Source organism: Nothobranchius furzeri, chromosome 19, assembly GCF_043380555.1.
Source record: "Nothobranchius furzeri strain GRZ-AD chromosome 19, NfurGRZ-RIMD1, whole genome shotgun sequence".
Lineage (NCBI taxonomy): Eukaryota > Metazoa > Chordata > Actinopteri > Cyprinodontiformes > Nothobranchiidae > Nothobranchius > Nothobranchius furzeri.
The window spans coordinates 11,168,319-11,229,266 of record NC_091759.1 but is presented as its reverse complement, the minus strand read 5'-3'; the positions used below and the strand labels follow the sequence as shown (position 1 = coordinate 11,229,266).

The 60,948-nt window shown below is 40.5% G+C and overlaps 4 protein-coding genes across 6 annotated transcripts; 2 read left to right on the top strand and 2 right to left on the bottom strand.

Moving 5' to 3' along the window:
- Window positions 1-6,169: 6,169 nt before the first annotated feature.
- Window positions 6,170-20,668, top strand: igldcp (Ig-like domain-containing protein). 2 transcript variants are annotated; one of them, XM_070547635.1, is made up of 8 exons: window positions 6,179-6,298; window positions 6,848-6,891; window positions 7,145-7,510; window positions 7,700-7,790; window positions 9,444-9,622; window positions 9,842-9,892; window positions 10,118-10,223; window positions 20,427-20,668. In XM_070547635.1, the coding sequence occupies exons 1-7, from the start codon at window positions 6,282-6,284 to the stop codon at window positions 10,198-10,200; spliced, it is 831 nt and encodes a 276-aa protein (XP_070403736.1). In that variant the 5' UTR covers window positions 6,179-6,281; the 3' UTR covers window positions 10,201-10,223; window positions 20,427-20,668. The 2 variants fall into 2 exon arrangements, with proteins under 2 accessions (XP_015828855.3, XP_070403736.1); XM_015973369.3 differs by lacking the exon at window positions 20,427-20,668 and having other exon boundaries at window positions 6,170-6,298; window positions 10,118-10,354.
- Window positions 14,496-25,607, bottom strand: vps52 (VPS52 subunit of GARP complex). Its single transcript, XM_070547634.1, has 20 exons — window positions 25,435-25,607; window positions 24,880-24,961; window positions 24,687-24,739; window positions 24,500-24,575; window positions 24,140-24,207; window positions 23,863-24,038; window positions 23,620-23,770; window positions 23,400-23,500; window positions 23,061-23,193; window positions 22,921-22,976; window positions 22,606-22,741; window positions 21,635-21,790; window positions 21,420-21,538; window positions 20,423-20,546; window positions 20,166-20,261; window positions 19,955-20,062; window positions 18,154-18,219; window positions 17,810-17,921; window positions 16,373-16,491; window positions 14,496-14,871 (listed from the first exon to the last, which is right to left on the bottom strand). The coding sequence occupies exons 1-20, from the start codon at window positions 25,528-25,530 to the stop codon at window positions 14,725-14,727; spliced, it is 2,175 nt and encodes a 724-aa protein (XP_070403735.1). The 5' UTR covers window positions 25,531-25,607; the 3' UTR covers window positions 14,496-14,724.
- Window positions 25,608-25,758: 151 nt separating this feature from the next.
- Window positions 25,759-29,387, top strand: rps18 (ribosomal protein S18). The gene is made up of 6 exons (XM_015973373.3): window positions 25,759-25,839; window positions 26,412-26,510; window positions 26,612-26,698; window positions 27,860-27,961; window positions 28,086-28,177; window positions 29,265-29,387. Exons 1-6 carry the CDS (start codon window positions 25,837-25,839, stop codon window positions 29,338-29,340), a joined length of 459 nt encoding a protein of 152 aa, XP_015828859.2. The 5' UTR covers window positions 25,759-25,836; the 3' UTR covers window positions 29,341-29,387.
- An 897-nt stretch (window positions 29,388-30,284) lies between these two features.
- LOC107394441 (E3 ubiquitin-protein ligase RING2-A) lies at window positions 30,285-34,860 on the bottom strand. 2 transcript variants are annotated; one of them, XM_015973372.3, is made up of 7 exons: window positions 34,721-34,860; window positions 33,898-33,996; window positions 33,174-33,334; window positions 32,850-33,065; window positions 31,424-31,744; window positions 31,104-31,347; window positions 30,285-30,619 (listed from the first exon to the last, which is right to left on the bottom strand). In XM_015973372.3, exons 2-7 carry the CDS (start codon window positions 33,973-33,975, stop codon window positions 30,467-30,469), a joined length of 1,173 nt encoding a protein of 390 aa, XP_015828858.3. In that variant the 5' UTR covers window positions 33,976-33,996; window positions 34,721-34,860; the 3' UTR covers window positions 30,285-30,466. The 2 variants fall into 2 exon arrangements, with proteins under 2 accessions (XP_015828858.3, XP_054600988.2); XM_054745013.2 differs by having other exon boundaries at window positions 33,174-33,331.
- Between the last annotated feature and the right edge of the window lie 26,088 nt (window positions 34,861-60,948).

Genomic DNA, 60,948 nt, shown 5'->3' with positions numbered 1-60,948 from the left:
GAAATAATTTATGAACTGTCAGAATTTTCATTTTCATTTAGAGATGCACCGATATGAAATTTTTGGGCCGATACCGACATTAAGATTGCCAATATACTGACGTTAATGCTTCTAAAATCAGCAGATTTTGTATAGAGTAAAAAATAATTAAAGCTGAATTTACGTTATTATGCACAAACACCACACACATTTACACCTCTGAGATGATTACAATCACTGTCACATGACTAAACAAATACCGGTACACATCACCCCCTCACCCTATGAAACAGGCAAACACATGGTGACAAGACGGAAAAAGTACTGGTTGTTACTAGGGAGCCTAAGCCACGCCCATCTACTTCCGGACCATGCCATGGTCCCCAGAAGAATGAAAAAATTAATGCAAGTCAATTGGGCTAAAAACGCTATTTTCTAATTCCGCTTGTTTTGTGCCAGGGATTTCACATATGATGTCCGTGAGTTTTAAAGACACACTTTGATACCAAGAACGCGCTTATTTTTGAACAGGAGGAAACATTATTTTAGGTTTTGTGTGAAAATAAGTAGGGATGCACCGATCAGGTTTTTTGCTGCCGATCACCGATACCGATATCAAAGAATGCTGATCACTGATCACCGATACCGATCACGTGGATTGGCCAGAAATTTTCTACAACATTATAATGAGTGCTACAAACTACATAATCTGGGAATAAAGGAAATGTAACTTAATCTAAAATGGTCTGTATTAGGGTTGTCACGGCGTGAAAATTTAACCTCACGGTTATTGTGACCAAAATTACCACGGTTTTCGGAATTATCGCGGTATTTTTTTTAAACGTGCTACATTTTCACACGAATAAACCCTGTATGTCAGGAAATATTGTCCTCAGTTTGTGTCTAAATTTTGCCTAAAATGTGTTATTTAGTAATTATGTTGTTTATTTGTTTACATTTTTTCCCTTTAGTCTTTAAAATACAATATTTGCCCATAACTTCTTATTTATTGTCTGTTTGATGTCATCTTTTTAAAAATATTAGATCAGATGATACTCAGTACTCAAGTAGCCTTCTAATCAGATACTTTTTTACCCTTACTTGAGTAATAAACCCTATATCATGAAAATATTGTCCTCGGTTTGTGTCCTTCCAGTGAGCTTTGCAGATGTGGGAAAACGTCATCAGGCAGTAATCATTGTTAAATTCATAATTATTCTCGGAGAGAGACCAACTCTTATCTGCCCCTGGGAGCCCCGTAATGCATAGCGTCATTTCAACATGGCGGTGTCCGCAACACGGTTTATATGCAGGTAGCGGCGCTGCGGCTGCTTCATATAGCGACTCGTTGCATTCTCCCTCAACCCAAATCCTCGGATCACGCATTTTAGCTAAAATGCTAACGTTAGCTTGCCTTGCGTTGACTGTAGAGTTGTGGGTGATGGTCACGCAGATGTGTCATGAGATTTGAAGCGTTGCTGCCTTTCACAGACACTTTTTCTGCACGTGCTGCAAACAGGATAGCCGTCTTCTATCAACTGTCCCTCGGCATTCTTCAAATAATCTCCAAAAGATGCCCGTACTTCCCACTTTGTCTTCTTTGAGGGATAAAAAATGTCCTCCTGAGCGCTGCCGTCTCCTCCTTTGGCCATTATTTCAGCTTTAGCTTCAAGAAAGTTTTGGTTGTAAACAACAAAGTGAGCATGTGCCGCCGGCAACTTCAGCAGATGATACGGTGGCTGGTAAGGGTCACCGCGCCTACACCGCAGCCACGGTAAACCCACCGAGATAATATTTTTTTTTAAACAAGACGGTTATTATTATTGTCAACTTTTTTTTTTTACCGGGGTTTACCGCTACACCGTTACCGTGACAACCCTACCTGATCGGTCTGCTTTGATCTATTTTGAAAACTCCGATCAAAGCCGATAGGGGCGCTATCGGCCGATTGGGATCAAATGCCGATCCATCGGTGCATCCCTAAAAATAAGTCCAGGACTACAAATGTGCTTCAAGAAAGTGACGTCATCGAACCAGACAAGGAGAAGACTGAGGGAAAAGGGCTGTAAGTTCAGCAAACTTCCCACAGGAGGAAAGAACCACCATAAATCTGGTCATGTGGTAAGTAGCAGCTACGTTAGGGGACGTCACATATGCGTCATGCTAATTACAAACTTTTACAAGCTGATAAATCTCAAAGTACGTCACTGGCGTGGTCGAAACACCCATCATTAATTTTCATTTAAATTGCAGTATAACTTATGTGTGGTCCAGGGTCTATGGCAAAGCGAGTTAGAAAATTGTGTTTTTAGCCTTGCATTAATTTTTCGTTCTTCTGGGGACCCATGAGCCGACCAGAAAGGGAGGAGACTTAGGCTCCCTATATCGGCCCGGTTTTATTTATCGGACCAACGCGTAAAAAAATTATACCGATATTGATGCCAATATATTGTCCATTTCTATTTTCATTTTCCACAAAGAGAAATTCCTCTGAGACATTTTGCATGAAACTATGAGGTGTTGTCATGTCATGGCCTTGCAATGTTTGACAAACAGGAATAGCATGCAGCTCACATAACAGTTGATCCAAAAGATTAACTACATTGTGTCCAGTAAGCTGGAAAAGATGAATATTAAACATAATAAAAACAGTTTTGCTACTTTAATTGGATCATTTTGAATCCAAACCACAATCCAGAAGAAATTTTCATATCTTTGCCATTGTGCTGACTGTAGCTTGAACACTGTAGTTTCTCAAAGTTTGTTTTAACGATGTTCTTGGTATTAACCTTCCTAATTATTAATAAATAACAACAAATTACCATTCTGAGGCTAAGTTGGTGGAGCTGCATGTGTCAAAACTTAAAACAGCTTCAAGCTAAAGCAGACATAGAATAATGAGTTCTTACCGATTACTTTCAGGTGAATTCCTCTGTTAACTCAAACGTCAGCTTCACACACCCCAGTGCAGAAATACCAGCCGGCATCCTCCTCCTCCTCCACTGAGAGGATCTCCAGTGAGACCAGGCTGCTGTTCTGGTCTCTTGCCCAGTTAAATCGACTGGTGTTAACATTGTAAAAGTTGCCTGTTACTTTATCGTTGAGTTTGAGTTTTGAAAGTCTAAGAAGAGGCAGCAGCTGCTCTGAACGCAGCAGGTACCAGATAATCTCTGGGTTGGATGTGATGTTACAATTCAGAGAGATGTTCTGCCCAACGTGCACCAAGAGGGGGGAGACAGGTGACGGGGATGACAGGTGACATCCTGCAGCATCTAAGGAGAAAGGAGAGGTAGTTATGCAGGATATTCTGGTGGCACTGTTTATTGGCACTATTGATGTGCCCATATCCCATACTAGTCTGCCACGCCACCTTAGTCAGGGTGCGGTGGCGCGGTTACAGTTAGTCCAAAACTCTGCCGCTAGGCTCCTGTCTGGCACGTCGTGCAGGGAGCACATTACTCCGGTACTGATATGCTGCACTGGCTCCCTGTGCGCTTCAGAGTGAAATTCAAAGCGTTACTTTTGGTGTTTAAAAGCTATTCAGGGGACTGCTCCTCTGTACCTGGAGAAGCTTTTGAACAGAAATGCTCCGTTTAGCTGATAGGGAATTGTTGGTGGTTCCACGTTCCCGGTGTAGGTCACGGGGGGATCGTGCATTCTCTGTGTTGGCTCCGAGGCTGTGGAATGATTTGCCTTTAACCGTGTGGCAGTCACTCTCTTTGCTGATTTTTAAGTCCCGTTTAAAGACGCATTTTTATGTTATGGCCTTCCAACAACAGATTTCGTAGCGTGGCTTCATTATCCAGCATGTAATGTGGTCTTTTTATTGTGTTTAATGCTTTTTATGGTTGTGTTTATACTGTATTTACATGTGTTTCTTATTGCTTCTTGTGTTGTTGTACACACCTGCTTCGACTCTATCAAAACCTGGATGGCTGGGAGCTTTCTTCAGTTGAATGAAGATAAGACTGAGATCCTCATCTGTGCCCCAGACAAGCTGGTTCCCAAAGTCAGAGACTCTCTTGGTCAGCTTGCTTCTCACACCAAACCTTCTGTCAGGAATCTTGGCATGACCTTTGACCCAGCTCTCACCCTGGATTCTCATGTCAGTTTTCTTGTTCGCTCTTCCTTCTTCCATCTCAGGAACGTTGCTAAGCTGAGTCCCATTCTGTCCCGCTCTGAACTTGAGACAGTTGTCCACACCTTCATCTCCTCACGCTTAGACTACTGTAACTCTCTTTTCACGTGTCTGAGCAGAACCTCCCTGAACCGTCTACAGGTGGTTCAGAATGCCTGTGCTCGGCCTCTGACCAAGTCCTCCAAACACACCCACATCACCCCGCTTCTCCTCCAGCTTCACTGGCTGCCAGTCAACTTCAGGGTTCATTTCAAGATCCTGGTTCTGGTCTATAGGGCCTTACATGGACAAGCACCATCTTACATTGGTGATCTTCTTAGTCCCTACACCCCCAGCAGGTCCCTGAGGTCCAGTGATCAAAGCCTACTGGTTGTGCAGCGCCAGGCTAAAGACCAAAGATGACAGATCATTTGCTGCTGTGGCCCCCAGATTCTGGACCTCTCTCCCCCTGAGCCTGAGATCAGTGGACTCAGTGGTCTCCAAAAAGCAGCTGAAGACTCACTTGTTCAAGCTGGCTTTTGTATGACCTTCTTCACCACTCTCTCTTTATTCTGCTCTCCCCACCTATTCCACCTTCCTCAGGATCCACTGATTTCCCTTTTTCCTGTTCACTCTCCTTAACATTTTTTCTTTTAAATCCCAATTGCTTATTCTTGCTCATTTTAAATATATTTTAAAACATTTTCGAAATGCTTTTTTATATTTTTACAATTTTTATTTTTGTGAAGTGCCTCGTGATTTTTATCTTGAGAGGCGCTATAGAAATGATATTTTCTTCTTCTTCTTCTTCTTGTTCAGCACCTTGGGCATGTGATAAGGTTGCGGAAGGGGCTTTATAAATAAAGTGAAATGAAATGAAAATACTAAAACCTGTCTGTGTGGAGTTTGCATGCATGCATCTACCACAGACTGAAAACTATAAATCTACTCTTCTACTATTTGAATATGTGGTTTGAACCTAAAATCTAAATTTGGAAGAGGTGATATCAGATCTAGTCCAGATAGTTGCTTACACCTGCCATTATGCTTTTTCAGTGTGTTTTCACAAAAGCAGCACATATCAAAAAGGCATACAGCCTTTTTAAAGCCACAACTGAAAATAAAAAATTAAAAAAAAAAAAACAATGAAGACGCTGCTGTGACCTTTCATATTAGAAATATAACTTGCAGCCAACATATCAGCATTTAAATCTACTGAAACTGAATAGTAAAAAATAATAACTTACAAATGAAAGTAATAATCCAAAAGGGACCTGTCATAATGGCAAAGGACAGCAGATGTTTCTCAGGTTTGTGCAGGCTGATGTCTGGCTGTTTGCGTGAATGTAAACGTCATTTCAGTGGGAGGAAAACAGCGAGAACATTTTTTACTAGAAATGGAGAGACCACCATCACGTCTGAAACGGAAAAGGGAAATTTTCATCAATGACTGATTCGCGCACCACTCATCTCCGCAACATGGCCCAGCTGGTGGACTTAGGTTAGGTTTCGATTCTGCCCAGAAGGAGTGAAGCGCGTTTAATACCGGAAGTACCGTCAACATAAGAGTATGTTTTTATTTGTGACTTTCTTAAATCTCAATTAATACTTACATATTATATTATATTATATTTTAGCTATGAACCTAAATATGAAAGCTCAATTTTAATAATTGCAAAATATTCCTGCATTTTTTATTTAATCACATTTTTAACCCATATGCCTCCTTCAAAGTCAAATTAAGTTTTGTTTGAAATAAATGAGCAAATGTATAAGTGATCCATCAAATATACGCTTTAAGAATTAAGTAACGTTATTATTATTATTATTATTATTATTATTATTACTATTATTATCAAAATGTGTTTCTCGTCTAATTTTGAAACAATGAAGCTTGAGATGTACAATTTAGCATTTTCATTGTAATCTAGTTCATAAACACTAAACTTGAAATGTTTGTTTAACAAAAACGGCCCACACACGTTGTTTTAAAAGTAGGATAAACTTGGGTAACAAAATAAAATAATTAAAAAAATATGCGTGCTTTTATTTTGAAGTTTGGGGAAACTGAAACTTAGAGCGAGGAGATTTAAAAGGTAAAGCAGTGGACGTAAACACACTCAGAGCAGCAACGGTCAGGAGGACAGAGAAACGAGACTTGACTGAGTTTCCAGTAACCGACACAATGACAACGCGACTATGGTGAGATTTAACTTTATTTTTCATCTACTAACAGCTTTTTTTATATTCTTTTAAATGTTTTTGATTATTTTAAACTTCTTTAATATATCAATTTGTAATAAACAAATATGTTTTTTCATGCAATTTGCGTGCATTTGCGTCCAAGCTGCAGAAAATAGACATATCCCGATAGAAAAAGCTGTTAAACGTTGTGTCCATGTTGTAATTGCAATTATAAACCAGCGGGCTGTGGTTCTTACAGTTTCGTTTTCCAGTAAGCATGAAGCCTACTGAACCACAGAGTTAACTGCTCTTTGTTTCACTTCTCCAAAAACGCTTTACTAGCTCTAAGAATGGACTCAAAAGGATAAACGTTTCAATACAAAATAACACCATTTATGTGGTTTATACAGAACCTGCAATAACATCATGAAAATAAAACACATTTAAAAGCAAATAAATAAATACAATTCATTAGAGAATAAATTATGCAACATATTTATGTATTTAAACAAGACAGATTGGCTGTTTTATGAAACAAGCATAACATAACTTCTCTTTTTTTTAAAGGTTTTTCATTTATCTACAGTGTTTCCTTACTGGCAGTTTAGTTGGTGAGTATCTATTTGAAATTATTTATTCTTGTTTACTGTCCTTCAACACTATCATTAATCTGAAGTTAATCATTGTTAAGGTTCATCTGTCCTCCAGATTGCCTGGAACATCCACCCACACTAAGATAATAGCTGGGATGTATCCTCTATAGCTGACTAACTTTTTGACATGATTTGACAATCCCTGATGGAGGATGCTGTAATATTGCACAAGATTGATGTAGAAATGATTCCAATCCATTTTCTTTTGCAGACTCTTCTACTCTGCCTGCTGGTGCTCGTCCTCAATACATCTTTGCGATGGTGGGTAATGAGGCAAAGCTTCCCTGCAGCTGGAAGTCACATCAGGATGCAGCAACTCCTTCCCCCTGCCACATCCAGTGGGTGTCACCACCGCACACCGTGTTTGAACAGGATGGTGAAGACAAGTGGCAGGCAGAGGAGTTCGAAGGCCGACTGGAGGTGCCTCAGGAGAAGCTCGGGTTGGGGGATTGTTCTCTGATCATTAAAGACGTTCAGATTGTGGACACTGGAAAATACGAGAGCTTCATGATCGTAGAGGGAGCAAGGTCCAAAATGACTCGGGTCTTCATCCAGAGCGTTAAGCTCCGTGTGAATGGTGAGGATGGTGTATTTGATCAAATCTCTGTTTGAATTTTCTTTTCAAAATTGGTGAATCCAACCTTTTAGACATCCTAACCTCTTTTTATGTTTTCCCCATCTTTTGTGGTTATTTTATTTTTTATCTACTTTGGTTAAAACAATTTCCAACTCTTTACCTCTTTTCTTGATCTTTTGACTTTTTCAGATCACAAAACTGAACATTCCCATCGTCCTGGAGAAGACTTTGTTCTGACGCTCTACACCCCCCGCTCATCAACAGTGGTCTTCCAGGGCAGGTGATCAATTTATATACAATTACTTAGTTTTAATAGAATATTTTAAAAAATTGTATAACTTACAAACTCCTATATGATATATTTAACTGATTTTGTTTTTCATAACAATCATAAAGATTAGCAAGGCTGCCCAAACCTTCACATCCCACTGTATGTGATACTTGAGTTATATGATGTCAGGCCTGCCAGTTATTTGTTGTTATAATAAAACACAAGTTGCTCCTTCTCAGATTTATTGTGAATCAAATGTTTTTTCCCAGGATGAGTGGAAAAATGTAACCTTTTGTTTTTGTGGGAGGTCCCAGGAACAAATGCCGGACGAGCCCCCAATTCATCTTATGACCAAACACAGGCGGGCACCTGCAAACTAAAATTCACGGCCTCCTATGACTGTGGTCATAAAACATGTTGGAGGTTGTGCTTTTTTAGGTGTTGCTGGTTTTATTTATAAAAGAATGTTACTGAGCTCAGAGGATTTCTGCTGTAACTGGGAAAGGGGTGTTTGGTTATTTTCATGTCGGAGAAGTTAAAGGTGCAACAAGTGGGAAAGTTTACAGAGAAATGATCACAAAACAGTCCATAGTTTCAATCATGTTGGAAGAAGGCTTAAGCTTGGTTTATGCTTGACGCATTTACTTTCCGCGCGGTGATGCGGCTCGCGGATGGAACGCGCTTCACAACTCGCAGCGTTTATGGTTCGTGCGGCTCGTCTCTGCGGTGAGCCAATATTCTCCCAAACTGAACGGGGCAGCATGGAGCTCTACGGCATGCATCCAACACTACACCATAGTAGAAGTAGAAATGACTGTTTACAACATGGCATTTCAGCATTTTTAACAGCGTCCTCGTCTTTTCCGACAGTGCGAGCTATTTCTCTCCAAGAATTATTAACAACATGTTGATCACGGTGATCTCTGAGAGCCGAATCATAAAAATGTCTGTATTTACGAACCTCTGCCATACTAGTTCTTGCCGGTCCGCCATGTTTTTCCGCGTCCGTCCGTCCGCGTGGTTAGAAATTTTCCGAGGTGCGCGTTGCAGAAATTCTGGGCCGTGCGGAGGCGCGGTGGAGGGGCGTGGTTGTTAAAATGACGCAACTTTTCCGCGCGGAGCCGTGCGGACCTCGTGGACGCGTCAAGCATAAACCAACCTTAACATTGAAGCAGGTTTGCTTCTCAGTCAGCTGGGGGAGTTTTTCTTGATTTAAAAAGGGCCAAAGAGAGACAAAGTCTTTGTTTACAATCTGTCCTGCCTCCTCACTTCCGGGTTTCAGAGCCAATCACATGTGAGCCTGTAAGGTTGCCAAGTCTGCATTGCCAAATGCAGCTGTGCCGGCATTTGTAATTCAATACCGGATGGAAAAGAAGTCTTGTAGAAAAAGTGTTAGCCAGTAAAAAGAGTGGCCCAGAGACAAGAGAAAGAAAGAAAAAGTTAAGCAAACATAAGTAATTTTGTTTTACTCTAATATCGGGTAAAGAAGGCTAGAAGCCAACGTTGAGTTAACAATGCTAGTAGTGAATTAGAAACGAATAGTTGGCTCTAAAAATATTTCAAGCTGCCTTTTCCAATTTCCAACGACTCCAGGCACATTTAAAGAAAAAAGTCTGAAAATTATTGTCTTGTTTAGACTTTTTCAACATTTCTTCTCCATAGGAACAGCTCTGAGTGGTTGGACCTGTGGACGAGGGGTGGGAAAAGCATTGAGCGTATGGAGAAAGATCCACACCACGAGCAGTTAACGTTAAAAAACGTGAAAATCTCAGATGAAGGAACGTACAAAGTTCTGGATGACAACGGCCTCTCTGTCAGCACCATGCAGCTCTCAATAGAAGGTATGAACTTAGATTAAAACTGCATTAAAGGCAGGGTCAGATGTGGCAAATGGGGTCATAATATGGTACTAATAATGTAAAAATTTATATTACTAATCTAGTAATACTTTGTAATGGTAATTTTGTTTTATTTTTTACATGCAATGCGTATTTTGCACCTAATCAGTCTGAAAGATGTCTACTATGTGTGATTTGCTTGGTCTTCCATTTGTTCCGCAGAAAACCCCCCGATGTTCAGAGCTCGTCTAAACCTGCAAAATGCACCATCAGGTAAGAAGATGATTACAGAACACTTATTTTCAAAATAAAGTGGACCATTGTACCTTAAAACCTCTATTTTTATGTAAACATATAAAATAATATGTGGATAACAGTGAATAATAATCATTTTGTTTGTATGGATTATGTTTGTCTTTGAAGCTGAGCTAAAAGTGAAGCAACTTGGAGATTTTGACCTGAAATAACTGTCTTTTCCACATTCTGGTGTCTTTTCAGATGCTGCAGATAGAAGCAGCTGCTCAGCTCTGCTCATCTTTTCTATTCTTGCAACAAGTTTCCAAATATTTCATCATCACTGAGGCTGCTCTACAGCGTAACAGTGGTACACTCACTTTATCAATGCATGCATTTAGGAGAGTTTGTGTGTGGTTCTAGTAAGTGTGCATGTAGAAGCAGAGACATTTGTGAATTTGTTCTGTTGTCATAAAAAATATTTTACTATTACATCTACAATTCACAGTTCAACAGCTATGTTCCATTCTGATTTGGAGTCAGGAGACTTTTAAGTTGCCGCTGAAGCAGCAGCAGAAATCTCATATGAAAATTTGTTGTGATTAAGGCCTAGTCCACACGTAGCCGGGGTTTTTTGAAAACGAATATCCGCCCCTCCAAAAACTTGCATCCACACCACCGCGTTTTAAAAACAAACTCTGTCCACACGTACCCGGATAAATACGTTGTTAAGGACATGCCAGACCTGTAGGCGGCAGTACTTCCCCCGTTCTTAACCTCGTCCTTCGTCTGTGGTCTTCCACAAGGAGCAGTAATTCCGCTTGCAAAAACAAACAAGCAAAAAGCGCTTGGACAATTGATGGATCGGGTAGTGACAGAGCGCAGCTCTGAAGGCTTCCGTGATGCTGGCTAGTGTAAACACAGGTCGGACACGTGATGTCGGCATTTTTTTGTCGTGGAAAGTGACGTTGCGGACCTTAAAACTCCGGTTTTGTCTGTCCACACGCAGACACCCAAAACGGAGAAAACGCAGATCTTCACTTTGGCCGGAGTTTTTAAAAAGATCCGTTTTTGTGTGAAAAAACTCCGTTTTCGTGTGGATGACAGGCCAAAACGTAGAAAAATATCTACGTTTTGGCAGATCCCCGGCTACGTGTGGACAGGGCCTCAATGGCTCCTGAGCGCGGCCGCGTCTGCTCACCGCTCCCCCAGGGGATGGGTCAAATGCGGAGAACAAATGTTGCACACACGTCCGTGTTAATCAGAAAATGATGAAAACTTTTTTCTTCAGGACAAACTTATCAAAGTCTTAATTATTTTACTCATTTCATTTTCTCCTTAAAATTTCCAGATTTATTTTTAAGCACCGTACTACAGAAGAGGATTAGGGCCACTGAAGAAAAAAAAATAGAAAGAGAATTCTGACATTAATGTCAGAATTCTGACTTTTTCATCAGAATTCTCACTTTTTTTAAGAATTCTGACTTTAATAATCCTGAGCAAAAAAGTCAGAATTCTAAGATTAAAGTAAGAATTCTAAGAAAAGTGTCAAAATTCTGAGATTACAGTCAGAATTTGATTACATGACGAGACAGACAAGTGACATAAGGTGCACACTACCGCGCTGCAGAACTAATCAAAGGCAAAGAGCAGTTTATTACAGAGCCATGGTTGCATGGAATGCCATACATAGATTTTTGTTATTAGAGAATAACAGACATGGGCGGCACCAGGCGGTAGCTAGGGGTTGCTAAACAACCCCAAGATTGGGCTAAGCAACTGCTCAGCAACCCCAAATCTTGAACGCACCCCCACCACCACCACCCCACACCTCGCGTGCGCACCGTGCCAACATGCGCTGGCCTGGAGAGTAGCATGACCAAGCTCTGTCTCGCATTTAAGACAGTCTCCCGTTTCGTGTTGAAATCTTCCATAAACTGCGAGGAGAAAGCCGGAGCTGGCATCAAACCAGGAGGCCGTACACGTCAACTTTTCACTCTGTCAGGAGGGGTGGGGTGAGGGGGTTGGTTCTTGTATTCATGATAATGTCCGGTTTTTCATCCAGAAGCAGGGATCAAATTCTGATAGAACACCGGGAAAAATGGGTCCCAATGTGGTTTGTGTGCATTGTCATGTAACAGTGATAATGAAAGGCAGGATAAAAATGTTCACCTTTTTCTGTACTTCATTTTGTTGCCCTGGAATTTCATGTTGTAGCATTCCATGTTGAATGAATACGTATATAAGTCTCTAGAAACCCATTTTTCTCAACAACAAAAAACAGCTAAAATATATTCAGCCTTGATTGTACACAGCAAGATTTATTATTTACAGTGATATAATTAATAATGCTCGATAACGATCAATATTGGATTTCATATTTTGTTGTGTTCAATGTTATATTAAGTTTATTTATTAAAATTATTAATAGCTTTTGTTTCAGTTTTGCTCTCTGATGAATTATTTGGAAATTGCTGATTTTTGGTTTGTGTTCTAAAAGCTACATAAACAAATTACATCTTGTAAAACCTCCCATAATTCAGTCAGATTCGAAACATTTCATTTCAAGGTGTTTAGTAGATGAAGAGGGTTTTTTTCTTGTATGGTGCCTTCAAAAAGGTGCTTCACAGTAATAATCTCACAGTAATTTATGTTACATTAACAGACTAAATAACAGTGCTTCAACCTGCCCAGCATCGAAAACAATCTATACATTTTTACTGATTGATATATATAATTATCATTATGTGAAAAAACAATGTGTTTATCACCAAAAATAGCCTTTTTATATTCCTTTGTAATAGTACTGATAGAGAAGAGAGCCTTAAGTGATTCCCACAGACCCCCTTAAATGAGTCTGCTAGCTAACATGCTACATTGCTCACCTTCTTGAGGTTCATTGGGTTGTGAGGGGGCACCTGCTGACATATCATCAGAGAATGATGATATGTCAGCTGGACATTTGGGGTGCAATGACTAATCCAGGGGTAGCTATAGCGTTCCCTAGCGCCGCCACTGCAGCCAGGGGCGCCGTAAAGCGGTGAAAGATTAGGAAGATTCTAAGGGCCCACAGCTGTCAGGGGCCCAAAAAAGTTTCAAAGTTGAATAAAAAAAATTAAATTTAAAAATCACAAGTACTTTACTTTGCAGTATTTTTCTCATTTCAGACATTAAACAAACGAGTCTTTTAGTATTTATTCAGAGGTCTCTACTTTATTTTGACCAATTAATTTGAACCCGCCCCCCCCATATACATTTCATAAATACTAAAAGACTTGTTTGTTTAATGTCTTAAATGAGAAAAAAATACTGCAAAGTACTTGTGATTTTTAAATTAAATTTTTTTAAATTCAACTTTGAAACTTTTTTGGGCCCCTGACAGCTGTGGGCCCTTAGAATCTTCCTAATCTTTCACCGATTTACGGCGCCCCTGGCTGCAGTGGCGGCGCTAGGGAACGCTATAGCTACCCCTGGATTAGTCATTGCACCCCCAAGTAAATATTATTATTTTTTTACAATTTAATTTTAATTTAACGTGTGGATGTGATAATATTTAACATACAAAACAAAAATAATCAGTAAATTATCATACAGATAGTAAAAACTTAAACCAAAACAGGAAATTGATGTTAACCTTTGACCTCATTTTCCACCTGTGAACGAGTGAAAGGTGGAGCTAGTGGTAAAATGGATCGGTTTTTGTTGCCCACAATTCCACGGGTTCAGTCCGAAACAAATGAATATTTGGACGTGATCACAGACCCACAAAAACCTACGGATCTGGATGAAGAGAGTCAACCCTCAACCGCCGCAGCAGTCGAGGGTTTTGCCGCTGGAAATGCTAACACTAACGTTAGCTAACCTTGCAACACCATAGATAGTTTTCTGTGTGGCTGTATGTGTTTATGATTTCATGGACAAGTCAGCGATTGTTCATATGTTTATGATGTATATTAATGATTGTTTCGGGTGTTGTTGAGGTGTTGTGCACGCATGTGTATCTGCTAGTGTTGAAGGTGTTTTAGAGAACAATAGGTACGCATGACCACTTCCTTCATAGCACCCTCAATAAAAAGACTAGCTCCTTCATAGCACCAGCAGAAAAACATTTCTGGAGCCGCCGCTGGTGTGCTGTATTTTTATTTATTCATTTGGTCATTTTTACTCAGCATAGTTTAAATGGGAATGACTTCATTTATAGATTCACACAAACAAAAGCAACACGACTTTTTACAGACGGACAAAAGAACAACAGCTCCTGGTAAAGGAGGCTTTTCCTTTCTGTCAGCAGATCCAGTTCTTCTGATTTATAAATGATGTTTCTACAGGAAACGAGCTCAGAGGTGACACCTACAAATAACAAAGATTATAAATAACAGAATCTACTGAGAAGAATAAAAGCACCTTTAAAGGTCAGAGTTACGTGTTTCAAGTCTTCTTCAGGAGCTTCTGTCTCACTAGTGCAGCTTTAGAAATCAGAAAAACACAATCACACACTTCCTTCAACTTAAAAAAAGACTTTTTGAATGAAACCATTACACACACATCAACATATCTGAATTTCTGACAAAAACATCTTATTACAGTAAGACGTTTGCATCGTTTCCTCTGGAACATTAATTGTTGCAATCAGACTCATTTTGTTCCAATAATTTACATTTTCAGATTAAACAGGTTGAATTATTAATTTTACCGCCATTCTAGAAGCTCAAACTCAATCAGTAGCATTTTCTTCATTTAAACGTAAACATAAAGTGATGAAAAGATCTTAAAAAAAACACCTCCTCAGTGATCTGTTGTCATTTGTTCCACAGCAGAACAAATAAAGTTGTTGCACATGTTTTGAATACATCTGGTTAGCATGTCCCAGGTTAGAAGTTGGGTTTGTGCTTCTTGACCTCAACCATGAGGTGGTGCAGGTTGATGAGCTCGGAGCGGACGGCCAGGCTGCGGAACGTCGGCTGGTTCAGGATCTTGTGAAAGCCGTGATAGTACTGAATCAGCTGGGTCAGGGCGCCCTGCAGGACGGGAAGACGAAACAAAAAGTTTCAAAATGACTTTTTACACCATTTTCCCATCCAAACCACATCTTGTTTGGGTTGAATCACCATTTGTTTTGTTATGCCAGCAACACGGCCTCGATGGCAAGAACAAAAACAGGATGTTCTGTTCCGAGAAGTGTTACTGGGTTTTAAAGTTGTTAGCTTACGCATTCGCGTGTTACAAAACTTACCCATAAAACCAGCGATTTTACATTAGATCAACCATTAAAAGGTTTATTATTGGTAGATTTTCCAACCTAAGAAAATCCAGAAAAGTATCAAGTTTTTTTTAACGTTCTAGATTTTGCAACTCTTTGCATTTAACTTCCTTTCTGTAAAATAGTTTTAAAAACACTGAAAATGATCACATGATCTGGAAGCTTTTTATGCTACTTTCATTTAAAAAAAGACATGACTTTTTCTTTTAAGTAATAAATCTCTGTGGTCGATAAAAAACATATTTATGAAGTTTTTTGCACAAAGTTCCTCGATTTCAGCAGTTTTAATCTTTGACAGTTTCAGCACCTTCCAGAATGAGCCGTTTCAGGGCTCTGTCAATTCAAGAAAATAGGCTGGAGCTGGCCAAGCCCAGCCATCACCCCCTTTAGGCTACTATAAGCTGAGAAGCTCAGATTTCCAGCAGAGACTTGGAGTAAAGCTGCTGCTGCTCCAGCAGCAGCTCTCTCTTATGGAACTCAAAAGTATTCAAAATTCAATAAAAACACTGAGACACTCTGCTGTAAAGTCTCATTATGAAATAAATCAGCCATGGGAAAAAACACTACTGTGAAATAAAAGCTGTTTTTGTTAAAAAGACGTTATGTAATAAAAACTGAATGAATTAAATAAAAATGGCTCAATATTAATTTGGATTATTATGAAAAAATGACTTGAAAAAAACTTTATATTAATAAAGACATTTTAAAAGAAGAATGAAAAATATTTCAGAATATTGAGCTTAGATTTTACATAACATTCTGTTATTTCATCATTTCATTGTCAGATTACATGATTGTCTAGTATTTCTTCACGTGGATATTTATTTCATAATGTCTTATTTATTTATTGAATTTTGAATACTTTTGAGTTCCACAGGTGAGAGGGGTTTCTATTCTAATTTTCCTTTAGTGATGTCACAAACCGGGACTTTTGGAAACAACTCATTTTAAGCATTTAATTCCCTTTCCTTTTGCATTTTTCATGTGGTAGTGTTTACAGAGGCAGTAGGGATCTACAAGGCAGCACAAAGGAATGAAAATGTGTTTCTAGTTTTTCTTTACATCCTCTGCTCAAAGTGATTTTGGTAACATTAAAGTTTATTTGTAGGAAATGTTTCAGGTTTTCAGGATATGATTCATTCTCTGAGATGATTTACACCGACGCTCCCGTTGTCATTATTCTGGGCTGGGCTTAGTTGCGCCAAAGAAAGCGCACGTGTGTGTGTGTGTGTGTGTAACACACCTGCTGACTAACTCACCTGTATGATGCTGGTTCCATTTTTGAAGTTGGTGAAAGATCTCATGACCTCTTGGCTCATCGACTCCACTGATTGTTTCCAAGTGCTTGAAAAGCCCCGGATGAGCTGGGTGATGCGAGCTGCACACACACACACGCACGCACGCACGCACGCACACGCACGCACACACACACACACACACACACACACACACACACACACACACACACACACACACACACACACACACACACACACACACACACACACACACACACACACACACACAGCATGGTTAACATCATGGCTGTGTTTTTCTGTTTCCTGTATAGTTTCACTCATTTCCTTAGACAGAATGTAGGATGTGGTCATATGAAGTGATTGTTTTGTGGCTTCGGACGTTCGAAAGAGAAACGATCAGGAACAATAAAACGCTTAGACAGGAAGTAGCTTTTTCTCTGTAAATCTGAGGCCTAGTCCACACGTAGCCGGGTTTTTAAAAAAACGAATATCCGCCCCTCCAAAAACTTGCATCCACACCACCTTGTTTAAAAAAACTCTGTCCACACGTACCCGGATAAATACGTTGTTAAGGACATGCCAGACCTGTAGGCGGCAGTACTTCCCCCGTTCTTAACCTCGTCCTTCGTCTGTGGTCTTCCACAAGGAGCAGTAATTCCGCTTGCAAAAACAAACAAGCAAAAAGCGCTTGGACAATTGATAAAGCGAGCGCAGCTCTGAGGGCATCCATGATGTCGGCTAGTGTAAACACAGGTCGCACACGTGATGTCAGCATTGTTTTGTCGTGGAAAGTGACGTTGCGGACCTTAAAACTCCGGTTTTGTCTGTCCACACGCAGACACCCAAAACGGAGAAAACGCAGATCTTCACTTTGGAGTTTTTAAAAAGATCCGTTTTCGAGTGAAAAAACTCAGTTTTCGTGTGGATGACAGGCCAAAACGTAGAAACATATCTACGTTTTGGCAGCTCCCCGGCTACGTGTGGACAGGGCCTAAACTGAACGGTAAAAAGAAAGCAGCCTGTATAGACGTTCATGTGATGCTTCCTGGTGTTTCTGGATAAACTAAAACTCAAGGAGGCTCTTTGTACCTTCATTAAAAGCATTTCTGAGATTTTTACCCAGAAAATAAAGTCATTTACAGAATCAAATCAAAGATACTTTATTAATCCCAGAGGGAAATTAGAGTTTCAGTACACACAGTTCAGAAGAATTGGTGACTGTTGTCATTCAGAAGAAGAAAAACTCTGACCAGGACAGTTTGTTGACTTTAACCGTTTCCTTCTGACAGTTTCAGAGCTTTTATCAGTTAAACAAACCAAAAAACCCAACATGACATTGTGTGCTTCTACGTTGGTCACCTTTCACCAGAACCAGAGAACAGACGATACTGAAAACACCGAAGCCCTCTAGGCATTATCTGTTAGTTTCTCTCTCACCTTCCTCGTTCTTCAGCCGGTCCAGCTGTCCTTTCTCCATCAGCGCCTCGGCTTCCTTCACAAAGGCAATCATCCCCCCAAAGGGAGGAGACAAAATCTCCTCAATAAACTCCTGAAGGGACAAAATTCAGGAAAAACAGAGAAAAATGCTTTAGATGTCAGGTTTTTGTTTTGTTTCACATTATACGTCAAAATGTTAGAATGGCATCATTTTAGTATTTGGATTTAAAAGAGAAATGGGGAAAAAAGGAAAGAATGAAAATGAAACCATCTAATTCTTAATAAAAATACAGAATAAATGACATGAAAACGTTTTGAAATAAGGGAGGTTACGTGTTAGCTACCTGAGTTCTGGCCAGGAGCAGCTGCTGGAAGCTTTCCACTTCTTTACTGTCATCTGCTGCCCTCTCCTGGACAAAAAAGAAAAAGCATCTGCAGCAGTCAAAACTTGTGCAGAATTTACAGGTGCTGGCCAGTAAATTAGAATATCATCAAAAGGTTGAAAATATTTCAGTAATTCCATTCAAAACGTGAAACTTGTACATTATATTCATGCAATGCACACAGACCAATGTATTTCCGATGTTTATTACGTTTAATTTTGATATTTATAGGTGACAACCAATGAAAACATCAAATCTGGTATCTCAGAAAATTAGAATATTCTAAAGGCCAATGAAAAAATGTTTGTTTCTCTAATGTTGGCCAACTGAAAAGAATGAACATGAAAAGAATGTGCATGTATAGCACTCAATACTTAGTCGGGGCTCCTTTTGCCTCAATAACTGCAGTAATGCGGCGTGGCATGGACTCGATCAGTCTGTGGCACTGCTCAGGTGTTATGAGAGCCCAGGTTGCTCTGATAGTCGTCTTCAGCTCCTCTGCATTGTTGGGTCTAGCGTATTGCATCCTCCGCTTCACAATACCCCATAGATTTTCTATGGGGTTAAGGTCAGGCGAGTTTGCTGGCCAATCAAGGACAGGGATACCATGGTCCTTGAACCAGGTGCTGGTGGTTTTGGCACTGTGTGCAGGTGCCAAGTCCTGTTGAAAGGTGAAGTCTGCATCCCCATAAAGTTGGTCAGCAGCAGGAAGCATGAAGTGCTCTAAAACTTCCTGGTAGACGGCTGCATTGACCCTGGACCTCAGGAAACAGAGTGGGCCAACACCGGCAGATGACATGGCACCCCACACCATCACTGACGGTGGAAACTTTACACTGGACCTCATGCAACGTGGATTCTGTGCTTCTCCGCTCTTCCTCCAGACTCTGGGTCCTTGATTTCCAAAGGAAATGCAGAACTTGCTTTCATCAGAAAACATAACTTTGGACCACTCAGCATCAGTCCAGTCCTTTTTGTCCTTGGCCCAGGCGAGACGCTTCTTGCGCTGTTTCTTGTTCAAGAGTGGCTTGACACACGGAATGCGACACCTGAATCCCATGTCTTTCATGAGTCTCCTCGTGGTGGTTCTTGCAGCGCTGACTCCAGCTGCAGTCCACTCTTTGTGGATCTCCCCCACATTTTTGAATGGGTTTGTCGTCACAATTCTCTGCAGGGTGCGGTTATCCCTAGAGCTTGTACACTTTTTTCTACCACATTTTTTCCGTCCCTTCGCCTGTCTGTTAATGTGCTTGGACACAGAGCTCTGCGAACAGCCAGCTTCTTTAGCAATCACCTTTTGTGTCTTGCCCTCCTTGTGCAAGGTGTCAATGATTGTCTTTTGGACAGCCGTTAAGTCAGAAGTCTTCCCCATGATTGTGGTGCCTTCGAAACAAGACTGAGGGACCTTTTAAAGGCCTTTGCAGGTGTTTTGAGTAAATCAGCTGATTAGAGTGGCAGCAGGTGTCTTCTATATTCAGCCTTTTCAGAATATTCTAATTTTTTGAGATACCAAATTTGGAGTTTTCATTAGTTGTCACTTATGAATATCAAATTTAAATGTAATGAACATTGGAAATACATTGGTCTGTGTGCATTGCATGAATATAATGTACAAGTTTCACGTTTTGAATGGAATTACTGAAATATTTTCAACCTTTTGATGATATTCTAATTTACTGGCCAGCACCTGTATGGTAGAAAAACAAAAAGTTTTTGTCATAGAAGTGAAACGTAGACCATGAATAATCAATAAGTGAAGCACCATGAGAACGCTGAGCATCATGTCGTAATTATTGATGAGGAAGATCAGCTGGTCTCTTCTGGATGGAAACTCTGCCGCCATTTTTAGCACAAAGTTTTCCACCTCCACCTAGAATCAACAGAACACGGTGCAAGAGAGAGAAAAAAATCACAGAATTTTACTAATGTAGTTAAAACCTAAGACAATTATGGTGTGTGGATGTGTGTGTTACCTGCAGCTGTCCCAGCAGCGTGTTGGTCCTCTCATTAGGAAACGTTTGGTTAATGCTGACGATGGCTGAAGAGAACTCTGCATAGCGCCGAGTGATCTGAAACCAAGATGCACACGATTCTGTTATTTAACGACCAAACTGTTCACGAACACAGAAATATTAATTATATTTGTCAGATTTATAAAGGTGTGTGTAAATTATCATTTTTAATCTAACTGAGATGTAGAATAAAGTATTTTTGTCTTTATTCTGCGTACATAGTGAGGCCTGGTGTCCAGAACTCCCAGCTTCTGAGGATCGGTGTTTCTGATGCTCTGGATGTTCATCTCCAGAATGAGTTCAAACCTCGGCCACAGCAGCTCCAGTACAGCATCCCAGTATCTGACACACACACACACACACACACACACACACACACACACACACACACACACACACACACACACACACACACACACACACACACACACACACACACACACACACACACACACACACACACACACAGATAACCAATCAGGAGGCTCCTGCTACAGAAGCAATGATCTACAGCTATGAATGAGTCTTTTTTACAATATGTACTCAATTTAGCAGTTTTTCCGTCACTGGAGCTCAGCTGATGAGTCTGGATTCCTCTTTCTTTATCAGTCCTGTTGCTGAAGGTTCAAATACTTTCAATTTAAAATCGTTTGTGATCAAGTTGGAAATTAAAATCACAAAAACAGCTGTAAGAGGTGGATTTCAGTGAACTAGACCAAATTCTTGCTTTGCAAAGTTTGGTCTAGGCATGCTCCATTGGAACCTCCGCAGCTCCTACCAGGACTCTGGCTGGCCAATCACAGCTCTCCAGAGGGGTTTCAAACACACAAAGAGCTGTGATTGGTCCATAATGGTGGGCCAATCATAGTGCTCTATTTGCTTAGTGAACAAATCACAGAGCTTTATCTGCTTTGTGGGCCAATCAGGGCACTCTCTGTGCCTGGTGGGTGGGATGATGCAACAGAGTGAAACGAGTATGTCACATTCATTGTCCAGTGGAATGTGGAGATCATTTGAAAGACAACGGTAGAACCCGCCCCACAACCGAGAGCCGTCAATGGAGCATGGCCAGACTAAATAATACATTTATTTAGTCTGGCTTGCCAGGCTAGTAAATGTTGTCATTCCAACACTTATGTGAAGAAAAACAAAGTTCCTGTCTATCTGTGCTCGTCTAATAATGTCTTGGTTTGTCGTCTTTCATGAGACACTGACTTGTCCAGAGCAGGTATGGTCCTCTTCGTGGTGATGGCTCTGAAGCGGAGGATGATGTGGATGCAGAGGAAGATGGCGATGCTGTCGTAGCAGTCGGACACGTAGGTGGACATGCTTTTCTGTAGAGACGGAGACACGTGGACGGGATGGGACAGAGGTTATGTTTGAGGTCACTCGCGTGCTTAAAAATGATGCTCAAAGGGAAGCGTTCCCACCAGGAACATTCCGAGCGTTTTTCCCATGATGCTGTTGAAGAGATCGAAGGCGGAGTTTCCGATCACCATGAAGAAGTCGGACAGGAAGAGGAATTCTCTGCAGCCGTTGTCCAGCAAAGCGTAATGCTGGCTACGAAACAGTGTCTCGTAGGGATACTGGAACACACACGATTACACAACTAATGATTACAATCCAGTTAGAGTTACAGATATTTAGATCAGGGAAGGAAATTTAATGTGTTAATTACGATTATTTCATTTGGAAAAAATAAATAAATAAATAAATAAAGCGTTTAAATTTTACCCTTTGAGCCCGAGCGTCCCCCAATTGGGGACCAGAAAGTATTCAAAAAAATTACTTGGGCGCAAACTGTCTTGAATGATTAAAATGTGATTAATCAAGATTAATTAGATAAAAAAAATTAATCGAGTCCCATCACTAATTTATATTTCTTTCTTCTTACTCTTTAACTCATTCGCTGCCAGCGTTTCTCACCGTTTTTACAGTTTTTTTTAAGAGTCACAAAACGTTGCGTGCTAGGATGATGTCGACGCCAAAACAACCAAAACAAAGCGGAGACTCACCTCTTACATCAGAAAGAATCCGCGTGTTTCGAGCGTTATCCATTCTTTCATAATCCGTTGTCGAATTGTGATCGGCAGAAGCTTTTATGGTTCGCGCCTCACTTTTTGTTACAGCAGCGACCCAAAACGATCTCCTAACACATGGACTTTCTGCTTCCTGATCATGTGACGTGTGACGCATGCGGACGAAGATCGGCTTTAGAGCCGAGATGTTTGTTCTCACGGTGCGGGGGCTCGATCCGATGCCCGCACAGTAAAAAAATGCAAATGACGACTTCAGTCGTCATTGGCAGTGAATGAGTTAATCACACCAGACCATCAAATCGATCTCTAACCGAGACTCTGGGCATTTTATTTAAACTTTTTTAAACGTGTGCACGTCTTACTCTGCTGTCTCCCCTCTGAGCCGTGTGCGGAACCAGGATGGGCCCCTCCAGCTCTGCAGGACTCAGTATGGCCCCCCTCTGGCCCAACGTGAAGATGGTATTCCTGCTCTTCAAAGACGGTTTGGAGAAGAAACCTGGAGCTGAGAGTCAAGGAGCCTCAAACTCTCAGATGTCGGTAGGTCACATGACCTGACTGCTCTCCTGTCTCGCTGGATGCTGTTTTTTATTCATTTACATTTTTGTTTTGTTTAACATAAACAAGTGACATCATCAGGTCATGGATGAAGAGGCAAACAGGAGCTTTAAAGGATATCTTTCTTGGCGGTGTCCTCCACCCCCATCAGGTCATCTTTATCGGCTACCTCCTCATACTGCAGCAGGACAAAGAACATCGGGTCACATAAAACACAAAATACTTTCAACTAAACGGAAAATGTGAATACTAAACCACCGACCTGAACTTTGAGAAGTCTGCTGCTGTAGGACTTAAAGTAACTGTAGTAAATCTTGCTCATGGTGTCTACATACTCATCTCTGATCTCCTTAGCAACGGTTCTCTCATTGGCCAAAAGGAACTGATAAAAAAATCTACAACAGAACAAAAACAGGCAATAATGTAATTCTGGTTGAATCTTTTTTTAATTTCACAAATTAGAAATATAAAAACGTGTTCACAGTTCCTTCCAAATTCCAAAGGTTAGGCTGGAATTAGAAACTTTTAATGGATTTAATCCACGTCAAACTGCGTCAGGAACTAAACGGTCCACAAAACGTTCCATTTACCGAAGGCTCACCTGTATTTTAGCAAAGTGTTTTGTGGGATCTGATAGTTGGTCATCGGTTTTCTAAAGGAGTAGATCTTCTGTAGAATAAACTCTCTGATCTTTGACACTGCCTAAGGAAGGAAAAGTGATTCTAGTGTCATTTAAACTCAGAACATGAACTTCTGTGACCCTTCAGTGATTATTATTATTATTATTATTGTTAATTCCAACAGCGGTTTCTGTGATTCACCTTGACTTTGAGGCGATCAACGATGTCCTGGATGTCGGAGCAGGCCAGCGTCTCCCTGAAGCTCAGCTCTTTTGCAAAGTTGATTTTGGAGTTAAGCTCGTGAAGCTGCTCAAGGAACTCCTGCTCCGTCACCGGGCTTTCCAGGATGGTGCTGGAACGATCCAAAAAGCTTCAGCAACAAGACATCAACACGTGACATTTCCTACAGCATTGTTACAAATAATCAGAAGCTGTTAAACGTACGAGATCATGGCTCCAGGCACCACCAGTTCATCCACCAGCTGGCTCAGGTGGCTGCGAACGGCCTGCCTGTTCTTCAGACGGACATTCATGCTGACAGACTGCTGCTGCAGGGTCTGGATCTCGCTGCTGATGGAGGACAGGTCGCTCTGGAAGCCGCTCAGCATCCCCTCCATACGCTGAAAGGGGGGAAAAAAACATTACTTACCCCGATTTAGGTTTTTCTGGACAGTGGAGCCAAACGTTTCTGAGGGTAAAGTATGAAGAAATCCTGCCTCACCTCTAAAATAGAGTCACAGGCTGTAATCTGGTTGTGCAGAGAAGCAATGTTCTGACTCTCCTTAATGTCTACGAGGCGAAGGTTCAGGGAAACCACATAGAATGAGTTCATTTAGGTTTCTGGCTGCAGAAAATAGCATGCAAGTATGACTGACTTCCATCAAATTATTTCTTTAAAACAACTTTTTAACCTCAGAATGTAAACAAACATTTGAGTATGACTTTGAATATGTTGGATAAAATAAAAACTGCATGTGAAGAGGGACCCTGCCACTCAGACACATACATAAAGAAAAAGCAGGAAGCTCTGTGAGGACAGATAAAATATCAAGACATGTAAATTATGAGCTGTGAAGGATACAGTCTTTGATTGATGCCTGTTCAATCTTCCGCAGCTCCACCTCCACTTGCTTGGAATACTGACGGAGGTCAACACCCTAGAAATGAACAGAAGAGGACGCATATTAGTAGTATATCATAGGAAATGTGACAGCAAATCGTTCATGGATTGGTAGTGAAGTACAATTAACTGACATGACAGGACTTACCGTTTTGAGTGCCTCCTTCACAAGATCATCTTCCAGGTTGGCCTGAATATGAACTATAAAAGAATAAAAATGAAAAAATAAAATAAAATAAAAAAGAATATTGCAGAAACCCAAGGCTAGATGGGAAGTAGCAGACATGAAAGTTCTAAAACAGATGTGTATGAGTAAAGCTTGAGTGCAACTGCGCCCTTACTGTCCACTTCATCTAAGATGAACTCATCGGTGGTGATGTCCAGCTCTCCCAGGCTCAGGTTGGTGATGTCTCCATCGGTCTTCTGCAAAAAGAAACAAACAGAATCACACATATAATAAAAATAAATTCAAATACTTGAGAGGGGACTCCAACTTCTATTTATTTTATTACATAAGATTTTTTGTTTTGCACAACAATCTGATTGAAAAAAACTGGAAACGAGAAAATATACAAGATATTCATGAACATAGCTCATAATAAAGTTGCTTTTCCTGTTTCTTATAAATATAACTTTAATTTTTATCAAAATGCGACAGTTTCATACAATTAATGGGTACTGTATTTCCTGGTTAAGACCTTACACATACAAACTTGACAAACTTTAGATTTATAGCAAATTACAGGTGAAGATTGATAAAGAAATTAATAACATTTGAGATAAGGGACATGGTTCATGACGATTCATCAAATGATTAGTTGTCAACAGACTTTAACGAGCTGAATACGTTGTTTCTTCAAATCAGACCCGCACTACTAATAATAATGAAATGTCACCTCGTCTTGTAGGTACGCCATGACATTTTGTGTTGAGTTTCCTCCTGTATTTACATCAGAACCAGCTCCAACAAAACCCAAAACAGCATCCGCCATGGCTGCGAAATTTATGCTAACGTAAGCACAACAAACGAAAGTTCCGCTTACTGAAGCTCGAAATGTTTATTCTGTTTTGAAATAAAAAAACGTGATCTCAAATTTCAGGTCGCTTGATATAAATACGTACAATAACGATATCAAACATTTTTTTAGCATCACGTATTTTAGCAATTTATGTACTTGTTTAGCAAACCCAGTTGCTTATCGGACATTTTTAAATGAAGGATCATTTTCCGGCAAAAACTGATCCAAAATCTCGCGAGAAACAAGCGCCTTCCTCTTTGCACGGAACCTACTTCCAAGATGGTCAGTATGGTATATCTTAAACCAGAGTAGATTTGAAATCCACGTTCATCCTTCGTTGTGCTTGTTTGTTCATTGTTTATAAACACGGTATAATTTATATGCAGCTTGTATGGGTTGGTTCTAGTGATATGGCTGATGTTATGTCTGTTGATTTTGACTTATTTCAACGTAACTTGCCATCAATGCTAGCAGACAGTGGGGACCGGTAGAAGCGGAGTAGCGCAAGTTGATTTTTGTTTAACATAATTATACGTATAATGGAGCAGTTAAAGCTCAAATAAGCTATGTTATTTTCCCCTATGTTCTGTAATCCTTATACGTTTTAGGGATTTTTCAAAGCTACTAGCGCTTAGCTAGCCATACTAATGAGCCTCAAAGGAGCCAAAAGCATGACAGTTGCAGTAGACTAGTTATTTTCCTTGAGCAGCTTTGTTAAACATACTGAGTTCGTTGCCTGTTTGTAAAGATGAGTGTATTAATGGTTTATTTTAGTTATTTTAGTGGAGTACTGGGTCTGTACAGAATGTTAAAACTGTTTTTGATCGTTGTTGTTTTACTTGTGCTGTTTTCAGTCTCTGGTCATCCCTGAGAAGTTCCAGCACATTCTTCGTGTTCTCAACACGAACATTGATGGTAGGAGGAAGATTGCCTTCGCCATCACTGCCATCAAGGTATGTTATGTCTCGTAATACCACTTAAATTTCTTGTTAATAGACTCAATGTTTGTGTTGCCTGATTTTTACCATTGAGACTGGATTCTGTCTGGTTTAAGGGTGTTGGCAGACGTTATGCCCATGTAGTCCTGAGGAAGGCCGACATTGACCTCAACAAAAGGGCTGGAGAGCTGACTGAGGAGGAGGTGAGAACAGAAAACCTGCACCGTTTCTGCAATTCTAAAACCGTGGTGCATTTAAAAAATTGCTTCCAGGAGAGCAAGTTTTTAGATGGTGGAGGGGAAATCGGCTGTGGTGGTGCTGTGAAGGTTTGAGAGATCAGAAGTAGTTTTCGTCACAAACAGCTGGGTAGTTTGCAGTCGTTTAAAGTAAAAGTTGTTACTGCTGCTGTTGTCGGTGCCGTTTAGGTGTCTTGACTAGAGGAGAGTTTGTGTACAACCATGTTTGTGTTCCAGCATGAAGATTGGATGTTCACAGGAAACCTCTGCTAAAGCATTGAGATAAACTGATTTCTGAAAAAAAAAATGGTCTAAATATGTACACCTTTTTGTGTATTTTATTTATTTTTTTGTTTTACTTGTGAAATCGGCTCTGAACTTGCTCAAAACCGAACCAGTGGGTTCCTGGTAGTTTAAAAAGGAGAGGGATGACTACATTGTTAATTTCAATGTTTGATTGTTAGTAAGTGAACTTTGCAGTGATTTTATCAACCAACAAATCCAAATATGCAGGATTTCTAACAACTTTTAACTTGGTATCTTTCTCTTTAAAATGTTGTTGGCTTCAGAACAAAAACTGCATGATTTTGTAACTACCTAACTAACTTAACTCATTCACTGCCAGCCGCCAGCCGTTTCCAGATCAGTAAAGCCTTTCGCTGCCAGTGTTATTCAGCGTTTTATACTGTATTTTAAGATTCGCTGAACGTTGCGCTCCATGATGTCAACTCCAAAACTGATAAAACAAAGAGAAGACTCACCTCTTGCATCGGGAAGAATCCGTGCGTTTTGAGCATAATCCGTTGTCAAATTGTGATCGGCAGAAGCTTTTCTGGTTCGCGCCTCACTTCTTTTTTTCCAGCAGCGGCCCAAAACGATCTCCTAACACACGGGTTTTCTGCTTCCTGATTACATATGACGTACGCAGATGATCGGCTTTAGAGCTGGGGTGTTTGTTCTCACGGTGTGGGGGCTCGTTCAGACGCAAAAACAAGTAAACATGCAAGTGACGACATTAGTTGTCATTGGCAGTGAATGAGTTAATTGGAAAGATAATTGTGTTGGTTAGTAGCTGAACCTGATGTTTTACCAGACAAAATAACTAAACTGACTGGTTTTAATTCCCAGGTGGAGCGGGTGGTGACCATCATGCAGAACCCTCGCCAGTACAAAATCCCAGACTGGTTCCTGAACAGGCAGAAGGACGTCAAGGATGGCAAATACAGCCAGGCAAGTGACAGCAGTCTGAGTCAGTTTGGCTCTAAATCGTTAAACCATTATTTTAAACTGTGTTAACTGTTCTTAAAAATTTTTTTCACATAAACTAACAGCAAATGTTGGATTTGTCATTCAGGTCCTTGCCAACGGTCTAGACAACAAACTGAGAGAAGACCTGGAGAGGCTGAAGAAGATCAGGGCTCACCGTGGTCTCAGACACTTCTGGGGGTAAGATCTGATGGAGTCTTTACTTTAATTTGTCCAGTGAAGAGGAGAAACGTCATCGATGCTTCCTCAGCTTTACCCGTCAGTTATCTGACTGGTGCATTTTTAGTCTGTACTTAAGCTACAGTTAAGAATGCTGAGTCAGCCAAAAGGTGTTCAACTCTTTAACTTATTCACTGCCAGCCGTTTCCTGATCAGTAAAGCCCTTCGCTGCTGGCGTTTCTCACCGTTTTTACTGTTTTTTTTAAGAGTCACAGAACGTTGCACACTAGGATGATGTCGACTCCAAAACAACCAAAACAAAGCGGAGTCTCACCTCTTACATCAGGAAGACTCCGCGTGTTTCGAGCGTTATCCGTTCTTTCATAATCCGTTGTTGAATTGTGGACAGCAGTGGCCCAAAACGATCTCCTAACACTCCTGCTTCCTGATCACGTAACGTGTGACTTACGCAGATGTAGATCAGCTTTAGAGATGAGATGTTTGTTCTCACGGTGCGGGGGCTCGTCCGACGCCCACACAGTAAAAACATGCATTGGCAGTGAATGGTTGGATTTAAAATGACGACTTTAGTCGTCAATGGCAGTGAATGAGTTAAGGAACAGCTGCTCTGAGACATGAGGGTAAACATAGGAAGCCTGTCCTGGAAGAGCTTGAACTGCTGCTGAGAAACTCTTCATTTAAGAAGCTTAAACACGTCGTTACTGGGGTAGAAACTTTTCTCTGCGTAAAACTGTAACTTTGCAGGATTTTGTGGGAAAAGTTTAACTTTGTTACAGTAATTTTGACCCAAACAAACATAATTACCAGTTTTAGAGAAAAAAAGTTTCAAATTTTTAGGCAGAAATCCTGACTTTGATGGCTGCAGCTTCCTGATCTAATTTAACCTTAGATTGAACAGAATGCCTGTTATTTCTGTCATGCTGTGAATAGTTTAGTTATGAATGTAGCTTGGTGTAACTGATTTAACCAAAAACAGTTGCATTACTTTGAAGGAAAACCTGTAAATTGGCCCAACAGGAGCAAATTTAGAGTTTGAAACTGTACTAAATCGTCTGTTCTGACTTTTGTTACACTTCCTGTCCTACAGGCTGCGTGTGCGCGGTCAGCACACCAAGACCACCGGCCGTCGCGGTCGCACCGTCGGCGTGTCCAAGAAGAAGTAAACTCCCCCCAGGCCTTGTTTTGTTTCAATAAAACACAATTAAAAACCCTTCTGTGCTGATTTTATCCTGATGATTTAAAATGATGCTGACACATTTATAGTAAGACTGAAGTCGGTTTGAAAATATGGTTTATTCTGGATTCTTATTGCATTCTGTTACACATCCCCACGCTAGGAGTAGAAAAAGTCCAGCCGCAGGGTTAGAAAGTGCAAAAGAACAGGATCAACCCAGATCAGACCTCTGGGGCCTATGGCTTATTTAGAGGAAAGGAAAATGACTCCAACTGAACCGCGTCGTCGGGAGAAGCTGGAAACATGAAGCTGTTTTGTGTCCAACTGCAGAGAAAACTGAAGGAATGTTTCTGAGAAGTAAACCTTAATGCAAGCTGTGAATTACCTTATTTGCAGAAAAACGTGAATCCAGCTACCTGGATAAATGGGTCTGCTGTAGAACATTTAACATTAAAAACGTGATTCAATCACATTTCCTGTAAACGTAACAAAAACTGCTTCATTTAGATGAAAATAGTCTTGACAACTAGACAAGTTCACCTGCTGTTAGCTGCAGAGGTTGGGTGGGTGGTGCCTTGTGTCTTCAGGAAAGACTCCGCCCACTTTACCAGTGAGTGTTAGTGGTCAGAGTGGTATTCACGCTATGATGTAGCCTACCTCCATCGGTAAATCATGGAACCTCTTAAGTACTTTGGGTGCCTCAAAGCTCCATATAATGTAATATTACTTGAGTTTAGGAAATTATACACAAATTTGTGTGTGTATGCACAAAGTCAAATACCTGGCATCAGAAATGGGTCTTGATAAATAAGCAAAGCTTCCTAAAACCAAACCAAGTCACCTGGGATTGTAACAAACTAAAGAAATCGTATCAAAACAAAATAATTCTTAAAAAAAAAAAAAATTACATCTCCGGAAAGAAATATCCAAACGTTACAATTTCTAATCAGGAGGAATCCCAGCTTTTATTTTTGTCTCCGCTGCTGAACCCTTTTCCTTTACTAACTGGTCAGAAGTCACTTTTTCAAAATAAAAGTATAAAAATGTGATCAGATACTTTAATGCTAGAGTTAACGAGCATAAGCTGAGGGAGAATGAAGCAGCTCTGCTCTCATTCACCCGTCCTGTTGAGGAGACTTCTGCCGCGGTGGGGGCGGGGCTTGTGGTTGCTGCTGTTCTTTGGTGGGAGCGTAGTACAGCTCCAAAGGCTTCCTGACCTTCCAGTACTTCTCGTTGACCAACTCCAGAGTCAGAGAACCGTTGAGAGTCTGGGAGCAAAGATGGAGGTGAAGAATGTAAACAAAGAGGCAAAAAACTGCAGAAAGTTACATGATTTGTGTTTTAAAACAATAATAATAACCCAAAAAGCCAACGCTGGGCTTCAACATTAAGCAAATTAGATTTTGACATCAAATTTCGTTTGATAATGGAGCCGTTTTAGGACTGCAGCACTAACCATTAGCTTATCAGTCCTGCCTGGTGTAGAAGCTATTTCTCCAAACTGAGGCCAATCAGGACGTTGTGTGTGAGGTATGATAGCAGGTAACAGAAAACACATTAAAAAGGAGTAGGCAGTGTTTTTATATATCGCCTTTCCAGAAATAAATCACAAGGTGCTTAAGACTAAAAAGTTAAAATAGGAAAAAGGAAAACGACTGCAGTTTTAAAGCAGCTCCATCATCTTCAGACTTCATCACAGCTGCTGACAGTTTTTGTTTCCGCACTGAAGCTGAGAAACGAGACGCGACTCACAGAGAACTGTCCTCCTCTCGTCGTGATGTAGATGGTGTACTGTTTCTCACTGATGTTACTCAGAGTCGAGCCTTCTCCACCCCTCGATGTTCCTCCACTCTCGCTTCCTCCCTGTGCCCCTCCTTCCTCCTCTCTTCCTCTGTCCTCCACCTCTCCGTCGGTTCTTCTGTCCTCAAGAGCGATGCGCAGCGCGAGGTATTTGGACAGATGGTCCACGGTGGCATTAGCTGTTGTCTTCACATACCTGGGAAGCATCAGAACACGCAAATGTTAGGATCACCTCGTCACGAGTGAGCAGACGAGTCGTAACACTCGGACACCTGGTCTGGTTGTAGTCCTGAGGGTGGACCAGCTGGGGGTGGGGTCTGAACACCAGCTCGATCTCGGAGGCCGGCCTCTCTTTCGTCCGTCTCAGAGGAGGAGTCGGGCTCCCGCTGTCCGCCTCGGGGCCCGAGCCGTAGTCAGACGCCCGCTGCCGCTTCCGGCTCGGCCCGGCCTCAGGGGGGGTCTGACCGCTGGGGTGGGGGGTGTTCGAAGGGGCGGAGTCATGGGACAGGTGTGAACGGGAGTCGCCGTTATCCTCACCGCCGCTGAAGGTGGTGTTGTCACTCTCTTGAGTTGGCTTCTTCACCCGGTGGTTTCTGCAGGAGGAAAGCACGATCAGCTTCAGAGGATAATAGATTTATGTTTTGCTGAAGCTTCTTGGTTTCTAATATTGCTTTCAAAAGGAATTTAGGTGAATCAGAGAAATTAAGAAAGAAGAAGAGAAAACACACACAAGATGGCGCCAGAGAGCTGTTGATGGGGGGCAGGAAACTCCTTTATCTGTTTTAAAATAGTTTAAATCATTCATTTAAAAACAAATTTCTATTTATATAAAAGTAAACAAAACATGTTATTTGGTGATCGTTGGAGCATTTAAACGTAAATAAATTATTTTAACAAAACTAAAACCAGTTTATGTAAGTTTAGCCTTTTATCTAAATTATGACCCAGGAGAACCAGGGGATAGGTGTAAGAGCCCCGTCTTAAGCTAGTTGGCAGGTTATCTGCAGGTTTAAGGGAGTCAAATTTAAGACTTTTTAAGACCTTTTTAAGGCCACTTTGACCAAATTTAAGCTATTTTAAAAATTAAATTTAAGCTATAATTTCCAGCTATTGCCTGGAACCGGCGCTAACCACGTCGCGAACGTGGGATTAGCCATCCAGTTACCATTAAACTTGCCCTTTCCCATGGCGCATGCTCCCACTAGCGTAACCAGCTAATGTGCTCATCTAAAAAAAATAGCCCCCTTTCACAATCAACTGACTGCGTACGGTTCCGCTTACGTCATCATCATACACAAAAAATGCTGAACGCTAACTAGAAATTCACAGAATTTTTATAGAAATAAAAGAATCTTGTTTATTGGGTCTTTGGTAATTTAAGACCTTTGGAAACTGGATTTAAGGATTATTTGTCATTTTTAAGGACTTTTAAGGCCTTAAATTAGGAAAAGCTAATTTAAGACTTTTTAAGGACCCGCGGATACCCTGAGTTGGGAGAACTAGCAACCCAAAACATCAAAAACGCAACATTTTTAACGTCAACTGCTAGTTAGCGTTACTATAAATCTGCTCCCGTTTGCTCACTAAGCTACTTTTCTGCTCAAGTAAAAACAGTCCAACTAGATTAAAGAAAACCGCTTTCTCATCAGCTTGGGGACACTTGTAGCTATCTGCCCTTTCCTCCCCCACCCCTCGGACCTGTAGCGGGCCTGCTGGCGGAGCCCCTCCTCGATGCTGGAGCTCAGCGCTTCCTTGTTGTGCAGCCTGTTGAGTCGCTCGAGGACGCTGCGCTGATGGGCTTCGTACTCCTCACGATTGGGGTAAATCTTGGAGATTAAAGCGTCAAAGTTTGAATCCCGGCGCAGCGAACGTCTGGAGACCAGCTTCTTCCTGCAGGTCGGACACTCCTTGTTCCTTAGGTATCAGAGTGAAGATCGGGCGTTACTTGTGTTATCCAATGATTTTTATTCTTGTGTGTTAAAAATGTAAACGATCTGATGTTTCTGCTGCTTGGGAGTTTACCCAGATCGCAGCGCTGTGACGATACATTCGGAGCAAAAGCGATGCAGACACTCTTTGGTGGTCATCGTGTTCTTCAGCATCTCCAAACAGATGGGGCACATCAGCTCGCTGTGCAGCGAACGAGGAGACACCGCCACCTCTGTCCCATCCACGATGGCCTCCTTGACACAAAAGTTCAAATTACTCTTTTATTCTAGAAAAGACTAAATCACGTTACAGAAATGTTTTCCTCTTGTGCCAAGGTCACGGGTTTTTCTAACGGCCTTCGCAGTTCTGAAGCTTTTCTTTTAGACTAGAGCTAGAACACAAAGTCAACAAACACATAAAATGATGGAAAATCCTAGTGATAAAACTTAAACTATCAGACTTCAACGGTCTGATGTAAGTTTAACGTTTGTGCATTATTGAATTTTTACCTAAACTTTAACTCTTTTTCACAGTTTGGCACAAACCGATCCCAGCCGAGATCATGTTGGGTTTAACGGCTAAAACTAAGCTCTCACCGTAAGACATTCTTTTACATGATGCAAAACCCTTTAACATGTCCCTAATTCTGACCTGAAGCCTTGAACCCAGCAGGACCAGAACCCAGGTGCAAGAGTTCCACTCCAGACCTGCAGCAACACCTGTAAGCCTTTACCTGTCAGACCTGATGCAATGCTCTAATCGCTTCAGGCTATGGTTAGGGTCAACAACATTCTCCAGATACTTTACTGAGATTCACCTGTGGGCTTCTGTGCAGCTCGTACAAACTCAGCTCCCAGGTCTTACTGGGAGTCTGGACGTTCACAGGAGCTGCCATGGCTGCACGTTCCCACGGACCCTGGAACAAGGAGGAAAAGCAACACCAGCCATTGGCTTCATTAAAATATACATCAAATATAATGTATTACTTGATCAGAATTCTTGTTTAAATAGAAACATTTAGCTAATGCACTGATATTTATTGATATTTAACAACGCTATTATAAAATATTAATAAGAAATCAATTGCACCAGTTTGTAAAAGTGTATCAGAAATTCAAGCTTCCAGACACTCAGTCTATAGATCCTTCTGATCCCAGAACCTAAATTAAGTTTGGAATATAATAAAAAGTCTTAAAGCCTCCAATCCCTGATGTCTAAGACTTTTAAACTGTCTCTAGTCCTGCCTGGGTTGTCAATTAAGTTTTATTCTACGAAAACAATTGTCTGAATTGATTAAAAGGCATCGGAACAACAACAGTTTAGCAGCAATTTATCAGTCTAACAGAAAAAGGGGAGAATGTCAATAATCGGGTTAACTTCAGCAATGACGAAGGCTGATAGTTCTCTGCGAGTTATATCAATAAATACCTTTTTAGACTTTATTTGTTCTTAGCTTGCGCCAATAAAATGACAACACATCAGTTTATGTTGATTAAAAACTGGGAACATGGCAGAACCGTGGATCAGAGCAGAGGCTCCCCTAACTGACTGACAGCTGACTGTCGGAGACGAAACACAACAAATCTTCTTGGAAAAACACTAAACTAACCTCTTTAAAAACAAAAACTAATATTTTTTACCTTCCTCTGCCTTTAGAGAACCAGGGGGTAGGTGTAAGAGCCCCGTCTTAAGCAAGTTGGGAGAATACGCAACCCAAAACATCAAAAACGCAACATTTTAACGTCAACTGCTAGTTAGCGTTAGCAATAGCCATCTTGCTTATCTTCTTCTCGGTCCCACTAGGACCTAATCACCCCGTTAGAGACATCTAGCGGCCATCTAATGTATTGCAGTCACAAATTACCCCACTGCTGCAGAAATTGACCTGAATAATCAAAACAGGACATGGTTTTAGATTAATCACCTTATATTTAGTTTCAAATATTATATTGCAGATTGAAGTGGGATATAAATTAATAGATTTATTTAAAAAATAATATAAATTTAATGTTTATTCTATATTTAAGATCTAAATATGATTGAGTGTCTTTAACGCTGAGACTAGGTAATTAAAAAAAATCTAATGGATTGAAATGCAATCCCATTTGTTAAAAACTTTGTGGAATCTTTGATTATTATTGAATTGAAAATGATTAGTCTGAAAAATACATTTAAATTAAAAAAGGGCAATTTTAGGGGCTTAAATAAAAATGTAACTAGTTAACTCTAACGCTTCAATTAGTCATAATTTTCATCAAACTGAAAAAAAATAGATATCAAATAGTGACTCAGTTGCTCGTCCAAAGTTCTAAGAAGTTCTTACCTAAAGTAAATTGATTTATTGATGCAAATACAAACAAAACTACTGAATTGTTTGATGAATTTGACAAATTTCTGAACCAGACTGGAACCATTCTTTTACAAAAACAGATCTGCATAGTACAATTTCTTTCAAAATAGATATTTTGCATTTCATTTTTATCAACAAGGTAACACAAACAACTGAGCTTAGGGCATGACATTTTTGTAGATTTCATTCAAAAGTATCAAAATGACGTGCAATAGTTCATAATTAAACAACGTTTTTTAAAGAAGTTTATTGCACAAAGCAGTGGAATGTGCTGAAGAAATTAAAGACAAAAAAGTGTTGCTGTAAGAACAACAAGAAGAGACATAAGAGGAAAAAATATCCTAACTAGTGAAAATATGCCGTGCACGAGAAAGTGGGAGTGGCTAGTGAAAGGCTGAAAGAAGAAAATGTGCAAACATCAAAGATGTTGTTGGTCAAATTAAGCATGAAATTATAATCCCCTCCAAAAACCACCTGAAATAACCTGCAGATGTCTACAGCTGCAACTTTCTGCAAGCCCGACCTAGAAAGAATGCAGACAGTCCGGTTCAACCACAAAGACAGCACTATTGTATTTTGTTTGTTGAAGTCAAAGGCAGGGATTGTCAATGTCTCTGTCAATACCGCCTGCAGGGTAAAGTGTTATTGAGTTGAAATTTAACAGTCGACCTGTTTCTTGTAGAGAAAAAATACTGAAAAAGTACGAAAATGCATCTCCCAACAGACATTTGTAAATTACTTGTCTTGTGGGATTTTATCAACATCTATGAAGATATTGAGATCAGTGATCTTGTTCAGATTTGTGTAATATTTTTACTTGTTTACTTTTAAATTCTGTGTATCTGTTCACAAACTTTTTTCCTTTTATTATTTCTCACCAGCATCTAGTCTAAGTATTCTTATAAGCTTGTAATTTCATATGTTACATACACATGGTCAGCGCTCCATAGCCATGCAGCATCCTGAAATCCCGTAGCTGTTTAGGGACAAGTCAGATATAATGTGCCACGATTTGCTTTTGCGCTTTGACATGAATGTCCTCATCCTCCCTCTAAACATTGGGTGGCGCCAGTTCTTTCCATGGCAGCCTTGCTGGATTGGGGTAATTCTCCTCCTTCCCCTCGGGTTGCTTGCCCTGCTCTAACTGCATGTGATCGCTGGATTGAAAGCTGGAAGTCATTTATAACTGTGGTGATGCATGCACGGCTGCGGGGGAGAGGGAGACGATTGACTTGGCAGACACTGTAGATGCGGCACCACTGGAGCTGTTGCAAAGGCCTTATCAGGCTCGTTCTTCATACATTCACAGGACGGACAGAGGGCTCTCGGCTCCGTGAGAAAGACGCTGAATGTAGCAAAGTAGCTGTCAGTGCTACAGTGTCACCCTCTCCTCCGCAGCCGCCATCATGACACATTGGCTTTTTGCTGCATGTGGGCTACTGTAGCTGCAATACCTTCTGTGAACTGCGTGGCGCTAAAGAGTCAAATGTTTTTACACACCACACCTTTAAATGCCACCAAATCATTTAAAATGTTTTTTCAGCTTGTTTAACGTTTAAAGTCAAAATTACAACATTTTATATGATGTTGGGGGCTTTATAAAATCACACAGAGGGCTGAAAATGCCCCTGGGCCACACTTTGGTTATTTTGTCTCTTGGGGCTTCTATCTTCAGCAGCAGCTAAAAAAAGCACAGAAGTTAGCCCTCACCACAACCGACCGGTAATAAAAAAAAAAAAATAAATAAATAAATGTAAATAAACATGCAAGACAGAATGTGCAGAATTTTCCCAAAAATGGTAAAACAAATGTTTCATACAAACCTAAATGTTTATTTTTCACAACATTTTTGGAGACAAATGTGTCACTTTTTCTATCTGCAGTGATACACAATTTGGGTAAAAGCAGGAAACTTTGTCTGCAGCAGTTTGTCTCTCCTTAACTTATTTTCATAAACGAAGGTGCAACACAAACACAGCACCTGGTCAGGTTTCATTCCTGAAAAATGTTGCCATATTTCTGAATGCTTGGCTGCAGAATAATCAGCTCAAAGGCAAACAGCCACTACTGCTTGAATCAACAGTCCAGACAATGATGAAGTACTGCAGTATACAGATTTTATACTTATTTAATCTTTATTGCAGTTGTGTGTGTGTAGGGAGTGTGTAGGAACACACCCTCAACATTTAACTGTGAAATGGATAATTAATCACTGAGGTTTCTGCTTTAGTGAAAGATGCAGCTGAGTCATGCTAGCAACAGATATTTATTACTCCTTTATGTAAACTTGTGCATTATCATCATCATCCATCATACGCTGTTGGTTGCTCTGACTGTTTCTAGTGTGTCCAAAAGCATGCAGAGACCGTTTGACTCCACCCCACGACCATGTTTGTCATGGCCAGACTTTATACTTCCACAGATTGCACAGTCAAAAATTTTCACCATTAATAAAAAAGCTCACACACTCTAATGTTGTGTTGGGTTGCCTTTAGCTTTGACTACAGCACACATTTGCTGCAGCGTTGTTTCAATAAGCTTCTTCAACGTCACCAGATTTATTTCCAACCAGTGTTGCATTCATGTTTCACCAAGATCTTGCTTTGATGATGGCGGAGTCTGACCGCTGCACAAAGCCTTCTCCAGCACATCCCAAAAATGAATCTCTAACTCGTGCAATTTTTTTCCCCACTAACCACAAAAACAGCTCTCAACTAGAGCAGACAGGTGCAGAGTTTGTGGGTAAAATCAGGCAAAAACGTAGTAATATCTCTGCTTTAAACATTAGGCAGCAACATTCCATCTTTTTCTTGTTGGGAACCTGCTCAACTTTGCAACTTCATGATTACTGATAACATGCATGACCTAGACCTTTTTCACACTTCTGCAGGTGAAGTGCAGAAATGTTCACGCATATAAATATGTCTCATGATGTTGTTTCATTTATTATTTTTGTCTTATTTTCTTTTTCTGTTTGATTTCTTAGAAAATAATTCATTTCTTTAAATTCAACTACTGTGCAAAGAAAAGGTTCAACACAAAGATTAGTAAGTTATTGTAAAATAGAAAAAAAATACAAAGAACATAAAACTATAGTTTTTTTGCACACATAAATCAGGCAACACTTTGTATCAGGAGGAGGTAAAACCAAGCACACAAAGATTATTTTTTAAAATAAACTTGATCATTCAGTAGGTGCAAAAATGGGATTTAAAAACAAACAAAAGATGTAAATCTGAAAAGGTCACACAATGTAAAAAAGAAAATTGTAACATGCTGAGAAAATAAATCAGTGCCCCATTGAACTTCAAATACCTCTGCAGGCAGTAAAAATAAAAATCTGGTAGACCCGGCTCAAAAGAACATAAACATTGCTGTGGAATCCATTGTTTGCCATGAGAAACATCTCCACTTTTTACAAAACTGCTAGTTGTCAGTGTTGTCAAGCTTTTTGTTTGGTCTAATAAATGGTCGGATTACTAAAACATGTTACTTCAAAGAGGAAACCTGCATTTTTGAGGTGTTGAACTCCTCAAAGTGTTGTTTCCACACACAGCATGTTAAACAGACCTGGTCTCGTCTGGTTTCTGTTGCTATGAACAAAGATTTACACTTTCTCTAGTGAGATTTTGTTTTGTAAAAACCGAGTTTGTTTTTTCAACACATTTGTGGTCTCTAGTATAAATTAATGCTTCATGAGTGTTTCTGTGGAAAACAAGCTCTGGCGCCCTCAGGGAGTCGAATTTAGCTGAAGAGGTGGTGATCGGAAAAAGTCAGGATTTTAGTCCTGATGGTCAGACATCTTGCCCCTGATTGGTTAACAGCAATACTACTGTTTTCTTTGCAATGTTGAGGTTTTATATCCACAAATAACACTAGCCCGAAAACGTTCTGGCATGTTTTGCGATTGCTAATGCTAATTGTTAGCTTCTACTGGCTGAGACATGCTCTGCTTTAGTCGGTTGGTCCAAGATCAATTTTAGAAATCGTCAGGATGTGTAAAGTAGATCTGCAACGTGGACCTCTAACTATGACCCCACTTAGACGTCAGTATGATGCTAAACATTTTTTGGGTAACTTTTTGGGCGTCACCGCTAACACAGGTGCCGGAAATTAGACCTGTTGAGCAAAGACACACTGCAACAACGTCTTTTCCATGTTCTTTTTGCATGTCCAACTTAAGTCTCGAGGTGCAAATTATGCCAGATTACGTATTTTTTATCGTCTTCTCGATGTGCTGTGTTGATGTCCTCAGAACCTGCTGGTATGCGCCAATTCTGGTCCAAACAGGGTCCTTGTGAACTTTGTTTCTATGTTGCAGAATGTAAAACAAAATAGGTGTGGAACACTCGCAGATCAGCCTTCAAGATGTTATATGAAGTGAATCTGACCAACCAGCATCAATGTGGGCAATGAAGCACAGAATCGGATCACTTCAAAAATAGATAATTCATTCAAAATTGCAAAAGCTGAACGTCCCCATAAAAGCTCAGTCTGTGCAGGTTGTGCCTACAAAACAGAGCAGTGAGACCAATTAAAATCTAGGAGGGGTAGGGGGGGTGGGAGACTTTAATTGTCTTCATCAAACCAACATGTATGAAGCCAGGTAGTGACGATGACTTGAGCTTCCCCACAATCGGCCCAGTGCCTCCAGCCGTCCAACTCAGTGCTGGACAGATGTTTACTCCTTCTGATCAGTGACTCCTGGTCTCCCCTGTTTGGCACAACTGTGAGCTTCTTGCAAGGAGTTCTGTAAAGAGTTCAGCACAGCTGCTATAGATCAATAAAAGTCATTAAATACATTAAAACTAACTAACAAGAGGAAGCAGTTAAGAGACAGCAAGGTTCACCCGTTAGTCTTTACCTGCAACGAGCTCAGCACAGCCACAATAGATGCAGAGCTTCTTCTTCTTCTTCGTCGTCTCCTTCGTCGTCTTCTTCTTCTTATTCGTCGTCTTCTTCATCGTCGTCTTCTTTGTCGTCGTCTTCGTTGTCTTCGTCATCTTCTTTGTCTTCTTCTTCTTCGTCGTCTTCTTCTTCTTCGTCGTTGTCTTCTTCTTTGTCTTTGTCTTCTTCTTCATCGTCATCTTCTTCTTCTTCGTTGTCGTCATCATCTTCTTCGTCATCGTCGTCGTCTTCTTCGTCGTCTTCTTCTTCTTCGTCGTCGTCTTCTTTATCTTCATCTTCTTCTTCGTCATCTTCTTTGTCTTCGTCTTCTTCTTCTTCTTCGTCTTCTGTGTCCTCGTCTTCTTCTTCTTCTTTGTCGTCTTCTTCTTCTTCGTCGTCTTCTTCTTCTTCATCGTCGTCTTCTTCTTCGTCGTCGTCTTCTTCTTCTTCATCGTCGTCTTCTTCTTCGTCGTCGTCTTCTTCTTCTTCATCGTCTTCTTCTTCTTCTTCGTCGTCTTCTTTGTCTTTGTCGTCTTCTTCTTCGTCGTTGTCTTCTTCTTCGTCGTCTTCTTCTTCTTCTTCGTCGTCTTCTTTGTCTTCATCTCCTTCTTCGTCGTCTTCTTTGTCTTCGTCTTCTTCTTCTTCTTCGTCTTCTTTGTCTTCTTTGTCTTCGTCGTCTTCTTCTTCTTCGTCGTCTTCTTCTTCTTCGTCTTCTTCGTCGTCGTCTTCGTCTTCTTCGTCGTCGTCTTCTTTGTCTTTGTCTTCTTCTTCTTCGTCGTCTTCTTCTTCTTCGTCGTCATCTTCTTCTTTGTCTTTGTCGTCTTCTTTGTCTTCGTCGTCTTCTTCTTCTTTGTCGTCTTCTTCTTCTTCTTCTTCGTCGTCTTCTTCTTCGTCTTTGTTGTCGTCTTCGTAGTTGTCGTTGTCGTCGTCTTCTTCTTCTTATTCTTCGTGTTTATCGGCGGGTGGCATCTAACTTCTAGGCACATTTCCACCACCTACTGTGCTGGAGTGTTAGATGCAGAGCTAAGTGTGCCTTCCCCTTAAGTAGAGCAGTGCCTGATTTCTAATTGAAATCACCTGTGTTGCTACACACACACATATACACACACACACACACACACACACACACACACACACACACACACACACACACACACACACACACACACACACACACACACACACACACACACACACACACACACACACACACACACACACACACACACACACACACACACACACACACACACACACACACACACACACACACAGAGACAGAGTGTGATACAGCTCTACCAGGTTACAGGTGCAAATGTAATGTTCTGAGAAACAGAATGCCCATAATATCATTTCTCCATTATGAACTTGAATCTGTGAGACACTATGTCACAATGTAGTTTAAAAAACTAACTCAAATGTCAGAAGAAAACTGAAAAGTCCAGCTCCTCATTGAGGTGAGGAAATCTGGTAGCTCACAACACAATCCAGAATGTTTCCCTTTGAGTCGAGTTCCTACGATGTTGTGGATAACTTCTATCACCATCACAGTTGATCCTTTGAGGTTGCACTGTGGAGAAGAGTGGTAGCGTTTGGCGAATTTGGTGTTTAACATTCCTGTTCTGATACCATACGTCTCACTCACAATCTTCTTTCTGTGAGGCCAACGCAACAGCAGCCACAGCTCCAGTCCAGACGATAAATAACATGAGTAGTATTGTAGATTTTTGTCTTTACTTTTGCAGAATTTTCAGAATATTTTATCATCCTCTACCAATGGTGACAAGTTCGACTCTCTCTGGCTGAACAGGTTGCATTCTTATACATCACAACAAGAGACGGGCTGCCACTCATTTGGCTTCCTTAGTGCTTAGTAATCAGGCGTGTCACATTGTCTACCAGAACTGTATGCAGAGATGACCATGGGAAACTGACCTTTCGTCAATCTAAACGTCTAATTACATATTTTCGTAAGAGGAGCCCTGTAATTATGCTTAAAATAGCAACAAAAGATGCATGCATAACACATTTTACACTGACAAAAAATTATGGAAAATTTGTTAGATTAGTTCTTTAGATTTTTTTGAAATTAAGGATTTATTTGTTTCACCTTAAATGATAAAGTGATTCCTCCATCCGTCCAAAGCATCAAAACAGGTTTTAAAATATTAGCTTCATGTGGGACAGCAGAAGTGGAAGACAGAATACCGTAAATCCTCAAATACAGGCGCGGGCCTGTATTTGACTCAAGCTCATCAAGCTCCAGGCCTTTATTGGAAGGAGGACCAGAATTAGAGGCAGGCCTCTATTTCTATTTGAGCAAAATGAACTAATGGTTCGCTGGAGTTTTTGACAATTAAAACTGCGCCCACATTTTCAAAGTTAAACACATTTCTTTTAACAACGGTAGTTTCTGCTTCAGCCCACTCCCCCCTCCCCCTGCGCAGCGGCCGCAAACTCACTGATGCGCCTGCAGCCTCTCGGAGTTCCTGCTGCTCTAAACATTAAAATAATTATTTCATTTTCTGTTCCTCACTTCTGATTACCTTCAATGGTGTCTGTTTGTTGCAACCACCAGGTACAAAAACTAACTTGTTTTTATTTGACTATTTTTCTGTCCTGCCTGTTTATTATCTTCCTGCATCTCCTCTCAATCCTAAAGAGAAACTGCTACCTGGGTTCATATATATTCACCTTATGAGTTACCTTTGAACTGCAGTTCTAAAAGATCTACCCACCGCAAAAACAGCGGAGTGCTCGCTGCTTGCCGGCCCCATCAGTGATCGGTGCGTCGGAGGACAAGGTGATGCGCCCCACTCCACAGCAGCGAAAAGCATCAGGCGCAAATAAAAGACAGAAAACATAAAAGGAAATGAACCGACATGAACGATCGCGTGTCAGTACCGACGCTCTGGCACAGCGCGTTGCCCCCCCCCCCAGCGCAGGAGCTTGTCACCTGCTGACAGCAGGCTGCTGTCTTTTCCGAGGACTGCATCTTGCCAGTCATTATCACGTGACAGGGACTGGTCGATGACAGGCATAAAAAGTCACTATAGTGAAGTCGACTAGTTCATACAACCCCTATTGCTCCCCAGTGTTCTGCAGCGCACGTTCTCTTTGAACTTGATATCAAATTTTCGCCTCCTCTTCGTCTCCGCACGGTTAAAGTTACCCTCGCGGTCTATCACTGGCAAATCAAAAGTGAGACGATGACACAGCCGCCCCCCCGTACTTGCTTGTTATCACATTCCACCCAGCCACAATAAGGCCTAGTCCACACGTAGCCGGGGTTTTTTGAAAACGAATATCCGCCCCTCCAAAAACTTGCGTCCACACCACCGCGTTTTAAAAACAAACTCTGTCCACACGTACCTGGATAAATACGTTGTTAAGGACATGCCAGACCTGTAGACGGCAGTACTTCCCCCGTTCTTAACCTCGTCCTTCGTCTGTGGTCTTCCGCAAGGAGCAGTAATTCCACTTGCAAAAACAAACAAGCAAAAAGCGCTTGGACAATTGATAAAGCGAGCGCAGCTCTGAGGGCATCCATGCTGTCGGCTAGTGTAAACACAGGTCGCACACGTGATGTCAGCATTTTTTGTCGCGGAAAGTGACGTTGCGGACCTTAAAACTCCAGTTTTGTCTGTCCACACTCAGACACCCAAAACAGAGAAAACGCAGATCTTCACTTTGGCCAGAGTTTTTAAAAAGATCCGTTTTCGTGTAAAAAAAACAACTCCGTTTTCGTGTGGATAACAGGCCAAAATGTAGAAAAATATCTACGTTTTGGCAGATCCCCGGCTACGTGTGGACAGGGCCTAAGAGACCGGCCATTATTCACCTCCGCCGACTCCGACACCGGCCAAAATATGAGACCCGGTCGTTAATTGAATACAGGCCTGTATTAGAGGATTTACGGTAAGTTCTTCTTTCATGTTCTGTAAAAGTGTTTGGCTGTGGAACTCCAAACCGTCTGGAATCAATATCCTGGGACTTTAAATTTTTTTTTATTCAGACTTAATTTTTGCTCAATTTGTTATTGCATTTTTCTAAATTAAAAGATGAAGTATTGCTCTAAAAACATATTTTATTCCTTATTGGTGTTGTTTCACAAGAAATAAGTTGAATACGTACACTCAACAAAAATATAAATGCAACACCATTGTTTCTGCTCCGATTTTTCACGAGATGGACTTAAAGATTTAAAATTCATTCCAGATACACAATATTACCATTTCTCTCAAACATTGTTCACAAATCAGTCTAAATGTGTGATAATGAGCACCTGTGCTTGGTTAAGATAATCCATCCCACCTCATAGGTGTGCCACATCAAGATGCTGATCCGACATATTCCATATTGTGTATCTGGAATGAATTTTAGATCTTCAAGTCCATCTCATGAAAAATTGGAGCAGAAAAAAAGGTGTTGCGTTTATATTTTTGTTGAGTGTAAATCGTTTTTGACTAATAATTTGCCTAATTCAACTATTTTCATTAAAATAGTTTATTTATGCCCTCCATATTTTGTTTCACTGGAACTTCTTCATTTTTATATTACTTAATTTCTACTTTTTCATTTTAGCAAAAAACAAACAAATAATCCACTAACAACAAATACCATAACAAAAACAATTAAAAATACTACATTTAGTAGGTTTACTAGACCATTTCTAGATGTTTGCTGTCATGTTTTTGTTTCTGAGGCATCTCGGACAAAGATTGATGAATCCTTGTTCTAAATCTAAAAACAGCACAGACAAACTCTTAAAAACAACAACCCAAAAATAGCAAATTACCCAAAACAGGCCAGGAATTTACCCAACTTTTGAGTGCGTGACCTTAAAACTCTGATGACAAACAGAAACTGGCACCATTCAGCTGTGGGTATGCTTCGTTATTGTAAAAATGGGAGGAACGTTTTTTTTTGACGCCTTTATTCCCCATGGCTATAAAAAAGAACAGAACAACATGGAGTACAATGGAGGACAAGTCCAGATAATCGTCAGCATGTAATAAAAAAAATACTTGTGTACACGGGGTGTGTTTAGGTGTGCTGCCTTCTGCTTGCATCATGAGACGTCCAAACCAGATAAGTTAAGCAGGGCATGACGTTGGCATCCAGCTATGATTCAGTTCGTGACAATTTTCTTGACATCAGCAACTGCTAAAATGAGAAACACTGTTGCGTCACAAGATTTAAAAACAGGGAAAGATAAAAGCAACGGCAGTGTAAAGTAGACACTGTGATGTAATGAGTTGTGTGCATTCTTTCATGTGAACTGCCACAGGGGAGTAGGCGAAGTTTCAGACTATGGTTTGTTCTTTGCTAAGGTTCTTTATTTGCCGTTGGTGCATAAAACCAACAGGCCTGGCACATTGGAGTTCTTGTGCTGGGTTCTGTGTGTCAAAAGTTTAAGGAAAGAAAAATGGATCAAAATGTGGAAAAGGCGGTCAAAAATTTAGAGATCTAAAATGCAAGATGTAAAACACTGTAAGATCGTCCTAGACAAGAGGGCAGAGAATGAAGTGAACACAAATTCAAATACAAATACTGGGCAAAACAATGTAAAGTGTAAGTTATGGTACAGGTATTAACACAAACAGAAATGGAATGTTGCACAGTTGAGTCTTGCAAATTTCCTTAAGAGTATACGGTGCCTCAAACCTGTCACATTAAATTGCAATGTGCAACATACAAAACAGGAAGTGAGGTGGTGTAGAGTCATTAAAAATGGACAACAGGTACTGACTGGAACCAGAGGTAATTTAAAGGGTTTCCTAGATTCGTTAAAAATGTTCAATTCCAACTCATAATTTTGATACCCAGTCCGCTGATCAGACGAAGTCACTGATTCCAGTGATGAGGAGTCTGATGGAAGTGTTTGCATTACTGCGTTCTGAAGTTTCACTTTATTAAGTTCATAGAATTAGAAATGACTGAGAAGTTCAGATTATTTCATGAAGTAAGACCTATGGTTTGCTGGCTTGTTGAAAACGTGTCGTTTCTGACCCGGCCTCTTGAAAGAATCAGTCATAAGGAACTGGAAACAAAACAGGGAATTGGAATCTGAATCAGAATTGTTCAAACTATGCCCAACCCTACGACTCCCATCCATGGCTGGAGTACTCACAGTTGAACAATTCAGCGCACTGTTTTGCCTGTAGGCATTTTCCCCTCCCTGATGCTCCAAGGACTGTTTTCACCTCCCTTGAGGGTTATAAAAACTGGAAAAAGGTAAAAATGAAAGACAGCATTTCCGTTCTCATGCAAGATCAGAAAGCCATGTTTGCATGGACAGAGAACAAAAAACCATGGACAAAAATGCTTAATTATTTGCAATAATGGATGAGGAAAATAAGAAACAGGTAACTGAAAATCAGTATTGGTATTACATTAAAACACTGGCTGAGATCCTTGTTCTAACTGCAACAGAAAATGTAGCCCAGCGAAGTCACAGGGAGACTTCTGATTCTGAGAAAAAAGGGATTTTTCTATCTATGTTAGATTTGCTAATTAACCACAATCCTGCCATTAAAAAAAGACTTGAACAACAAGCAAAAAATGCTAAGGTTTATTGAAAATAAGCTTACATTAAATATAGCAAAAACAAAATGTATGTTGTTTGGTATGGCTAATAAAACTGAGGTTAAGCTGCAAATAGATGGATGTGAAATTGAGCAAGTAACAGAACATAAGTTCCTTGGAATAATAATTGATAATAAATTAAGTTGGAAACCACAAATTAAACATGTATATAATAAGGTTGCGAGAAGCATCTACATTATGAATAAAGCTCGACAGTACTTGGATTATAAATCACTCCATGTCCTTTATTATTCATTGATTTATCTCTATCTTATTTACTGTGTAGAGGTATGGGGTAACACTTATAAAACATCTATTGTACCCTTGTCTATCATACAGAAAAGAGCCCTGAGAGTCGTTCACAATGTTAGATTTAGAGACCACACTAATCCGTTATTTATATGTTCTAAAATACTAAATTTTGAAAGATTTACTTCAACTATATACAGCGACATTCATGTTTAAAGTGCATAGGAAATTATTACCAAACAAATTATTAATGCTATTTATAAAACCAGATAATGTATATAATTTCAGATACAAACTTCACTTTAGGCATACATATTTTAGAACAACATTAAAGTCATTTTGTATTTCTGTTACGGGTGTAAGAGTTTGGAATAAGCTAAGTGAGGATCTAAAGCTAGGTCCCTCATTGCATAAGTTTAAAGAGAAGTATAAAAAAAATTATACTAATTAATTACATGGAGGAGGAGGAAAAGTTGTAAGGGCGTTGCATTTGATTGTAATTATCTATTGTTGGTGAACTGGGAGCTGTGAACATGGGTGGGTGGGGGGTGGGGACATAAGAAAATGTAAATTTTGTTTGTGTGATTGAGGATAAAGCATGTTATAGTAAAATGGCAATGACACTCAGTTTAGGGAAAATATATTTTTTTTTGTTTTGTCTTTCTTGAAATTTGATTTGGGGGGATTGTATAAGCTACCAGAGCCTTGTTCCCTTCCAATTGAACATGTTCTACATGTATATATATATATATATATATATCTATATATATATATATATATATATATATATATATATATATATATATATATATATATATACACATATATATATATATATATATATATATATATATATATATATATATATATATATATATATATATATATATATATATATATAAATGCAAAGTGTACATATATAATGTTTGCCCCTCTTCTGCCACCCCATAAATAATTTTCTAGATCTGCCCCTGCTCCCTGGTGAGGTCTATTTAGGGCAGAGGTGCCCAATCTTTTTCCCTCAGAGGGCCAAAATGAAAATCTATTAGAGGGCTGCGGGCCAAATGTAATAAAATTTTGGAAAAAGAGGAAATACAAATGGTAGAAAAGTATAGTCAATATTTATTTAACTATTCTGTAAAGAACACTTAACGAAAGATGACAAATGTCTCATACTGGTATTTCGAAAAGAAAATAGAACTTCGGTCTGTAATTATAATCATTCGTAGTGAAAAATGTCAGAATGCCTGCCCAACAGTAACACAACTACAGGGACGGCAACATTAAAATGGCACTACTGATGAGAAACATGAAGCTGTTCTTTGGCATTTATCAGCTTTTCAACATTAGGTTGCAGCTGACCTGCTGAGAGGGTGAGGATGTCCTGTAGGTGGGGGGCAGTCAGAGTGCTTCTGAGCCTGGACTTGTTTAGGTTCATCACTCTAAAGGTCTGTTCACACATGTATGTGCTGTCAAACAAAGACAACATGACTTGTGCATGTTTTCTAATGTCTGGGTACCTTTCTGATGAGACGTGTGTAGAAGTCTTTCAGGTTTAGTGACATGAACTTATTATTTAGATCAGAGTCGCACTGAAACTCAATCAGCTGCACCTGAATGTGATCAGACACCGAATCCACGCTAATGGTGAAGGGTTGAGAAAACAGCTCCATGTCGCTGCTACTTTTCTTATAGTCCTGGAAGCGCAACTCAACGTCCTGGTCCAAGTTTCTGAGAAGTGCTGCATATTTAGGCAGGTTGACCTCTCTCCGACTGGGGAAGTGTGCAAGTCTTCAAACAATAACACATATCGCTGTATAAATATTGTTTCATGCACTAGAAAAAGTTTGTATTTACAGTGGTGCTTGCAGTTCATTTTTTGCACCTTTGCAATTTTGCAGATTTTTTTAGTGCAAATGTGCATGCTTTTTTAAAACAGTGTATATTATGCACTTGAAGGTACGATTGAAAGTTTGAGAGTAATTAAACAAGAGAGAAAAGTATGAAAAAGTCTGTGAAGGTGACGAGCGTGTCTGCAGGGGGAAGTGCAGATGTACGCTGCTGCTGGAGCGCATCCCGGCGCTGAAGGACGTGACTGGGCCTGACACGCTGGAGCCAGCTGGCAGTGCTGACCGGACGAAGCAGAACGTCTCAGCCTGTCTGACAAAAGTGTAGCTTATTGAGTGGTAGGTAGTGAGGGGTTTTTACAGCCTTAAGACATCTATAATAATTGTAAAAAATAAAGCAGAGTTTTTTGCATATTTTGCCTGTTGCGGGTTTTTTTTTTAGAACATAACCCCCTGCATTACAGCAACATGTTTTTACTGGACAACAGTGATAACATTTACTAATATTCCACATTAAACACAACAATTGTACTCTTATTATGTGAGATGCTTGATGTGCTTTCACTTGATTAAATCATAAACATCATCACAACAAAATTCGTGTATATGTTTCATTTTTTTCAACAGAAAACCTATCAAAAATGACAAAAGCATGTTTTAATTTTTTTTATGACATAGAAAAATAATGAATAGGTCTTGTTTTTCATTTTTAAATGCTGTCGGATTTACGTGGACAAGTCTTGTGTCAGTTATTCCCGACAGAAAGTGGATCCATGCGTCTGGAGCGCACACCGGAGCCACGGATTCCAATAAGTTAGATGTGAAACGTAAGTTTGTGGGTAAGAATGATGGAAACTAAAATAGTATCTGAAAAACAAAAAAAAAAACAGTCACCTTTTTATTTGATTGTTTTTAGTTTTCAATGTAATGGAAAAACTGAGTGACACAATCTACAATCATAAATGAATAAATACATTTGTGAACCTGCCTTTCAATTAAGTTATAGTAGGCCTACCGCAGAAAGCACCGTCCCCCGCAGCACAATAAACAAGGGCAGAACTTACTCATGGCATAAACCACTGTATAATAGGCAAAATTAGGTCTGTGTGTGTGTGTGTATTACAGTTTTTTTCGATTGCTAAAACGCGTTTTGAAAACTGTACGTTTCTTTCAAAACTGCACACACAAAACCCCAAACATAACACACAAATTCCTAAACCGTGGCTTCCCTTTGCAACTAAATCCTGCCATCACATATCGTAACATGTTCCCAAAATGGAACACGTGTTTTCATTTGGTAAACACAGCCACATTTTCACATGACACACACATACCATTCATTGCTTAAACACAAGTAGCCTTTGGGTGAACACTACCAAGCATGAAAGAACACTGAAGAGCAAAACTGAAAACACAATTGTCTAAAAGGAACCCAATGAATTAAACACTGAATGTATGACGGTGCCCACTTTTCTGTGAGACAAACATTAGACATCACACAAATTTTGAGACAAAACATTTTATTTTTACAGTTACACCCCCCCCCCCCCCCCCACACACACACACACACACCAATTTTGAGACAAAACATTTTATTTTTACAGTTACTGTAAACCCCCCACCCCCTCTCCCATTCAAGCATAATCATGGGGCACCATGCCTCCGGTCTCTGTCTGGCCAGAGGGCCTCATCAACATCACAGGCGATGTCCTCCTGGTCCAAACAGCACTGGAAGTACCGCCTCGAGTGCCTCATGAAGCCCTGACAGGCCTCAAAGGCCACATCTCTACAAGCCTCCTCCATGGCTTGAAGCGGTGGGACCTGGCTCTGTGGATTCCTTTCGTACACCTTCCACCTCCAGGCTGAGCAAAACTCCTCAGTGGGATTGAGGAAGGGGGAATAAGGTGGAATATATAAAATGGAATACCGTGGGTGGTCCTGAAACCACTCACACACCTGGGTAGCCTTGTGGAAACTTACTTTTATGCAGCAGTCCCTGATTGCAAATTGCTCGTCAGACCTGAAAGTTTAGAGATTTGAATATTTGTGTGTTGTTGATTGAAGCTTTGAGAATTTATGTGAGAAGTGTGTGTAAACCTGAAAATTGTGTGCTGTGTTTTGACAGCAAGGTAATGTGAAATTGACATCAGAGTGTAAAGGAGGAAAATCAGAGTTCTAATATGATAAGGAAATCTCAAGTAGTGATAAATTGAGTCAAGCGATTGCGAACAGAAGTAGAGGTTGTGAAAATTGTGCCTCATTTTTGCTTTTTGAGTTTTAGCAATCGAAAAAAAACTGTAACCTACCTGCTGACAGATGTCGAGAGTGGCTGCAGCTTCAATCTGAAGGCCTTTATGTGGTCAAACAGCTCAGTGATGATTTGATCTTTACCTTGGAGCTGAATGTTCAGGGTGTTGAGCAGGTCAGTGACATCTACCATAAAAGCTGTCGTCGTCTTCCTCCGCTTCTCCGGGTCCGGGTCGCGGGGGCAGCATCCCAACTAGGGAGCTCCAGACAGTCCTCTCCCCGGCCACCTCTACCAGCTCCTCCGGCAGGACTCCAAGGCGTTCCCGGACCAGATTGGAGATGTAACCTCTCCAACATGTCCTGGGTCGACCCCAAAAATCTTTTGAGGACTTTCCCGTGCCTCAGCCACCTCACCTCTTGGTGGTAAAGCACATCTTTGTACTGTGAATCAACCTCCTCTAGAAGGGCTCTGAACTGGCGGTGTGAGAGGCTTTTGAGCATATGCAGTTTATGATTGTGATTACGTCACGCACCACATCTCCCAAGCCAATAGATCTGGCGCATAGTTCTAGGTGCAGGATGCGGTGGTATTGTGACACCTTACCTCCACATTGGGAAACCTTCTGGGAAACTAGTGTGGCGAGGCCCGTTTTCTTCCCAACCATCGCAGGTGCTCCATCTGTCGTTATTCCAGCTCCGTCATGTTCCTGAGCTGAGGTGAGCGCTCTCTCCACACTAACCATCTCTGAGGCAATCTTCCACAGGTGAGGAGCGGAGGGAGCTGCAGGTGCGCCGAATCTCCAATCTGGAGGTCGGGTATAAAGGGAGGATGGAGACACCACACTACGCCGGATGATTGCCCTGTTAGGTAGCCCCAGCCTCTTGACTTTGCTTGCTCGTTTCGCTCGTTTGAATTGGATATTGGATTTTTTTGGCTCTGAACCTTGGACTGTTTTTTCTGGATAAAGCTTTTGGATTCTCCTCTGAACCCCGTTTGTTACTCTGTTCAGGAAACATCACTCTGCACAATTCTCTCGCCGCTCAAACCCCGGATTTCCTGAACCACGTCCCATCCTCCTCTACAAGTCCTGCCTGTTCATCTCCGCTGCCTGGGCAATTAGTGCAGAAATCTCATAGCTGGCCCGTGTTGCACTGTTCTGTGCTGTTGAGGGCCGTGAGAGTCTCTTGCTGAGAACAAAGTTTAGCCAGCAGCTCCCTCGTCTTTTTCTTTCGCGCATCACCTTTGTGTTGCGAAAATCCTGCATGCCTTGTCTCGTAGTGGCGTCGGATATTATATTCCTTCAGTACAGCAACAGACTGGTTACAAATAAGGCAGATCGCTTTAGTGTTAATATCCGTAAAAAACATTCTTCCTCCCAGCATTTTTAAAAATGTCATTTGTCTGTGTGCCACTGACGATGCCGCTCCATGGTAATATTAGCTGTTTAAGCTAGCAGGCAGAGTGGTGACCCACCAACTTGGAGGATGTTTGACCCAGTCCGGTCTAGGGTCTAGTGCAGCAGCAAAGGTTCATGGGAAATTGCATAAATTGAAAAAATATGACTACGTGTGGTCTTCAAACATGTGCAAATGTACATGTGTGCACAAATTTACTCTTATTGTCCCTTGCAGTAGCCTGTATTTCAATTTTTATCTTAGTTTGTGATATGTCAAATATTGCACCCCGACCAAGGACTACAGTATATGCAGCCGGTATACAGGTGCTGGCCAGTAAATTAGAATATCATCAAAAGGTTGAAAATATTTCAGTAATTCCATTCAAAACGTGAAACTTGTACATTATATTCATGCAATGCACACAGACCAATGTATTTCCGATGTTTATTACGTTTAATTTTGATATTTATAGGTGACAACCAATGAAAACATCAAATCTGGTATATCAGAAAATTAGAATATTCTAAAGGCCAATGAAAAAATGTTTGTTTCTCTAATGTTGGCCAACTGAAAAGAATGAACATGAAAAGAATGTGCATGTATAGCACTCAATACTTAGTCGGGGCTCCTTTTGCCTCAATAACTGCAGTAATGCGGCGTGGCATGGACTCGATCAGTCTGTGGCACTGCTCAGGTGTTATGAGAGCCCAGGTTGCTCTGATAGTCGTCTTCAGCTCCTCTGCATTGTTGGGTCTAGCGTATTGCATCCTCCGCTTCACAATACCCCATAGATTTTCTATGGGGTTAAGGTCAGGCGAGTTTGCTGGCCAATCAAGGACAGGGATACCATGGTCCTTGAACCAGGTGCTGGTGGTTTTGGCACTGTGTGCAGGTGCCAAGTCCTGTTGAAAGGTGAAGTCTGCATCCCCATAAAGTTGGTCAGCAGCAGGAAGCATGAAGTGCTCTAAAACTTCCTGGTAGACGGCTGCATTGACCCTGGACCTCAGGAAACAGAGTGGGCCAACACCGGCAGATGACATGGCACCCCACACCATCACTGACGGTGGAAACTTTACACTGGACCTCATGCAACGTGGATTCTGTGCTTCTCCGCTCTTCCTCCAGACTCTGGGTCCTTGATTTCCAAAGGAAATGCAGAACTTGCTTTCATCAGAAAACATAACTTTGGACCACTCAGCATCAGTCCAGTCCTTTTTGTCCTTGGCCCAGGCGAGACGCTTCTTGCGCTGTTTCATGTTCAAGAGTGGCTTGACACACGGAATGCGACACCTGAATCCCATGTCTTTCATGAGTCTCCTCGTGGTGGTTCTTGAAGCGCTGACTCCAGCTGCAGTCCACTCTTTGTGGATCTCCCCCACATTTTTGAATGGGTTTGTCGTCACAATTCTCTGCAGGGTGCGGTTATCCCTAGAGCTTGTACACTTTTTTCTACCACATTTTTTCCGTCCCTTCGCCTGTCTGTTAATGTGCTTGGACACAGAGCTCTGCGAACAGCCAGCTTCTTTAGCAATCACCTTTTGTGTCTTGCCCTCCTTGTGCAAGGTGTCAATGATTGTCTTTTGGACAGCTGTTAAGTCAGAAGTCTTCCCCATGATTGTGGTGCCTTCAAAACAAGACTGAGGGACCTTTTAAAGGCCTTTGCAGGTGTTTTGAGTAAATCAGCTGATTAGAGTGGCAGCAGGTGTCTTCTATATTCAGCCTTTTCAGAATATTCTAATTTTTTGAGATACCAAATTTGGAGTTTTCATTAGTTGTCACTTATGAATATCAAATTTAAATGTAATGAACATTGGAAATACATTGGTCTGTGTGCATTGCATGAATATAATGTACAAGTTTCACGTTTTGAATGGAATTACTGAAATATTTTCAACCTTTTGATGATATTCTAATTTACTGGCCAGCACCTGTATATTCATTAAGCTCAAGTGTAGTTTGTGACTAAACATTAAAACCACCTGTGATCCGGAAGTCATAGATGCCACTGTGGCATCTTGTATAATCTGGGCACAATTCCATGGCTTGGCAACTCTATAGGCAGGGGCGGGCCAACTGATTTAGGGGTTCTGTATAGGAGGGTCCGTCAGATTGTCAATCCTCAGATTCAGGATGAACCATGTGGTTTTCATCCTGGCCGGGGAAAACGGAACCAGCCCTGTACATTTAGGGGGGTCCTGGAGGGTGCGTAGGAGTTCGCCCAACCATTCTATGTGTATTTTCTGGATTAGGAGAAGGTATTTGACCGCATTCCTTGGGAGATCCTATGGGGGATACTTTGGGAGTGTGGGGTACCGGGCCCCTTGATACTGGCTGTTATGTCCCTTTATGACTGCTGCCAGAGCTTGGTGTGCATTGCTGGCAGTAAGTCAGGCTCGTTTCTAGTGAGAGTTGAACTTCGCTATGGCTGCCCTTTATCACCGATTCTGTTCATAACTTTTATGGACCAGATTTCAAAGTGCAGCTAAGGTGTTGAGGAGATCCGACACTTATGGTTCTATCGTCATTTCTTTGGTCTTTTTTGTGTTGGGGACTACAGAAAGCAGCTCCTATGTCACATCAATCAATCTAATGGTATCTGCTGCTGAGATGAACAGTTTCTAACAAGGAGAGGATGCTCTGTTTCAGCCTTCAGCTTAGAATTCACATTTTGCTTTCAGATGGATGTTGTATAAAGGCAGGGACCTTTGTGAGTCCTATTTTGACCTTTAACTTCAAAAGCCTCTTTTGTGGTTTTGCTTTCATTCAAACGCTAAATTGTACAATTAGTGCCCAGGGCACTAAATGAAAAGAACAATGCAATAATCAGTTTCTGTCCTTGTTTGTTTGAACAGCAGGCTAAAGTCCAGCAAGAGCTTTGGATACGTGAGATGTGTTAACATCAGGAATACTTTTTAACGAGCAAAACTTGATCTTAACCTGCTGGGATCCTGCTTCTGTTAAAGGGGATATTGTCCTTCACTGTAATATTTGACTCTGTTCATTTAGACCTGCTTCAATAACATAATCATATTTTAATACATGTACATCTTCATTTTTAGTTATTTTTTAACACAATTTGCCAAATATTTGATTTTTCCCTCTTACTAAATATTAAAAAATGCAGTGTTTATTTTTATGACCATAAGGTGCTTCTAATCAGGGTTCATTTAAATGTCGGCAGTATAAAAATGACAGACTAGGATTTTACATGTCAATGTCCACCTAAAATAAATTGCGCATTTTCAATCTGAATATATTTGAGTTATACAAGGTCAGCCTGCTATCACGGCAACATAAGCTTCCTGATCAATAAACGTTTTGTGAATTTTCACAAGGTTAATGAGATTAATAATCATATCAAAATTCCAAAGTATGTTGGTACACAATGTGAGAAAAGACACACCCAAAGGTTTGGGAGGTTTCCATTACTTTACTCAGACATGCGTGAAGTCAAGTTACTTCATTGTAAAGAAACCACAGTTTTACGAAAAGTCAGCGTTTGTCAGTGGCTCCTGGTCACTCATGATGACCACAGTGTTACTAAAGGTCACAGTAAATAATAATGCTATTTTAACTTCGGCAAATGGAAATCAAAAGCATTAAGGACAATAAAGATAATAGGTATGAATGACAAACATATTTCAAAGGAATGTGAACACAAAAAGAAAACTGAAAAATAAAACAGGTGAAGCTACATCGTTAGTAGAATGTGACTGTGTCTCCCAGAGGCAGACCATCAGATCTTCAGGATACAGGGTAAAAATAGTTCCCTGAAGCCTGTTTTACACTAAATTCAGTCCGGAGGTGGTCTGGTTTCTGTGTGACTTCTGGATGGACTGCCATTCACACTGACTGCAGTTCCTGTGCTGTACGTCTTTAGACACCACGACAAATCAGTACAATGCCTTTATGACTGCAGAGTAGACGCAGCACCATTCAACATATTGAGCTCACACTCCAGTTTTCCCTCACTCATGAACAAGACCTCGAGATACTTAAACTCCTCCACCTGGGGCAGGACCTCATCCCTGACCCGGAGAAGGCATTCTACCCTTTTCCAACTGGAGAACATGGTCTCGGATTTAGAGGAGCTGATTCTCATCCTAGCAGCTTCACACTCAAACGGATCCAGCCAAAGCTGGAGATCACGTTCCGATGACTCCCTTATTTTGATTACTTTAAATGAACGAATCTGTTGATAATTTTACGATGCCCTCTTTCATTCCAAGCTAAATAATTTTTTCTATCTGATATGTGAAAAACACCAGAATGTGTGTCTCGTGGTAAGGAATGGAATGACTTTTTAAAATAAAAAAAATCGACAAAAACATATAAAAGATGACAGTGGTTGCTTGGCAACACAACAATGCTATATTGCATACTGCTGTGACCCTCTGCAGGAGCGGTCTCCAAATTCCTCTCTGTTCTTGTTCAGACTCTTCGTGACTGAGGCTAGTCCACACGTAGCCGGTTTTTTTTTTAAAACGAATATCCGCCCCTCCAAAAACTTGCATCCACACCACCTCATTTAAAAAAAAACACTCTATCCACACGTACCTGGATAAATACGTTGTTAAGGACATGCCAGACCTGTAGGTGGCAGTACATCCCCCGTTCTTAACCTCGTCCTTTGTCTGTGGTCTTCCGCAAGGAGCAGTAATTCCGCTTGCAAAAAAAAAGAAGAAAAAAGCGCTTGGACAACTGATAAAGCGAGCGCAGCTCTGAGGGCATCCATGCTGTCGGCTAGTGTAAACACAGGTCTCACACGTGATGTCAGCATTTTTTTGTCGCGGAAAGTGACGTTGCGGACCTTAAAACTCCAGTTTTGTCTGTCCACACGCAGACACCCAAAACGGAGAAAACGCAGATCTTCACTTTGGCCGGAGTTTTTAAAAAGATCCGTTTTCGTGTGAAAAAACTCCGTTTTCGTGTGGATGACAGGCCAAAACGTAGAAACATATCTACGTTTTGGCAGATCCCCGGCTACGTGTGGACAGGGCCTGAGTCACCATTTAAAGATGTGATTTATTTAATCAACGAAATATGAGTTAGATCTCTTGTTGAAAGCTATTCAACATTCAGAATATTTCTTTCAGACCACCCTTAGGGAAGATTATTCGAAGGTTAGCTCTAAGATGTAAGTTTCAGGGAACAGTTAGGGAATGTTCCCTGAAGAATAGTGCTAAATTTAAAAATTTGATTTCAACACCCTTTTTAAAAGAAGCAGACTAAGGAGGTGGTCATTGACCACAGAAGGCACAAACCCATGCCCCATTGCACATTATCAGGACACTCATTTCCATCTCAAACACAAATAACCCCCCAGTCTACCGCCAATGCTCTTCATCATTTACTTGCTTATTGCACCCACGGCTCTATGCTGCTGTCTTTTAACATATTTTAAAATTTTGTTTTTATGTTTATCTTTTTCAAGTGCGAACCACAATTTCATTGCACAGTCAACTGTGCAAAAAGTCTTTCAGTCTTGCATCTTTTAACTTGACAATTTTGGTCTTCATCCGGGAAGGTTTGGATGCTCCTGCTTTAAGATGTATATGTAGACTTAAGGAACATGTTTGATCAAGGATCCCTAAGCATTAGGGATGTAAGAAAATATCGATATGGCAATATATCGTGATATTTTTTCCAGCAATATTATATCGATATTCAAAAGCCGTGTATCGGAAATATCGATATGGCAATATATCGTGATATTTTTTCCTGCGATTATTACATTGATATTCAACAGCCGTGTATCTAATTCTTGAAAGAATTTACATGCAAACATTTGTGTATTTTCTTTTCGTTTTGTGCAATTCAATCGCCACCCGCTAGTTGGCAGCAGTGTGCAACGGGTTTTGTTTCCACCATTGAAATGTAAATCCCTCCATCATGGGTCAGATACTTCATGTTAAACATGTTACGTATCAGTTTGGATTGTTTATTGAACATTCTTACAATAAATTCAGTAAAAAAATTGCTTTTAACGTCTGACTGAATGTATCGCAATATATCGTGATATATCGTATTGTCTCCCCTGTATCGTGATATGTATCTTATCGCCAGAATTTCAAAAATACACATCTCTGCTAAGCATGAGCGTCAACTTTAACCCTCTCAGGCTCAAAATACATTTTGCTAAAAGGACAAACAAATAAGTCCTTCAGGGGTACTTCTGAGTCAAAAAATGCTCATGAAATACGTATGTGGAGTAACCAGGTAAGTAAGGTTTTAACGTTGCAAATCTGCAACGCCTGCCTCAAGAGGGTTAAAATATAATTTTCAAGGAACTTTCCAGTTTATATTTTTTGCACGTTTAATACTTTAGTTCATCAAAACAAATTTAGTTTGAGTCTCTAGAATAACTATTAAGAAAAAAGATGAACCTTAAAGTTTTTAAAATCTTATTCTTGTTTATTCTCAAAACCACAACGGATAGCTTAGCTTATCAGAACCACCTGTGAGAAACAAACACCGCACATAATGACACGGATTGATGAACGATGAACGGTTCAGCCGAGACTGAGCTGTCATTGTCGTCAATCTAGGCGTAAACAGATTAGTGGAACAAGAAAATATTCTTGCCTCCACCTTTTCAGCTCTAGATTCACATTTCCTGTTTCTGCACAACACAAATATTTGGACTCACTGACTCAGAGCTTAAAGTCTTACACGCAACACAAACACGCCCTGTTCTGGCACAGCTGAAAAGCAATTTTAAAATCTATTTTGGTATGAGCAAAAAATCAAAATTACTCATTGCAAGAGAGGAAAATGAAGAAAATACACACAAGTTAGGCTGACGAATAGCTCAGATTTTAAAGGAACACACAGGCAGTGTTTTATTTAAAAAAGCATTTTACGTAAGATAAGAAAACCTACCGACCTGAGACACTAAATAACAATATGATGTTTTTTCCAAAAGACTGACCTTTTTATCCTTTAACGTCCTCACCAAGAAAAACAGGATGAAGACTCTACACTTTTGCCTTTTTTGATTGGGGGCTATTAGGGCTTTAATTTAACGTAAATTAATAATATTAATAATATAATAATGTAATAATATTAAGGTAATATTATTACAATGTAATAATGTTACACATTTTCCTCAAACATCTCCATATTCTGTAGAATTATTGTGTTTTACTATTCTTTTTCTTGCTAAATGCTCTACCGAATGGCTGAGCAAGCTAATTTAAATACAACAATTTGATAATTATTGAAGATTTTATTAGGCAATTATACAGCATTAAAATAGTAATAATAATAATAATAATAATAATAATAATAATAATAATAATAATAATAATAATAATAATAATAATAAAATTGACACGTATTTCCTACTGTACAGAGATCTTCTACAAGGAAGCAAAAAACTTGTACAGATTTCAATGGAGAAGGTGTGATGGACTGGACAGGTCACCAGTCCATAACAGGAACCAGTTCATCATGCAGAGACAAAATCAGACACACTTTTACTCATGCTAAGGGACAATTCAGAGTTTCCAACCTAAACATGTATATGTTGGGCCTGAGGGAGTGTGCCTATGCTTCCACGGGAAGAATAGATGATATCCAGACAGAAATGCTTTAGCTGAGAATGGATTTGAACTTGTGGCAAAGCAACAGTGCTACTGCCAAACAGCCGTTTGCATAACTTAAAATGGAAAGTTCTCATTCACAATTTTTTCAATGCATTTTCTGTGGTCTCCAGTATGAATTGATATGTTGGGGAAAAGGTTCTGGCGCTCCTGTTTCAGGAAGCAGAATTTGGTCGAGGAGAAGGGGGTAGAAAAAGGTAGGATTTGAGATTTTTACTCAGTAATATTCATGAAATTCTGACATCTCGCCTCTGATTGGCTATCAGATATGCAACTCTTCCATTGCCTCTGTTTGCTCTGCAACATTGATGTTTTATCTCCATAAATAACACAAGCTTGATGGAGTTCTGCCATGTTGTGGAGTTGCTAATGCTAACAGTTAGCTTCTACAACCCGAGACGTGCTCTGCTTTCTCCTGTCTGCAAAAATGACCACAGCCTTTCCCGGTCACAAGCTCACAAAATGAACAGAAATCAACTCCTAACTTGCAGCCACAAACTGCGGCACACATCCAGGGACGCATCACATCCATCCATTCCTGATCTGGTTAGTTTCCTGCTGCCCCCTGGATCGGCCGAACCGGCGAGCATCCTTTCCTTCGGACGTCCAGGAGCGACACATACAAGGGTATCGTAGACTCCGCACACTGGCATTGGATGGATTTATAAATACAGTAGCTTATCAAACCATACATCCAA

Coding starts and splice junctions, on each gene's coding strand:
- igldcp (XM_070547635.1), top strand. Junction 7,511..7,699: donor CGTTAAGCTCCGTGTGAATG/GTGAGGATGGTG, acceptor TGACTTTTTCAG/ATCACAAAACTGAACATTCC. Junction 9,893..10,117: donor CCTGCAAAATGCACCATCAG/GTAAGAAGATGA, acceptor GTGTCTTTTCAG/ATGCTGCAGATAGAAGCAGC.
- LOC107394441 (XM_015973372.3), bottom strand. CDS start 33,975: ATGGCAGCTCCTGTGAACGTCCAGACTCCCAGTAAGACCTGGGAGCTG. Junction 33,335..33,897: donor AGCTGCACAGAAGCCCACAG/GTGAATCTCAGT, acceptor TTTTGTGTCAAG/GAGGCCATCGTGGATGGGAC. Junction 31,745..32,849: donor CGCCAGCAGGCCCGCTACAG/GTCCGAGGGGTG, acceptor TTCCTCCTGCAG/AAACCACCGGGTGAAGAAGC.
- vps52 (XM_070547634.1), bottom strand. CDS start 25,530: ATGGCGGATGCTGTTTTGGGTTTTGTTGGAGCTGGTTCTGATGTAAAT. Junction 22,742..22,920: donor GTGGAGGACACCGCCAAGAA/AGATATCCTTTA, acceptor ACTCTCAGCTCC/AGGTTTCTTCTCCAAACCGT. Junction 21,791..22,605: donor CTCAGAGGGGAGACAGCAGA/GTAAGACGTGCA, acceptor TGTGTGTTCCAG/TATCCCTACGAGACACTGTT.
- rps18 (XM_015973373.3), top strand. Junction 26,699..27,859: donor GAGAGCTGACTGAGGAGGAG/GTGAGAACAGAA, acceptor TTTAATTCCCAG/GTGGAGCGGGTGGTGACCAT. Junction 27,962..28,085: donor AGGATGGCAAATACAGCCAG/GCAAGTGACAGC, acceptor TTTGTCATTCAG/GTCCTTGCCAACGGTCTAGA.